The 72,089-nt window shown below is 42.4% G+C and overlaps 3 protein-coding genes and 1 non-coding gene across 5 annotated transcripts in view; 2 read left to right on the plus strand and 2 right to left on the minus strand.

The window, feature by feature from the left end:
• Positions 1–2,748, plus strand: part of LOC133631289 (uncharacterized) — a 4,642-nt gene extending 1,894 nt beyond the window's left edge. Inside the window, exon 2 of the mRNA XM_062023467.1 lies at positions 1–2,748. This exon is cut by the window's left edge and continues 1,528 nt beyond it. Coding sequence (XP_061879451.1) covers positions 1–1,532 — 1,532 coding nt within the window. The 3' untranslated portion in view covers positions 1,533–2,748.
• A 10,158-nt stretch (positions 2,749–12,906) lies between these two features.
• Positions 12,907–12,978, minus strand: trnap-ugg (transfer RNA proline (anticodon UGG)). The gene has a single exon. It is a non-coding gene; the product is annotated as a tRNA-Pro (tRNA).
• Positions 12,979–23,718: 10,740 nt separating this feature from the next.
• On the plus strand, positions 23,719–46,705 carry septin2 (septin 2). Of its 2 annotated transcripts, none has more exons than XM_062022302.1 (11): positions 23,719–23,832; positions 27,231–27,317; positions 27,392–27,515; positions 30,184–30,318; positions 30,384–30,501; positions 32,074–32,175; positions 33,492–33,637; positions 35,154–35,276; positions 37,625–37,685; positions 45,797–45,881; positions 45,953–46,705. In XM_062022302.1, the coding sequence occupies exons 1-10, from the start codon at positions 23,823–23,825 to the stop codon at positions 45,869–45,871; spliced, it is 981 nt and encodes a 326-aa protein (XP_061878286.1). In that variant the 5' UTR covers positions 23,719–23,822; the 3' UTR covers positions 45,872–45,881; positions 45,953–46,705. The 2 variants fall into 2 exon arrangements, with proteins under 2 accessions (XP_061878286.1, XP_061878287.1); XM_062022303.1 differs by having other exon boundaries at positions 35,154–35,237.
• Positions 46,706–52,370: 5,665 nt separating this feature from the next.
• LOC133631456 (uncharacterized) lies at positions 52,371–54,063 on the minus strand. The gene is made up of 7 exons (XM_062023657.1): positions 54,037–54,063; positions 53,613–53,841; positions 53,322–53,515; positions 53,064–53,223; positions 52,833–52,939; positions 52,668–52,740; positions 52,371–52,568 (listed from the first exon to the last, which is right to left on the minus strand). The coding sequence occupies exons 1-6, from the start codon at positions 54,061–54,063 to the stop codon at positions 52,723–52,725; spliced, it is 735 nt and encodes a 244-aa protein (XP_061879641.1). The 3' UTR covers positions 52,371–52,568; positions 52,668–52,722.
• Between the last annotated feature and the right edge of the window lie 18,026 nt (positions 54,064–72,089).

Here is a 72,089-nt window from a genome sequence, read left to right on the forward strand (position 1 = left end):
CAGCCACCATGCAAGCTTTGCAGTTCCAGTATGGTCAGCCACATCAGCTTGCTCAAAGCGAAATAGCTGCCATTCTGACCTCCCCAGATGTCAAGCCGACTGATGCCCGCACCTTTCAGAGCTTTGCTCTGCGAGTCCATCTCCTAGTAAGCATGCTGCTCTCCTTAGAGAGACCACAAGGCATGGAACTGAACTGCTGCTCACATGTCGATCGCCTACTTAGCAAGCTGCCAAAGTACCACAGAGATGGGTTCATCGAGCATTTACAGTTACAAGGCAAATTAAATGGCACAAGTCTGAACCCCTACAACCTGCAGGACCTAAATGGATGGCTTCAAGGTAAAGCACAACAGCAGCGCCTTTCCAGCAGATTGGTGCAACGCTATCAACAGGAGAAGCCCTCGGGGAGCGCAACAGAAAAAGATCCCTTCAGGGTTAAAGGTCAAGCTACAGCTGTATATTTTGGAGCAGCGCCAACACGACAGGGTGCCTCCACTAAGCACTCTCTTGCTGACACCAACAAAGCTAACAAAATGCATTGTCTCTTCTGCAATAGCAAGGAACACTATATTGGTCGCTGTCAACAGATCAGAAAACATTCTGCGGCGCACCTGGATAAATGGATAGTAGAAGAAGGACGATGCTGGAGATGTGCACGTGCTCATGCACCCGACGCAAGTACTCTCAAGAAGCCCTGCAGCGACTGCAATGGTATCCACCTCCAAGTTCTCCACAATGTAGCTCAACGGTATACTGAAGACACCCAGATGACTCCCACAGAGAGTCGTGTCTATTTGACTCCCAGCATCACCTCAAGTAGAGTGCTCCTGAAAGTTGTTCCTGTACTGCTGCACCATAATTCAAAATCAATGGAGACATTTGCTGTCTTAGATGATGGGGCTCAACGAACTATGATTTTACCTGACGCAGCACAACATCTACACTTGCATGGCCAACATGAAATCCTTGCCCTGCGCACCGTGCGCACAGACCTTACCCACCTCAAGGGTTTAACAGTTGACTTTGAGATTTCCCCTATAAAGAACCCAGGGAAACGTTACCAAGTGCAAGGTGCGTTTACTGCACAAGGTCTGGATCTGATGGAGCAGACCTACCCAGTTCAGAGACTTCAGAGGAAGTACACACATCTACGTGGGATTTCGTTGAAACCATTCTCCAATGCACGCCCCCTAGTGTTAATTGGGTCAGACAATGTGCACCTGATCACTGCCACGAAACCAGTCCGCCAGGGAAATAATGGAGGACCCGTAGCCATCCACACAGCACTTGGATGGACTTTACAAGGGGCGGAGGAAAGAACACAAGCACAGAGCTCAACACAACATGACATCTTGTTTCGTAATGTGGAAAAGTTATGGCAACTTGATGTTTTGCCTTTCAGGAACGAAAAGATGGTTGTTCGCTCTCGTGAAGATCAGGAAGCAATCACCCTATTGGAGACAAGAACTCAGCGAGTCGATATAGAGCAGGGGTCACCAACGCGGTGCCCGCGGGCACCAGGTCGCCCGTAAGGACCAGATGAGTCGCCCGCGGGCCTGTTCTAAAAAAATAAAAAATAAATAAAATTAAAAAAAAATAAAATTAAAAAAAAATTAATAAATAAATAAATCTACATAGAAAAAACACAAGATACACTTTCAATCAGTGCATCAACCCAAACAACCTCCCCCATGCACACTCATCCACACCCACTCACACAAAAGGGGTTATTTCTTTCTGCTACCAATATTCTGGTTCCCACAACATAGACAACACATCTGCAAGGGACACAGTCCCTGAAGCACACATGATTGTATAGGCTGCTGGTCCACTAACATTTTCATTAATTACTATTTTTTATGTAATTATTTTTATATTGTTTTACTTTCTTTTTTATCCAAGAAAATGTTTTTTATTTATTTATCTAATTTTATTTTATTTTTTAAAAAAGGACCTTATCTTCAACAGACCAGGTTGTCAATGAAATTAGATTTGTTTGAAGGGTTTTTTAAACTAGGCCCATTCCAGATAATGTCCAAGTCGGACTCAGCAACACACACCTTCATTCATGTACACAGAAACAAATTAGGGAACACAACAGATTGCATATAATTTATAAACAAAATTACATTTTCAAAATAAGCATTTATGTACAGTCCAGATTATGTCCAGGTCACTCAAATTAGGGAACACAACAACAGATATCATATAATCTATAAACATAATTATACTTTCAAAATAAGTCTTTGAGGACTTCTCATCTTTTTTTTAATGTTTTTTGGCATCATTATCGTTTTCAACCATGTAACTTTCTAAAGTTAGAAAATACTGAATAAATGTTTTAAAGAGAGTAATACTAAGTGAATATCTGTTTTTGGCCTCAAAAATAAACATTTTACCGAGTACTATAATTAAATTGACTAAATCATGATTGTCAATGAACTCTCCTAAAATAACAGAAACCACATTAAGCTTCATAAACACACCAATTCTTAAACACATTTTTTTTCAACTTCCACCCAAAACAAAGACACAATATGACAATACCAAAACAAATGCAGGGTGGATTCAGGCTCCTGACAACAAAATCGGCAATCATCTGACTCTGTCATATTCCATCATTTTAACATTTTCCCTTTGGGTAAGAAGTTATAAATAATTTTAATTTGAAAATAACGATTTTGCACATCGATAGTGGTTTTATAGATTAGTTTGAATATGGCATCCCATGGCAACGGGCAGTCAAAAAAGTCCTCCCATTTTCCATTTGTGTTGTATGGGGCAGCCTTCAAAGATTTCTTTATTAAATAAAAATTATATATTTTTCTATTTATTTTAGTTCCTTTTTGCCAACTAGAATTTCTTATTAGAGGTTTACAAACTAATAATTTAGTAGTTCCATAATTAATTATTTGTTTCCATCTTTTTCCAATTACTCCAGTTAGTTGATAAAATGAAAAGCTTGAGCAAGCATCACCATACATAGCTCTAAATTCATCATGCTTCATAATTTTACCATTCTCATTGATAATATCATTGACAAAAATGATTCCTCTTTCAAACATATTTTTCCAAAAGAAAGGCTTTCCATCTATTACAATATTAGAGTTCATCCATATTAACTGCTGCAAAATATCGTCTCTTTTTTCTGGCACATAAAATTGAAAACACCACTATGAGTGGATTGTTTCCTTTATGAACCCCGCTATGTTTCCCAGCAGACTCTCTGGGAGGGGATCACTTGTAAAAAAGGATACAATTTCTTTTGATACAGTACATGTTTTTTGTCCAACAGGACATTTGTGTAACACTCAATGTTTAAATACATCTTTGGAACAATTGATGCTTTTAAAGACAGACACATAGCTTCAAGGTTGAGAAGTTTCAGGCCCCCATATTCATACTCTTTGTACAAAACCTTTTTTAATCTTTTCTGGTTTGCCGTTCCAGACAAAATCGAAGACCCTCCGCTCATAAATCTTAAAAAAGTTTTGTGATGGAGCTGGTAATGACAAAAACAAATAAATAAATTGAGGAATAATTAACGAGTTGGCAATAGACATTTTACCATACAAGGTTAGGGATTTCCCTTTCCATAATTGCATAATTTTGTCCAGCTTTCTTAGTCGATTATCATAATTTACTGAGCCTAGATCTTCCAGATTTTCTGGGACAACAACACTAAGTATGTTAACTGGTCCATCTGTCCACAAAACAGGCACGTTCGCATTCCATTCGAAAGGACGTTCCCTTTAGATTTCCGATCCTTAACATTTTACATTTATCATAATTAAGCTTAAGGCCAGATTGCTGTGAAAATATGTCCAAAAGATTAAGAAGGTTCCGCAAACAATGAGGAAAAATCTTATCTTTGTGAATCAGCCTTTTCTGACATGAACTTCATCAAGAACAAACACAGAACACGCCTCACTGATGCACATCTGCAAGACTCACTCAGAGTTGCAGTGTCAAGTTACACACCAGAGTACAACACACTAGTTAACAGCATGCAATGCCAGGCTTCCCACTAACTGACAAAGAAACAGATAACAGATTTGGTGTCCAGTTCAAAGTGGGACATGATTTAAAAATTTGAGAGTTTACTTTTGTATTTTACATGAGTTATTATTTGTACAAACATGGTGCAAAGTAATTCATGATTTGTTAAAAAATGTTAGTGGCTAGCTAGTTAAAATGGGATATTGTGATTTCACAAGACTGTCTTAGAAGTGATCATTTGAAAATGTTCAATTTGAAAAATGTGCACTTAGAGAAAATATAAAAATAAAGTGTTGCATATTGATATTTATCTGTTTCTATATATATTTATTGTGAGAAATCATTAAGATGATCAGTGTTTCCACAAAGATAAATATCATTAATTATTAATAATAACAGAGTTAAAGGTAAATTGAGCAAATTGGCTACTTCTGGCAATTTATTTAAGTGTGTATCTAACTGGTAGCCCTTCGCATTAATCAGTACCCAAGAAGTAGCCCTTGGTTTCAAAAAGGTTGGTGACCCCTGATATAGAGGGTGTCCAGCGCTATGCAACACCCCTCCTAAGGAAAAAAGATATGCCTAAACTCAACAGTTCCATATCCACCGTTATGGCTCACTTGAGAAGCACAGAGAAAAGGCCAAAAAGACCGGAGAAAGATTCAACCCTGACTTCATCCGAACTAAAGAGCATCACCTTCTGTGGTCTTGCAGTAGTGCAAAGCGACAATAATATTCCAGATGCTTCTCTATTCAATACCTGGAAAGAATTAGTAAAAGTCACTCAGCAGGCGGGACAGGAAGGACCAGGAGGTTCGACACACAGTCAGACAATCAGCTCCCAAGAAGCTGAGTTTCTGTTGCTGAGAAGATTTCAAGTTCAAACCTTTCCCGCAGACATCATGTCTCTTAAAACACAGAACGCAGTGTCAGCTAAGAGTCGTCTGGCGTGCCTCTCTCCTGAGTGGGACTCAACTACAGGGTTAATTCGAGTTGGGGGTAGGCTGCGACGACTCCAGAACTCGGACTTAGAAGAGATCCATCCTATTGTGCTGGACCCAAAACATCAGATAACTAAACTCCTCATCAAGGACATGGACGAACGTCTTCTGCACCCAGGTACAGAGCGAGTGTATGCAGAACTTCGAAGACATTACTGGATTCTGCGAGGACGACAAGCAGTCAGGCACCATCAGCACAATTGCCCATCTTGTCAACGCTGGCGAGCTCAACTGACAGTCCCAAGGATGGCAGATCTGCCACCACAACGCCTCAGACTTCTCTGTCCACCCTTCCATTCAACAGGTGTGGATTGTTTTGGACCTTATCTGGTCAAAGTGGGAAGAAGATCAGAGAAACGATGGGGTGTCATTTTTAAGTGTCTTACAACTCGAGCAGTTCACATCGAGCTTCTCAACTCCATGGATGCCGATGCATTCCTTCTCGCTCTACGTCGGTTCATTGCCAGAAGGGGAAGACCAAGAGAGGTACTGTCAGATTGTGGGACCAACTTTCGAGGAGCCGAAAGAGAACTCAGGACAGTGTTTGCAGAGATGGAACCTCAGCTACGAGAGCAACTGACAGAATATCAGATTGACTTCAAATTTAACCCTCCAAATGCCCCTCATTTTGGTGGGGCATGGGAACGGGAAATTAGATCCATTAAGGCCAGTCTCCAAGTCGCAGTAGGAGGGCAGTCAGTCACAGAAGATGTCCTGCACACAACTCTAGTAGAAGTGGAGGGGATACTGAACTCAAAACCACTAGGGTACGTATCATCTGATGTTTCTGATCTGGACCCAATCACCCCAAACATCCTTCTCATGGGGCGGCGGGATTCTGCACTGCCTCAAGTAGTTTACGTCCCAGCTGTCATGGGGCGGCGGAGATGGCGCCATTGTCAAACACTTGTGGATCAGTTTTGGATCCACTTCATACGCAGCTATCTACCCACTTTGCAGACCAGGTCAAAATGGCAGAGGTCTTCCGAAAATTTAACCATCAACACTGTAGTTCTGATGGTGGACCCTTCACTTCCAAGAGCACAGTGGCCCATCGGCAGAGTGGTTAAAATCATTCCGAGTCAAGATGGACAGGTCAGGGCTGCTGAGGTAATGGTCAAGAGTAAAGTCTACACCAGACTGGTAGCTCGCTTGATCCCACTCCCAAGTTTAGAGGATGACAGTAAGGACACTTGAAGAATTCCTGTAGTTACACATTTGTTGTACAAATGTGGGGGCGGCTATTAAGAATTCCCCATGTTATCTACGTTTCAGATACTTTATTTTGAAGCATTTCATGACAGTGTCACTTCCGCTTCCTTCCTGTAGGGGTCACTTCCGCTTCCCTTTTGACGTGTGTTAATGTGTGCTGACTTGTTTTCTCTGCTACGTTTAATCGGTGCTCTAGTCTTTGACGATGTGAGTATGTTGATTATTATATAAGACTAATTTAGTTTATTAATAGACATCACTGTGTTTGTGTAACATTTAGGGGTGTTTTAATAATATTATTGATGCTGTGTTGTCAGAATGCTACGAGCTAACATCTCCCTGTTAAGGATAGCATTGCTGCTGCTAATGTGGCTAGCTCATATGCCATTGTGGAAATGCAATATATTATGTCTCTAGTATTTTACTTTGAGCATATATATAGGCATATATATATATATTGTTGTTTAGTTAAATGACATAAATGTTGATGGGTGTTTGCTTGTGGTTTACAGATACTAACTAACTAACTAAATGAACCTACACCAATATGCACCATTAAAGTTGGAGGAGTCCAAATGATGACTGTGTGTTCTCTGACCGGAACCCCAACGTGGTCAATATCCGAAAAAACCAGTCGCAGAGTTTAATACTCAACAATATATATATATATATATAAATAAATACATATGTATGTGTATATATAAATAAATACATATGTATGTGTGTATATATATGTAAATATATATCTAAATGTATATATGTATGTATATATCTGTATGTTTGTATATATGTATGTATATATCTGTATGTTTGTATGTATATATGTATATGGGGCGGCATGGCGTAGTGGGTAGAGCGCCCGTGTCAGAAACCTGAGGGTTGCAGGTTCGCTCCCCGCCTCTTACCATGCCGTTGTGTCCTTGGGCAGGACACTTCACCCTTGCCCCTGGTGCCACTCACACCGGTGAATGAATGTTGAATGAATGATAGGTGGTGGTCGGAGGGGCCGTAGGCGCAAATTGGCAGCCACGCTTCCGTCAGTCTACCCCAGGACAGCTGTGGCTACGAAAGTAGCTTACCACCACCAGGTGTGAATGAATGATGGGTTTTTAACATGTAAAGCGACTTTGGGTACTTAGAAAAGCGCTACATAAATCCCAGGTATTATTATATGTATATATGTACTGTATGTATGATATATGTATGTATATATATATGTACATGTATATATGTATATATATGTATGTATGTTACTTTACATGCAGTCGGCTTTCGGCCCTCTGCCTAATGCGGCCCCCAAGTCAAAAGGTTTGGACACCCCTGGTTAATGGATACAATTGTTGTTGGCATCCGTAAGTCTCGGAAGACAATGGATTGGCCCCCCCTTGGATATGATTTAGTTGGTCATGCAGCGTCTGCTGTGGCTGTACAGACCCACACGGGAGTGACAGTCTCTGTTGCACTTGGTGCATTTATAGGTCGAGTCAGCTACAGGATGTAGTTGCTTGCTCTTTCTCTGAGCTCGCTTCTCATCTGTAAGCTGGCGGAGTTTTGCCTCACCAGCTTTCAGTCCAGTGTTCACGGTGTGTCTCCAGCTGGATCTGTCCTGAGCAAGCTCTTCCCAGGTGTTCAGGTCCATGTCGAGCGCTTTCAGGTCACGCTTGCAGACATCCTCGTGGATACTGTTGTTGTTTGTGGTTACCAGTAGGAAGAACCATGCCGAGTTGCAGAAATAACTTGGCTTTAATAAAGACTTCAGGAGGACAGCAATTTTACATACGCACTGCATGAGAGAGTGGTAATAACTGATTCCCTGATGTGCACACCCTGATGGTGTGTTCGAAAGTTACAACAACAAAACAGTCATTTTACCAAATGATCTACATCCTTCCCTTTTAGTTAAGAGTCCTTCATAAAAAACAAAAACAGATAAGTGAAATGAATTTCTATATGTAACTGAGATTAAATCTCTTAACTGTGTAGGGTGAGTACAAACAATTCACTATCTGTATGAAATATCTAAACACATCACAGAACAGGTAGAAAAATACTATCTCTCAAAATAAACACACGCACGTTTTTCTTTTCTTACTGCACATACTTTGGATTGGGTCTACACACTCGACCTGCACGTGTTGTGTAAGCTGTGTCAGTCTGCGTCGTGAATCTGGGTCGAATTGGTGATGCACTTTCCGTTTGCCTAATCACTGTCTCTTCTCTCAGTGGTGTGGGAGGGACTAAGTCCACCATGGTATGTCTACCATCCTGAGAGTCTGCTTCGTCGTTCTGGAGCGGTGTTGGTGGTTGTTCTTGAACCGGGAGGATCTGGCGACGATTCCTCCTGTATCTTCTCCCATCGGATTGGATGATGTAGGAACGTGGCTCTTCGCACGACTTTTCCACTATTCCAAGTCGGTCATGTCCAGCAGGAGTCTGCATACGGATCACTTGCCCTTCTGTCAAGGGACTCAGTGGACGACTTGACTTGTCGTAGTGACGTTTCACCGTAGTTCTCTTGTCGACTAGTCGAGCGTGTACTTGTCTTGAGTCTTTTGCTGTTGGTTGTAGTAGTCTGGTACACACTGGGATAGCTGCACGCGTTTGTCTTGACATTAACCGTTCGGCAGGGGAACCAAGGTCTGCATCTCGGGGAATGTTTCTGAGGTTAAGGAGGTTTAGGAAGACATCAGTTTTGTCCCGGTGGGATTTCTCCATCAGTTGCTTGGCACTCCTGACAGCTCTTTCCGTGAGTCCATTCGACTGGGGAAACTCTGGGCTGCTGGTGGTGTGGATGAAGTCCCACTCCTCAGCAAACTTCCTGAATTGCTCACACTTAGACTGTCTTGCATTGTCAGATAGCAGTGTATGTAGTGTACCATGCACTGAAAAATGTATTTTCAATTTGGAAATTACAGCTGTTGCTGTGTTGTTTTGTATAAGGTCAATTTCGAACCATCCAGAATAGGAATCCACTAGCACCTGGTAGTGTTGTCCACGCCATTCAAAAATGTCTGTAGCAACTGTGGACCACGGAAGGTCTGGAACTGGATGGAGTTGGAGCGGTTCTTTCTGCTGATGTGGTTTTGTGCTGTTCCACACTGTGCAAGAAAGTAGTTCTTCAGTGATGTCTCGTGACATTGATGGCCAAAAGATGATACCTCTTGCTCTGCGTTTGGTCGCTTCAATGCCTGGGTGACCTTTATGTACAATCTTAATGTACTCTTTTTGTAGTGACCGGGGAATAACTGCTTTCTGCCCTTTCATGACGATACCATCTTCCACAGTGAGTTCGTCTCTGTAGGGGAAGAAAACTTCAATGGCAGGCTGCAGCTGAGTCTGTCTGGCAGGCCATCCACGCTGGATAACTGCATTGAGAGTCTGCAATACTTCATCCTCCTCCGTGTGTTTCTTGAGCTCTTCCAGGCGGGCTGTAGAAATGTAGCTCACCGACATGACGTCGAAAGAACCACTATCAGATGGGCTCTCACTGTCTGTTGCATTAGGGGCTCTTGAAAGAGTGTCAGCTAAGTACATGTGCTTTCCTTTTTTGTAGACTAAGCTTATGTCATAGCTTTGCAGGCGTAGCAGCATCCGCTGAAGACGGGCAGGGGCACTGTGAATTGGTTTCTTCAAGATAGTCACCAACGGTTGGTGGTCAGTTTCTACTATGGTGGGCTTGCCATACACATAGTCTCTGAACTTGGTGCACGCAAACACAACAGCTAGAAGCTCCTTCTCAATTTGAGCGTATCGAGTTTCTGTTTCTGTAAGGGTGCGGGATGCAAAGGCTACAGACTTTCCATTTTGCATGCAAGCAGCTCCTAGTCCAAAACATGACGCGTCACAGGTCAGCGTGACTGGCTCTTTGACATTGTAGTAGGCCAATACTGGTGGAAAGGAGAGACATGCTTTTAGGCGGTCGAAAGCATCTTGGTGTTGCTGGAACCAGCACCATGCGGTCTCTTTGTGAGTCAGTTTCCTCAGTGGCGTTGCGATGTCACTGAGGTTTGGAATGTACTTGCCAAGATAGTTGACCATTCCCAGGAAACGTTGAAGTGAAGTGACATCTGTGGGGACTGGCATCTCTGTGATAGCAGCAGTTATGGAGGGGTCAGCTTTCAATCCTTTACTTGTGAAGATATGACCAACGTAGCATACTTGGTCAAGTCTAAACTTGCATTTCTGCGGGTTGAGTTTAAGGTTTATTTCCTTCACACGTTCAAGCACTTTTTTTTAAGGTTGGCGTCGTGCTCCGCCACATCACGGCCTCCGATGATGATGTCATCGACAATGACTGAGCATTGATATCCAGCAAAGAGCTGATCCATTGTGCGCTGGAATACCTCGCTTGCAGAGTTAACACCGAAAGGCATGCGAAGGAATCTGTAAAGTCCAAAAGGAGTACTGAATGTTGTCTTCATTGAGGACTTCTTGTCCAGGTGGATCTGCCAGAATGAATTTTTTGCGTTTAGCACCGAAAACACTGTCGCACCTGACATTTGTGCTGCTACCTCCTCCACACTTCTCATGGGGTGGTGGGGCCGTTTTAGTGCTTCATTTAAATCTTTGGGGTTGATGCATAATCTGATTTCCGATTTTCCTTTCTTGTGGGCAGCGACCATGGATGACACCCAATCTGTTGGTTCGGTGACTGAAGTAATAATGCCTATGCGTTCCATGCGTTCAAGTTCAGCTTTCACACAATCTTGCATCGCTACGGGGATGCGGTGGGCCGGCCTAACAACAGGCGGTACATTGGGGTCCACTGTCATTGTGTAAACAACTGGTAGTTCTCCGAGCTCTTCACTGAAAATATCTTGGTATTGTGTGAGGATACGTGTGCTGAACTCTCCAGTGTTCTCTGTGGTGACATGGTGCACATCGGGACTCAACTCGACTAGCCCCATACGCAGGCATGCACGGAAGCCCAACAGCGATGTCACATTTTTATCCACTATGAAAAATGTCAGTAGGTGGCGCTGTCCCTTTAAAAAGCATGTCAGTGTAGCTTCGCCTTGTGTCTCGATTTTGGCTCCTCCGTAAGCAACCAAATTTGTGCTTTTGTGTTGTTTGGCGAGTTTCACGCCGCTGTTTACTCTATTGAAAGTCTTCAGTGACGATACATTGCATTTAGCACCTGTATCCACTTTCATTTTGGTTGGCATGTCATTCATGCACACTGTGACAAATCCTTCATCTTGGTCTCTTTGTTGTGGATTTACAGTGTCAACACAATTTTCAATTTCCAAGCCATCCACATAGAATGTGTCATTTTCACTTTGGCTGTGTTGATCCATTATCACATCATGCACAGACTGTCCATAGCACTTGTTTGTGGTAAACTTGGACTGGCTCTGTGGCTTTGACTTGCAGCATTTTTTGTAGTGATTTTGTTTCATGCAGTTGTGACATTGTTGTCCAAACGCTGGACACATTTCCCTTTTTTCTGTGTGACTCCCTCCACGATTGTTACACTTTGTGATAGTCTGGGCAATTTTCTGGAATGTGCCTTTAAATTGCTTGTATTGTGTGGGTTTAATCTCATCAACATTGGTAGCTTGTGTAGCCAATGTTTTGATATTTTCCTCTGTCTTTTCGTAGATGCGGCAGATTGAGATTGCCTTGGCAAGAGTCAATTCACTGTCCCTCAATAATGTCTTTCTCAGAGAGTCGTTTGTTATGCCACACACAATTTTGTCACATATGAGTTCGTCAGTTAGATCTCCAAATTGACATGTTTTAGCTTTAATCTTCAAATCACTGATGAATGATTCCATGCTCTCCCCATGCTTTTGAATTCTCGAATGGAACTTGTGCCTTTCCAATGTTTTGTTCGTTCGCAGATTGCACATTTCTCTGAACTTCCTCTTCAGGCACTCAGGAACTTCCCGCGACTCCGCAGGAGCGAGAATAGCACCGCCCTCGCCGGCGGCACGCACCTCTGGCGCGTACGCAAACGAGCGCTCCCTCTCGATCGCTTCTGAACCAGCGAGGTTTAATAGGATTTATGCACGGGTCTTTGCGGACTTGTCCGAGTGAGCAGCAGCAAAGAAAATGTCATATTCCTGCTCAAAAATGCGCCAGTTCTCCGCGACATTGTCGTTGAAGACGACTGGGTCTGGACGACGAAACCCGTCCGCCATTAGGGATCGGCGTGTCCACCGCACGGCAGGAAAAAAAATCTCCGGCGGCAAATTTTAGTACAAAAAGTACTCACAGGCGAGAAGTTTGTCCACTACTCTGACACCATGTTGTTGTTTGTGGTTACCAGTAGGAAGAACCATGCCGAGTTGCAGGAATAACTTGGCTTTAATAAAGACTTCAGGAGGACAGCAATTTTACATAGCACTGCATGAGAGAGTGGTAATAACTGATTCCCTGATGTGCACACCCTAGTGGTGTGTTCGAAAGTTACAACAACAAAACAGTCATTTTACCAAATGATCTACAGATACAATACACAATTAAATATATAAAGTCAACTTTGTTTTTCCACACTACTGGTACTTTAGGGTTTGGGGTCTAAATGGGCTAAATCATGTTTTTAATATAAATAAAATAACTGGTTGATTAATTTTACTCCTACTTGACAGTTTTTCTAATATAAACTTCTCAATAAGTCCTAAATTCGGGCAAATACAGTTTATGCTGTTAAATACTTTTGACACTGAGGTGGTTAAGATAAAAAAAAAACGGGCTCGTCCGGGATTTGAACCCGGGACCTCTCGCACCCAAAGCGAGAATCATACCCCTAGACCAACGAGCCAGCTGCTCCAATTCTCGATTTTAGTGTTTATAATCCTTACACCATCAGTTTAACAGCTGTTTTTGGCTATGTAACATACAAAAACATGACGTTTATTTGAATGGCGGAACTTCAGTGTAGAAACTAGTCAATGCAGTGCGCCAACATCGTAATATTACATCACCGTAATGCATCTAATATTGGTAAACAACTTCATTTTCGTATTAAAAAAAATCAATGTCCACTTTCATCTTTTTACTGGTCTGATCTCATTGGCGTTGTTAGGCCTTATTTAGGGGGACTCAAGCCCCCCTAAAATGTTCTTAAGCCCCCCTAAATAATTTGGTGTTAAAAAAAAAATATATATATATTTATATATATATATATAAATATTTTTTTTTTTTACAAATACATGCCGACATATTCATTGTAAAGTGGCCCGAATATGAGTTTAAATAAATAATCATATAACCTGTCATTATTCACTCAGTTTCCCCTCACTTCATAGTGTAAGGTAGAGAGCCCCTTTAGTGCGTCGGTATCCAATCCATTCCACTTGTTCATATAGAAAATGCCCACATCACTCAAAATCCAGTCCGCATTTTCTCTGCGACCTGGCTTGCGGTCCTTGGACTTGTTCATATAGAAAATGCCCACATCACTCAAAATCCAGTCCGCATTTTCTCTGCGACCTTGCTTGCGGTCCTTGGACTTGTTCATATAGAAAATGCCCACATCACTCAAAATCCAGTCTGCATTTTCTCTGCGACCTTGCTTGCGGTCCTGCAGGTGTACGAAGCACATTAGCACACAGCACTGCAGAACAAGAACCTTGTGTCTGCAATTGTAAATAATTTAGTTTTTAAGTTTTGTGTTTCTTGTAGAATCTATATAAAGTAATATACACTAGCCTATTGTTAAAATAATGAAAAAAACATCATTAAATATATTTGTTTTATTGTATTGTTACATTAATAGCTGTTGTATTATTATAGGATGGCTTGTTAAACATTTCATAGGATTTTCCATTTACTATAAAATGGAAAATGAATAAATACATAAAAAGAAAAAAAAGAAAAATGGTTAAAAGCCATCGTCCCGGGGAGCATTTAAATTCGTCCCGTGCATTTCTTTTACCGTCCCCGGGACGACGGGACTACATTAATCTCAAGCCCTGGAAGTTAAATTTTATTGTTTGCATTATTTGTTTCAGCATTGCACTTTGAAGATGGTCTCTCAGCTCTTTGACAGCTTTGGCTCTTTTTCAGATCAGCAGACTAAGTCTTTCTTATTTACAGTATTTATAAAAGTTTCTCATTTCTATTCAGACTTACATATATATTTAATTTCCTTAACGGCTTGCCATAATATATACCGTATATATATATATATATATATATATATATATATATATATATATATATATATATATATATATATATATATATATATATATATATATATATATATATATATATACATATATATATATATATATATATATATATATATATATATATATATATATATATATATATATATATATATATATATATATATATATATATATATATATATATATATATAATATATAAGCCAAATTATCCTGATCCAGATATTACTTTAATTCAAGTAATTAAGTAATATTCCCAGGGCTTGAATTTACAACCATTTTAGTCACATATGTGCCCAAAATGTAATCTGTGCAACTTCAAAATATTTGGGAACAAACAATTATTGTATTGTGAGCTAAAGTGGTGGCATTAGTCTCTATGTTGTGAATGAATAACATAGAGGCTAATGCCATGACTTTCATTGTGTTTCAGTGTATCTTGAAGGATCATGCAAGTCATTGTTTCTTGTTGATGCTGTAAACAAAATGTCACTGTGCAAACCCATGTTTGTTGTTGTACTGAACACAGATTGAAAATAAACCCACTGAAATAATAATAATAACAATGATTAATTTCTAAGTCTTTGTTAGCCGTTTGTGAAGTTTTGTGCTTGTGCGCTACGTTCGCTCGCATCCTGTGCATCTCCTGGGGGCTAAGCCCCCCTGTCCTTAAAAGCTAGTGACGCCCCTGTCTGATCGCATTCCTCCTTCAACTTCAACCTATAACGTAAGCTCAGTTATTCTCAAATGTTTTTGTCATGCCGCCCCTTGGGGACATACTTTTTATACGCCCCCCTCTAAACTGAAATATGATTGAGAACCTTGTAGTATTTATTTATTGATAAATCCTCACGCCCCAGCCCGCCACACTATTTGAAAGGCACTGCATAAGGTATCATGGAACAAAACAACAACAAGCTAGTAAATAAACACACCTTGTAGATTAATGTTGCCTATTTTGTTTAGAAATGTGTAAACAGCAATAATAACAAGTATTTTAGTATTAAGAATAAAAAAAAAAGTTAAATTGCAAAATCAATCTCTTGGTATATAATAAAATATATCACAAAATCCTGCAAAGACCTTAAAAAGTTTTTAGCATTATTGGAAGTTATAAGAATCAGAATCAGAATCATCCATCCATCCATTTTCTACCGCTTGTACCTTTTGGGGTCGCGGGGGGTGCTGGAGCCTATCTCAGCTGCACTCGGGCGGAAGGTGGGGTACACCCTGGACAAGTCGCCACCTCATCGCAGGGCCAACACAGATAGACAGACAACAGTCACACTCACATTCACACACTAGGGCCAATTTAGTGTTGCCAATCAACCTATCCCCAGGTGCATGTCTTTGGAGGTCGGAGGAAGCCGGAGTACCCGGAGGGACCCCGCGCAGTCACGGGGAGAACATGCAAACTATACACAGAAAGATCCCGAGCCCGGGATGGAACTCAGGACTACTCAGAATCAGAAATACTTAAATAATCCCTAAGGGGAAATTAAGATTTTCAGCACAATCCCATTCAAGACCAGACAAACATTACAGGGAGACAGAACAGGATCGCTGACGGGTCTGCCAACTTCCGGCACCCCTAACAAAAACGGTGAGAAACAGGTAAACGCTGGGTAGGGGTGTTGGGGGGTTGAGAAAAAAAAATGCAGTCTAAGCCTGGGCCCCTGGAGAGGGGGTCCAGACTGAGGCCAAGGGGAAAAAAACCTCATAGCCATAGCACACATAAACATGTGTGTAAGAGGGAAACATCAAACATCAAAGAACACAAAGGGCATTAAAGACATTAAAATAGCAGAGCTTATGCAACCAGCCATTTCTACATACAGCTACAAAAGTAAAACAACAAAAAAACTAAACAAAAAAAAAGCATATACACTGTGGTGGCCTCTGCGGTGTTCCACGCCATCGTCTGCATGGGTGGGGGGAGCAAGGCCAGAGACAGGAGCAGACCCAACAAATCAACCACCCTCGGCCGCCCACTAACCCTCGGCAAGTGTCCAGTCTGCATGGATGAGCGGATGCGTCTAAGGCAGGCCTGGGGGCCGGTATTATTTTTAGGAACACTAATACAAAACCTCTCAATAATGTCTGATTGAGTGCTAAAAACGTTATGACAGACCACCATAAAAACGGAATGGAATTTCAATTTTTTTTACTGCATAAGACACCCAGAATGTACATGAAAATAAAGAATGTGGGATTTACAATATTAACTATGAACGATAAAACACTGAATATTGACAACATATGAATGTCACACCCCCTCTCCATCCACATATTTTACAATCAACAAAAATGCAACAAACACAGCAAAATATGAACGCCAAGGGTAAAAAAAAACAAAACACCTGCAATCTGATACATGTGATATATCACTAAGCTTTAGAACTTTGTTGTAAAAATCTCCTTCCGGGTCTGTCCCTGACACCCACATTTCAGGCTCTGGAAACACTCTGTGGAAACGCTCCCCATCCTCACTGCTTGGTGCCTCGTCTGAGCTGTGGTGACTTACATTACCATAGTAACTAATTAGATGACCATAGTAACTAATTAGATGACCATAGTAACTAGTACATCATGCAAAAGCACATATTCTAACCATTGAAATACTTTGTATAGTTGAAGACTTACGGTCATTAGAAAACATCACTGCACATCATAATGGCAGCTACACTTTCCAGCTTAAAGATCTAATAAAAATTATTTAGGAATGTCAGGCGGGCCAGATGGAAAAGCTTAACGGGCCGCATGTGGCCCCCGGGCCTTAATTTGCCCAGGTTTGGTCTAAGGCAGGGGTGTCCAAAGTGCGGCCCGGGGGCCATTTGCGGCCCGCAGCTAATTGTTTACCGGCCCGCGACACATTCTGGAAATGCTATTACAAAAATTTAAAAAAATATTACAAAAAGTGGAATGAGTTGCAATGTTGACACAAAGCTGCCATGCAGGCTGTTTTTTTTCTTTTGTCTATCTTTATTTTTCTTTTTTTGCCATTGCTCCAAAAAAAGAAAATCAATGTTACAATGAATTATTGACCTATTCAAGGCTCCTTTCTTTGACAAAAGAGCATAAAAATAAACAAAATAATAGTTGAAACGTAAAATCGACAGATATATCTGAACTTGATCTCGTAACTTAAGTGTTGAAAGTTCAAAAAAACTCAGAAAAATGTATCACTTTATGAGTGGGGCACCTTGTGGATCCCAAATATATTTAATGGGATTTTATTTATCTTTTCACTGTGATTACTCAAAAATAATAATGAATTGAAATCAATGGTGTCCTGCATTATTGATCTTTTTAAGGTTCTAATTACTTCACATCAAACATTGCTTTCGGAATGTTTTGGGAAGTGGGGGAAATACTGCATATTTCAGTTTTATTATAAAACACAAAGTTGTCTTTGACAGAAAAGGCATAAAACCTTTTTGTTTTTTTTAACTTTACATCAACCTGGAGTTGATATACTGTAGAGATTTACTGTAAGCGTTAAATAAAAAAATACAATAATAATTTGACTTGTTTTTAACATTTTAATGACTTAGACCCTTTATGGTCCCCGAGAGCCCTGAAGGTTAAAAAAAACAAAAACAAATCCATATATTTTGTTACGGTTTGAAAATGAAAAATATCAAACTGGCCCCCGCATGCTTTAATTTTTCCGTGTGCGGCCCTCAGTGGAAAAAGTTTGGATACCTATGGTCTAAGAAGACCGAGGTGTTCGATACCTGCACTTGTCCGTCCCGGTGCTCTGCGCTAGCTCCGCAGCCCTGTCTCTTCATCCGCACCTCCTCCAGTCTCTCCAAACGGACTCTGGTGTGGCAGAGACCCAGCAGCTGGTCTCTAAAAAAGCACAGCAGAAGCCACCCCTTGTCACACAGCCCCAAAGGGTCCCAAACCATCCATCCATTTTCTACCGCTTGTCCCGTTCGGGATCGTGGGGGTTGCTGGAGCCTATCTCAGCTGCACATGAGCGGAAGGCGGGGTACACCCTGGACAAGTCGCCACCTCATCGCAGGGCCAACACAGATAGACAGACAACATTCACACTCACATTCACACACTAGGGCCAATTTAGTGTTGCCGATCAACCTATCCCCAGGTGCATGTCTTTGGAGGTGGGAGGAAGCCGGAGTACCCGGAGGGAACCCACGCAGTCACGGGGAGAACATGCAATCTCCACACAGAAAGATCCCGAGCCCGGGATTGAACTCAGGACCTTCGTATTGTGAGGCACATGCACTGAAAAATCAAAAGATGCAGGGTGACTTTTAATGTTTTATTTTTTTATATGTAGGAGTACATTTCCAACCTGCAGCTTGGTGTTATTATTCACTAGCAGTATTTAAACATTTCAGCTTTTTATCTTTAAATTGTGCTTAATTGCAAAATTTTCCGCGGGCAGTAAATGGCCCTCCAGACCACCCTTTGGACACCACTGCTGTACCTTGATGACGTCATGGGCAGGCCTTGCCGCCTAGCGCTCGCCTCCCTCGCGCGGTGCATTGTGGTCCGTCTGCTGGAGGAGGCTCAAGCAGCGGAATCTGAAGAATCCGAGAGTGTTTGCCAAGTCAAACTACTTTTCCCGACCGTCTGCCTCTCGACTCCTCTCTACGTCCCCACACTTTCTACGGTAATGATTCATATTTTAATAACTTATCACATATGAGCGCGTGAACCGTGAAGCGACCGTGCTAACATTAGCTTCGCGAGTTAACCAAGCTTGTTAGTAGTTGTTTCTATGCTAACGGCGAGCACAGCTTCAGTTGACTGCTTTGATTGGTGACTACTTTTTTTTAATCGTTTTCGCTGGTTTTTTTTTTAACGAGTCTATCGTTAAAAGCGATGTGGTTTCTTCTCTAACGTCACCATCACCTTGTTCCACACCCACTGGCGTGACAACCGTTATACAGAGAGCCAGAGCTAATTCATTACAAACTAACTGTCCACTTTATTAAGTGTGGTGGTGCACATCCACCTTCCCAAACAAGAACAACTTGTCATTTTGTAGTACACTAAACACTTACACTTTAAAGTAGTATTTGCAATAGTACAACATTGTAGAGCGCATTACAGTCCACAGGAAAAGAAGCATGTCCGTTTTTTTTATGCTGACATTTGAGCTCACAAAGAAAACCAGACTTCCTGTCTCACACTGCAAAGCTAATAATCATCCAGGCATTGCATTACAGTACTAGCATTGCAGAAATAATTTGTAAAAACAAATTTTATTTTTGTATATGTAAAGTGTTGTGTCTCTTCCAGGCTTTGTGCTGAGGAAAACAACCATGTCTAATGCGGAAAAAATTAAGGCAAGTCTTTTATGTTTACAATTGTGTGCTTTTTACACAGTCACGTCCTGTTTTGTGGTTGTTTATAACGGAAATGTCACTAAATGAATGCTGGGTATATACAGGGTGAGTCTTGTATTGTAGATGTCAAATGTTTCCACCAGAGATAGGCCGGTATGTTCTTTTTTTAGTTTAGTTTTTATTTCAAGGGACAATGCACAGAGACATTTAGGGATGATGTTTGATAAAAAATTATCGAGTTCGAGCCTATTATCGAATCCTCTTATCGAACCGATTCCTTATCGATTCTCTTATCGATTCTCTTATCGATTCTCTTATCGAGTCCAGATAGGTTGTTGTATATGGAAAAAAACACACAATATTTGGTTTAACAAAAGCTCACTTTTATTATATAAGAAAAAAATAAAATCTAATAAATAAATAAATATTGACTGTTACCCCCCTAAAAAATAAAATAAATAAATATTGACTGTTGTTACCCAAAGTATATTAAGTGGGATTTTTCAGAAAAACAAATATATACAGTAACACAAAAACAACCTGTCTCTGTGATCACTATCGGTGTATAAATAATAATATAGTGTTAAATAAAATCAGTCCCTTGGGCACAAAACTTAAAATAATACAGTTCTCCAAAAAGTGCACTTCTGCTGCTATTTGACATAACTGTTTGTTATGATGCTTTGACATTTTTGCACTTTATTTCTTTATTGAAATAAAATTCTATGAAGAGAAAAGTTGTTTGCAAATGTGGTTACAATGCTAAAAAATGAAAAGTTAAAGCTAAAAAAAGAAATACACTTTATTGAGTTACCATTATTTCTTTTTAGGGGAAAAGATGTGTTATGAGCTAGGCTAGGGAATATAACAACTACACTACCCAGCATGCAACGGGAGTGACGAGCATGCGCGGTAGCCCCGAAAAGTGTTGTTGCATGTCGCCACCCGGCAGCTAAGAATGAGGTTATTAGCACGCTGTGAAAGTAAACGTCAAAAACTCAGCCAACACGCCTCATCTGCATTATTTATAATTAGACAGACAACACATATACAGTGTGATTTTGTTTTGTTTACAAGGAAAGAAAAACAAAAGTTAAAAAAGGGATATCATGTCATATAATAATAATAATAATACCTGGGATTTATATAGCGCTTTTCTAAGTACCCAAAGTCGCTTTACATGTTAAAAACCCATCATTCATTCACACCTGGTGGTGGTAAGCTACTTTCGTAGCCACAGCTGCCCTGGGGTAGACTGACGGAATATAAATATGTTGTGTATGTATATGTATGTGCTGCGGTTGCTTTAAGAACGTTGCGACAGCTGCCATAAAGGAGGTGCGTTGCTAGCCTGGTTGCTATGTTTCCGGTTGGTCGTAAAAGTGTTCGTCATGTGTTTGTACCCTGCTCAAATGTCTCAGTAAAGTTATTCATTGGATTATACCTTTTGTTTTGAACTTTATTACACCTTGGAGCGCTTTTTCCGGTCCATTGTTTTTCCTGCTTTCCCTATCTGCGCCTAATGACTGAGCTACGTGACGTAATTTCTTGTGATGTCTCACGGGGCATTTCTGGTCGGGACGGGATTCGTTCCGAGGGATTCGAATAAAGAACCAACTCTTTTTCTTTACTATAGTGGTCTCGATAACGGGTACCGGTTCTCTAAAAGGGATTCGAGTCCGAGGACTCGGTTCTTTTCTTATCGAACAACCGGGAAAACCGGTTTCGAGTATCATCCCTAGAGACATTAAGATCAAAGACAGATGTGTTCTGCAGCAGATTATAGCTAAATAGCTAATTTCCATCTGCAGTCCCTGGTTACCTAAATTAAAGAGATACAAAAACATGCAATACAATTATACTATAGCATTTATTAAAATTAAGGAAAGTCATAAAATGCCCTTTCATTGACACATACAACCACACCTCATTTACATCACCACACATAGACAATATATGCTCTTGTTCACATCTGTCGTAATTAGTAAAAACAACCAAGATTTTAACAGACACACCTCACGGCTTACAACAACATTTTCTCATGCATAAACATAACACACATTAAGTTGACATGTCAAACATAGTGCCCACCGTGACTGTGTGAGCAACTTAGATTGCTCCAAAGCAACTTTTTAAGTTCAATTGTGAATGAAGAATAATCTGTTAGACTTTTCAAGTTAGTTGTGAGGTCGTTCCATTCCTTTATCGCTTTATATGAAAAGGCTGATTGTGCAAAACAGGTTTTACATCTGGGTACGCTACACTGCCCCCTGGTGGAGGCTCGTGTCTTTCTAGTTGTCACAGCAGATGTAACTGGACAAAGTGCTTAAGTGGCACTGGTGCAGTGTTATTTAGGATTTGATGGGCCATTCGTATTGATATTTGCAAAATTTAACAACATATATTTTTGAAGAACTAAACTGGGATGGTGGTGTTGTGGTTTTCGGTCAAGGATTTTGAGCGATTGTTTGTGCAAGGTTTCCAATGGCCTCAGTGTAATTTTGCTTGCCTCGGACCAACATGTCATACAATAATAAAAACAAGAAATGCATTAAAATAAGTTTGATCTGCCTCCAGTGTTAATGAATTCCTGAAACATTTGAAAATGTTTATGTTGTACTTGTTGTGTGCTGTTTTTTTTTTTTAAGCCAATTGTTGGGTCTTAAATGGCCCCCAGGTAACGATATTCATTAACATTGTGTATTATTTCCTTATTAACGGTTATATTTGGAAAGGATGACGTTTTATATTTCTTTACAAAATACATTGTTTCTTAATGTTTAATGTAAGACTAGAGTCCTGTAGCCACCTTGCCACCTTCTCCATGGCTGCTTTTCAGGGCCGACACCGATTATTCGAAGTTAAGGAGGCCGATAACCGATATTTATTTGCAGTAAAATTTATTTTTACATGAACAGTATATGTGAATAAACAGCTGGACAAGCTTTAAGTAGACCTGGGCCGGTTTATTGATAAGTGAATTAACCAAACGATAAATTAAAATACATTTTGGTAAGACAAAAACTGAATTTCCCAGCAAAAACTGGAAATTTTGAAAGCAGAGCTGTCTGTGCACTTGTGCTGTGTCAAGCGACCAACATTGCATGAGGAAGAGAAAGTCAGCGCTGTCGTGGGGAAAAAAAGGCAACTCTTCATCTGCAGGGCAAACATGCTAGTGCTTGAGCAGTGGTTATAACCATCTGCTTGACTATTATTATTTATTATAAGTTTTAAAAGTAAAACAATAAATAGCCACTTGGCAGAAGAAATGTTATCTAATATTATTTTTCTGGCCATACTATTTTTTTTTATTGTTAATCATCTTCTGTATTAATTTGTAAAAGTGTTTTTTTTTGTAGTGATAAAGAAAAAAACGTTTATGTGCATCACGTCTGGTTTATGTGTGTCACGTCTGGTTTACGTGACGTCATGCACATTCACTTCCTGTTGACATACTGCGTTGAGTGTCGATTGATCTCTCTATGCTAAGGGAGCACAGCATCTAGATTCAATGTCCACAACTGAATATCTTAGTTGCTCAGACAGCAATGTGTTTATGCAAGTTTAGATTGGGGTATACGTTGTTTTTAATGGGGAAAAAGGTTAGTGTCTCTTGTAATCATGTTAGCATTTAATATAGCTAGCGCTAACTTACATCTGCGGTAAATGAGCAGTGTCACCAGTCCGTCAGTTTATGAAAGTGTTACCAATCAAGGTTTTAGGATCATTTTAATACAAAGCGGTAACACTAACTCTGGGGAGTTTTACAGCTGCATTCGCTGCAATGACATCAGTCAAGAGTTTGAAACGTAAGATTTGCCAAGGCCAAGGTGTCGATCTTCATAAAATAAGCGCAATAAACACTGGGATGAGTGGGTGGAATGTCTTCTGTCCCGGTTTTGCACCTAAATGCCTCAGGTTAAGTGACCAGCTGGCCCATTCATCATGGCTTCCAATTATCTGTCTTCCAACAGGAACGGGAAAAAACTTCAGGTTTAGCTTGTTTGCTTATGTGTCTTTCTACTTCCTGTTTCTTTTTTCTGCAGCAAGGCCAGTTCACCAACCCTGAGACGCCAGGGTATGTTGGATTCGCCAACCTGCCAAATCAAGTTCATCGCAAGTCCGTTAAAAAGGGTTTTGAGTTCACCCTAATGGTTGTCGGTAAGTTTGACTGCGTTTTGACATAGTCACTAAACAGGGTTCTCCTGTCGCCTGTGCTGATGATGTCCTATATTTTGTGCATGTGTGCTACCCTCCTCTATTTAAAAATATTATACAACAGTTCACATCCTCTGCTCCTTTGTGTGAGCTTGTTTTTAAAGCATAAGTCTAGTTGTTCAGCTGGGGTCCTCAGCAGTGTAAACTCTTGCTGAGACCGTGTGACTCCCCCCATCTCTCACTTGGGAAAGGGGGAGGGTAGAAGCTGTGTGCAACACTGCTGATCATCCCTTTTTTTTGCTTTAAAATAAACCACAGTGGAATGTAGCTTGCGGGCCTGCAGGGATTAGTGCCTACAGTGGAAGAGGCCTGCTTGTCTCTTGACCAAACTAATATTGATGATTATTTCACTCTCTGTGTGAGGAGGCTCTGGAGCTATATTTTTGCACACAACCACCCTAATTCACATTCTTACCCAAATCCTCCCACTCTGTAATACATGCATATTCCACTTCTGTATCTTTTTGTGTATAAATGTTGCAAACAAATGTCATTGCTTTGGTGAAAAATCACAGGCACGGAATTCATAAAGCCGCCAAGTATTTGCTTGTGACCGTGTTGATCATGAGTTGTATTGACATTCAGTCACGTTTGGTGTTTTGTATCATATTTTACCTCACAAAATAGCGACTAAGCGATGTAGTACTAGTCCTAGTTCCCCTAATTTGTTTGCTGCAGTGTCTGATGATCAGTTCATTAGTTTGCCTTTGAACTAAATGACTCTCTCCCCATAAATTACTTGTTACTTGTAATTGCTTATATTACTAGTCTTGCAGTGCATCCCAGTAAAGAGAGGAAACTTGATGAGCGCCCAGAACAGCCAAAACTTCTTAAGTATTGACTTAAAGGTTGAGATGGACAGTTTAAGACAGGGGTGATCAAAAAAGTGCTGCCACTTCCAGCCCACAGCTTGTTTTTTCATCTGCCCTCGGCATATAAGGCTTGAAAGTGTGACGTGTAAACGCGATGCATCATGGGTCTTACTGCATCGGAATAGCATCTTTACATTGGGTTGAATAAAAGCCTCTGTCCTAAAGCTGTTTTTTTCTTTAGCAAGTTCCAATATGTCGCAAATGTACGGCATCAATAACTGTCGCAAGGGTTGTCATGAGCGCTTCATTAAAAAAAATTGGTGAGATTTGTCTCATTTCCAGCACAGAAGCAAACCAAGTAAGTCGAGTTAGTAAGCTAATAAAAAGACTATGAATAGCCTGGATAGCAGCAGTGAGATGATCAAACATGACTTTTAACGCCATCACCTGGTACATGTTGCTGTGTTCATGGCATTTACACAGTATTTGGGGAAAAAGGCAATCCCCTATTCATAGATCAATAACTGAGAATACTTTAAATATTTCCCACATGAATGCAGAGTGTATTTCAGACCTGAAATATATTCATTTTGAAACACATTTCTGCAGGAGACATCACACAGTGACAAGTCCTATCGACTTACCTCTGAGACAGAGTCTTCTCTTTCTGATGTCAAATTCCGAGGTCTTGCACACACCCAAAGTTGGTTTGTCCGTGGGCCTTTACCGACTTTGCGTTCCGAAATGTTTGGCCTGTATAAAAACTGACTGCGTTGATGATCGAGATACAGGACAAGATCGTCTGCTTGCTCAAATCTTGTCTTTTGGACGTGCTCACATGGATCAAATCCACCAATTTTACTTATTTTTTAAGGTGGCGAGCCTTTGGAACAGGGTGCAGTTAATTTCGGTACACTCCCAAGATTTTTTTTCTTTCGTATGATCCATTTTGATCTAGTTAAGTTAAAGTTAAAGTACCAATGATTGTCACACACACACTAGGTGTGGTGAAATTTGTCCTCTGCATTTGACCCATCCCCTTGATCACCCCCTGGGAGGTGAGGGGAGCAGTGGGCAGCAGCGTAGCCACGCCCGGGAATCATTTTTGGTGATTTAACCCCCAATTCCAACCCTTGATGCTGAGTGCCAAGCAGGGATGTAATGGGTCCCATTTTTATAGTCTTTGGTATGACCCGGCCGGGGTTTGAACTCACAACCTAACGATCTCAGGGCGGTTTGTTGCTCTCTCTCACAATACTCCTGGTTGAGTACAGCCATGTAGAGAAAAATTGTCCAGCAACAATGGCTACCAAGCCCCCACAATGCATTGTGAAATCACGTGCCCTTTCAACCCCTTTTCTAAAAAAATTTGTTCGTTGTCAATGAGATATATTAGATATTACATCAATTTGCTTTGCCACCTACAACACAAAGCTACTAGGATGTGTCTGTTTTGTTCAGATGTATTAGCATCTATCGATCTGCATTGGATTATTTTTTTTAGTATCTTTAATGTATGTAGTGGGACGGCGTGGCGAAGTTGGTAAAGTGGCCATGCCAGCAATCGAAAGGTTGCTGGTTACTGGGGTTCAATCCCCACCTTCTACCATCCTAGTCACGTCCGTTGTGTCCTTGGGCAAGACACTTCACCCTTGCTCCTGATGGCTGCTGGTTAGCGCCTTGCATGGCAGCTCCCACCATCAGTGTGTGAATGGGTGAATGTGGAAATCCTGTCAAAGCGCTTTGAGTACCTTAAAGGTAGAAAAGCGCTATACAAGTATAACCCATTTATCATTTATCATCGAAGTGCATCCTTCACTGTTTCTGTATGTGGCCCTCAGTAGAAAAAGTTTGGACATTAGGTATCTGTGTTTGATATACAATACAGTACTGTGCTAATGTCTTAAACTACCGTTGGGTATGTTGTTTTAGCAATGATGACTCATAAGTAGAATGTCTTTTAGTAATAATTGGAAAACAGTATTATTTTCAGGCGGAGACTAATATTCTGTTGATGCCAAAAAGGCTCAAACCGAATTGCTAATAAAAAAGTACATTCTTCTACAAAGTTTACTGGAAACTCCATCCATCCATCCATTTTCTACCGCTTATTCCCTTCGGGGTCGCGGGGGGCGGTGGAGCCTATCTCAGCTACAATCGGGCGGAAGGCGGGGTACACCCTGGACAAGTCGCCAACTCGTTTGTGTAAATCATATAATGGTCAGTAAGTCATAGTTGCTTGCATTTAAAGTGTAACATCATTGTGAATTGTAGAATTCCTGTTAGCTATATACAAGTATGTATGTATGGTTTTTGGTTAGTCTTTGCTGATTCTTAGACTGACTAGCTGATCACTGAATAAACCATTTTTTTTATTCCCCAGGTACTGGGATTAGCCACATGATAGGTCTGGGAAAGATTAAGTCAAATTTAGTATCAGGCATCTATGTTTTCTTAGTTCTTAGTGTAAGCACAACATTCACTTTGAGATGTACATTATATGATACTTGTGTTGTCTGAAACCAAAAGGTGAATCTGGACTAGGAAAATCCACCCTGATCAATAGCCTGTTCCTGACTGACCTCTACCCTGAGAGGATCATCCCTGGAGCAGCAGGTAGCCCCCAAGACCATATTGACCATGTCGGTGAGCGTCATTTACTCGCCCTTCTTTCTGTTGTCCTCAAACAGAAAAGATAGAGAGGACTGTTCAAATCGAGGCATCCACGGTGGAAATTGAAGAGCGAGGAGTGAAGCTGCGACTCACTGTGGTTGACACCCCAGGATATGGAGATGCCATCAACAGCCAGGACTGGTATGTAGTAAAAGTCTTATATTTAATATGATATGTATTTTAGGAATGTCCATAACGAACACCATGTTCAAGCATAAGGGTGTCCATATGTGCACTTGGCATCAGGACACCCTAGGCCGCAGTTCCATGATCGACTTTGTAGTTGTGTCATCGGATTTGCGGCCTCATGTTTTGGACACTCGGGTGAAGAGAGGGGCTTAGCTTTCACCGATCACCACCTGGTGGTGAGTTGGCTGCGATGGTGGGGGAGCATGCCGGACAGACCTGGCAGGCCCAAATGCATTGGGAGGGTTTGCTGGGAATGTCTGGCAGAGTCTCCTGTCAAAGAGAGTTTCAATTCCCACCTCCGGAAGAACTTTGAACATGTCACGAGGGAGGTGCTGGACATTGAGTCCGAGTGGACCATGTTCCGCACCTCTATTGTCGAGGCGGCTGATTGGAGCTGTGGCCACAAGGTAGTTGGTGTCTGTCGTGGCGGTAATCCTAGAACCCGTTGGTGGACACCGGCGGTGAGGGATGCCGTCAAGCTGAAGAAGGAGTCCTATCGGGTTCTTTTGGCTCATAGGACTCCTGAGGCAGCGGACAGGTACCGACAGGCCAAGCGGTGTGCGGCTTCAGCGGTCGCGGAGGCAAAAACTCTGATATGGGAGGAGTTCGGGGAAGCCGTGGAAAACGACTTCCGGACGGCTTCGAAGCGATTCTGGACCACCATCCGCCGCCTTAAGAAGGGGAAGCAGTGCACTATCAACACCGTGTATGGTGAGGATGGTGTTCTGCTGACCTCGACTGCGGATGTTGTGGATCGGTGGAGGGAATACTTCGAAGACCTCCTCAATCCCACCAACACGTCTTCCTATGAGGAAGCAGTGCCTGGGGAATCTGTGGTGGGCTCTCTTATTTCTGGGGCTGAGGTTGCTGAGGTAGTTATAAAGCTCCTCGGTGGCAAGGCCCCGGAGGTAGATGAGATCCGCCCGGAGTTCCTTAAGGCTCTGGATGCTGTGGGGCTGCCTTGGTTGACAAGACTCTGCAGCATCGCGTGGACATCGGGGGCGGTACCTCTGGATTGGCAGACCGGGGTGGTGGTTCCTCTCCTTAAAAAGGGGAACCGGAGGGTGTTCTAACTATCGTGGGATCACACTCCTCAGCCTTCCCGGTAAGGTCTATTCAGGTATACTGGAAAGGAGGCTACGCCGGATAGTCAAACCTCGGATTCAGGAGGAACAGTGTGGTTTTCGTCCTGGTCGTGGAACTGTGGACCAGCTCTATACTCTCGGCAGGGTCCTTGAGGGTGAATGGGAGTTTGCCCAACCAGTCTCATGTGCTTTGTGGACTTGGAGAAGGCATTCGACCGTGTCCCTCGGGAAGTCCTGTGGGGAGTGCTCAGAGAGTATGGGGTATCGGACTGTCTGATTGTGGCGGTCCGCTCCCTGTACGATCAGTGTCAGATCTTGGTCCGCATTGCCGGCAGTAAGTCGGACATGTTTCCAGTGAGGGTTGGACTCCGCCAAGGCTGCCCTTTGTCACCGATTCTGTTCATAACTTTTATGGACAAAATTTCTAGGCGCAGTCAAGGCGTTGAGGGGATCCGGTTTGGTGGCTGCAGGATGAGGTCTCTGCTTTTTGCAGATGATGTGGTACTGATGGCTTTATCTGGCCAGGATCTTCAGCTCTCACTGGATCGGTTCGCAGCTGAGTGTGAAGCGACTGGGATGAGAATCAGCACCTCGAAGTCCAAATCCATGGTTCTCGCCCGGAAAAGGGTGGAGTGCCATCTCCGGGTTGCGGCGGAGACCCTGCCCCGAGTGGAGGAGTTCAAGTACCTCTGAGTCTTGTTCACGAGTGAGGAAAGAGTGGATCGTGAAATCGACAGGCGGATTAGTGCGGCGTCTTCAGTAATGCGGACGCTGTATCGATCCGTTGTGGGGAAGAAGGAGCTGAGCCGGAAGGCAAAGCTCTCAATTTACCGGTCAATCTACGATTCCATCCTCACCTATGGTCATGAGTTTTGGGTTATGACCGAAAGGACAAGATCACGGGTACAAGCGGCAGAAATTAGTTTCCTCCGCCGGGTGGCGGGGCTCTCCCTTAGAGATAGGGTGAGAAGCTCTGTCATCCGGGAGGAGCTCAAAGTAAAGCCGCTGCTCCTCCACATCGAGAGGAGCCAGATGAGGTGGTTCGGGCATCTGGCCAGGATGCCACCCGAACGCCTCCCTAGGGAGGTGTTTAGGGCACGTCCGACCGGTAGGAGGCCACAGGGAAGACCCAGGACACGTTGGGAAGACTATGTCTCCCGGCTGGCCTGGGTACGCCTCGGGATCCCCCGGGAAGAGCTGGACGAAGGCTGCTGCCCCCGCGACCCGACCTCGGATAAGCGGAAGAAGATGGATGGATGTATTTTAGGAATTAAAGTACCTGCTGTCATTACTTCCACCAATTGCAAAACCTGCACTATAGACTCCCATAAAACTTTGCGGAGTGGTAACTTTACACTGTACCTGTTACATTTTTCGGAATAAAATTGTGGATAGAGGGAAATATTTTCTGCCGTCTTTGTGTTCAATTGCACAACTGCAATCTTTTCACCTTGTCTGAGGTCTTTTCAGCTTTTTGAATGTTGTTTCATACGTGTGCTGTCATTTTAATGATGGTGTATACTTCATTCTACCAGTTTCAGCACCATTATTAGCTACATTGATGACCAGTTTGAGCGTTACCTCCATGACGAGAGCGGCCTAAATCGCCGGCACATAGTCGACAACAGAGTTCACTGCTGCTTCTATTTCATTTCCCCACTCGGACATGGGTGAGTCCAGCAGCATTCTCCTGCTCACTGTTAGCAACCCAACTGAATGTCTGCTCTTTTCCCAGCCTGAAACCCCTGGATGTCCAGTTCATGAAGGCCATCCACAATAAGGTCAACGTGGTTCCCGTCATCGCTAAGGCAGACACACTCACCCTCAGAGAGAGAGAGCGACTCAAGCGCAGGGTGAGGGCACTGTATTGGCATTGAAATTGTTGTGTGTGAAGCTGTGGTCATCCCGTGCGGTCTAGCTATGCACACGCTAGACTCAAACTGGCAACTACTGACATTCACCAGTTGAGTGCCAAGTTGAGCGGCGGTAGCCAATGAGCTAAAAGCCCTCGGCTATCAAGAAATGTAACTCTTACGGCGTCGGAGAGTGGGGTTTACAGAACATACTATTGTGCGGCCACACTCGCTGCCATTGGTTAAATGTGCTCACATAGGGTTCTAGTCTGCCGTTTGTGTTCAAGTGTTTTGAATATGAAGTTTTGCTAACATTTTTCCTAGGTTGTGTGAAAAGTATTGAACATGAAGTTCTGCTAACATTTGTCAATGTCATTGAATCGCCCGATTTCCAACATAACTGTGGCGGCGGGGGCTGGCTAATTATGTGGTCAATATGATGTCATCATAATTTGCATAATCTGCAATGATGCATATATTTTCTTTAAAAAGTCTAAAAAAAAGTTATACATACATTTAAAAACAAATATTTGTTATTATTTATTAGTGTTATATATCTGTTCTTATATTGTTTGCTGTGTTTTTCAATTTTGCTGCTTCTTGCTTTTTTGTTGAGAATTTTTCTAATTTCTAGACTCTTTTTAGTGATTTTTTATGTATTGAAAACGACCAGTAACAAATCTAGCATTTTTTTCTGAATTGGAGACTGTACTCGTGTTTAGAGACGCTTTTCTTCTGTCGACTCGATGTCCACAACGATACAGCAAGCCTCACTGACGTCACACTTATTTTGCGCTCCTGCTCCAGCTGCTTTTTCTCTCCTTAAAAGAGGATGTAGATCACGGTCAGCGTGTGTATTTCAGATATATTAAAGTACGTCCACATCGCGGTCATGCTGCCTCATTTCAGACAATCCTGTTGGTATTGCTTACGTCATCACAACATCCGGTTTCAGCAGCGCTGTTTAGCATCAAAGTCTTTTTTTCTGCAGTCAAAGTTTTGGTGAATCAAGAGTCAATAGTGCACACATGTGTATGTAATAATGTCACCCCATGGAACATGCTTTATCAGTATCATGCAGCATCATACTTCAACCCCCGCTTTGAAATGCTGTGCACTACAAACACAAAGCTCATTGTAGCCATTAATCCTGACTTCTTCATCAGCACAAATGTTTGTTTTTTAGGTTGAGTGTTTTATTTGCCAAGTGCCGAATTTATATTGCTGATTAATGTGAATTTATTATTATTTGAGTTTATTTAATTTGGTCAAAACATTTTCATAGTTTAAATAAGGCTTACATTTTGGGGGGGAATTTCAGGCAAATTAATGCACTTTAAATATTTTCTGTTATAGATTAAATATAATTTTATTAAAGTTATATTCTTTGTTTCTACAGGTTAGACCTCTGCATACAATGTTATGCAGAGGTGTACTTTTAACAATTTTGTAGACCAATGATACCATTTATAGAAGTAGGTGGGGCGTGCAAAATGTTTTCTTCTTCCAGGGGCAGAGTAACAGTAAATGTATGAGGAAGCACTGCCTAAATGCATCGCTGTGATTGCTCAGATTCTGGATGAAATTGATGAACATGGAATCAAGATCTACCACCTTCCCGATGCTGAATCAGACGAGGATGAGGACTTTAAAGAGCAGACCAGGATTCTCAAGGTAAATGTTGCATTTAGGATCTCTCAATGCTGCTCAGCCAAAACAAATGAAAAATGTTTTCAAAGCAAGTGCTGACACTAGCTGCCAAATTTTGATACTCCCATTGGATAAACTTGGGCCGCTAAACAAATACATTTAGAATAAACATTTAATAATACTCTTCATTTACCTCAATGTAGTGGAGAATAGGGATGTAAGGGTATCAAAATCTCTAGGTACGATATTATCACAGTATTAAGGCCACGGTGCGATGTTATTGTAAAATATGTTTAAAAAAAATACAAAGACAAGGTTTAATTGTTGTAGTGTGTAAACTAAGTGGCAGGCATGTTTAGGATAAACATTCTCACTGTAAATAAATCCAAACATAATGCCTAAATGTTCTAATCATATTTATTACTACAAACAATTATATTTCAGTGCAAAGAATAGTGCAGGAACATCCAATGTTACCAGCAAATATAAAAAAACTTAAATTTGAGCGTCTTCATAGTGACAATGTGTTGAACAAGTGTAAAACAATAATGTTCACTTTAGTGTCAACTTTTACTTTCTGAGAAGCGGTGCTTCTACTTTGGGCACTGTTTTATATTAGTTTACAAAATGCAGTCTCTCAGAAAAGTTAACTCAGAGTTTAACTTTTGATTAAGTAAATACCTCCCAAAATAATGGTGCAAATATCTCTTCCCTCGGCGCGGTGCGCCTTGACTTAGTCTATTGTGGCTTGGAACACCCGAGACCAACATGGCGGGAACACCCGAGACCAACATGGCGCGCTTTATTACCGGCTCCAAAGACATTCTGTTTTTGCAAGCGTTTGTCTCCTTGTTAGTCTTACAGTGTTACGTGTCGAGGCCTAGTCAAAAAGGGACGCGTAACATAAAAGACGGATGTTTTGGACTTACATGTTCTTTAACAGTGTTTTTAAAAAGGAATGGTAGTACAAATTAGAGTTAGTACAAATACAGCGAGTCGTGGCAACATATGCGGTTGCGTGGTGATTGGCTGGGCTGGCAATTCGAGAGAATCTCCCAAAATCCAGTGCGCAGGGAAATGTAGTCTATTTTCTGACCAGCCAAACCAAAAGCGCCAGAAGAAACAACTCTCACCAAAATTGATATCGTCATACGTCACAGCATTATTGTGAAGGTTTTCAAACCGCAATACCGTAAAATCTGTATTCTTACATAACATGGACACAGTAATGGCAGTAAGTTTTTTTTTCAATGATTGGCAAGCAGTTGCCAGTCAGACACTTTGGCCTTCAAAATTGAAGGTTCAAAACATGACATTATTCGAACACTGCTGTTCTCCAGGCTAGCATCCCTTTTGCGGTGGTCGGATCCAACCAGCAGATCGAGGCCAAAGGGAAGAAGGTGCGTGGCCGCCTGTACCCGTGGGGAGTGGTGGAGGTGGAGAACCCTGAACACAACGACTTCCTCAAGCTGCGTACCATGCTGATGTGAGCCAACACTTCTTGTCAACCTCCAGGGACGTAACAATATCAAAATCTCATGGTATTAAGGCCATGGTACGACATTAGGGTGGTATTGTCCAAAACAAATACCACAGTATCCAAAATGAAGTGGCAGATTGATTAGGATAAAAAGAACCCCCCCCCCCCCCCCTTACCCACATATGCGGTCCTCTCCAAGGTTTCTCATAGTCATTCACCAACGTCCCACTGGGGTGAGTTTTTCCTTGCCCGTATGTGGGCTCTGTACCGAGGATGTCGTTGTGGCTTGTACAGCCCTTTGAGACACTTGTGATTTAGGGCTATATAAATAAACATTGATTGATTGATTGATTGACTTACAGTAATTGAACACAAATGTAATGCTCAAATGTTGAAATCATATTTATTACAAACATGTATTTTTAAGTGCAAATAATTGTTTCAAACAAATATTTAAGAAAATAACTTACAGTTGATGTCTTTGTAAACATCCAGTGTAATAAATGTAAAACAATAATATTCACTTTAGTGTCTTTCAACTTTTACTTCCTGAGAAGCACCGTCCTCTGCTGTGGGCATATTCTTTATATCAGTTTGGAGAAAGCTGTTTCTCAGACAAGTTAACGGACAATTTAACTTTGAATAATGTAAATACCTCACAAATTGATGATAAGCCTCACTGGCTTCAAATCTATTTTCCAGGTGATGATTTGTCAAGTACCTGCTCATATTACTCGTATTCATTGTGGCAATGCGCCGTGACCTGTGTCGGCTTGGAAACGCTCGAGACGAAAGTGGCACACTTTGATGTACGCAGACTTTATTACCTCTGCCAAAGAGGTTATGTTTTCGCCTCTTATCTGTGTCTTTTTGAATGCAACATAACTCAAAAAGTTGTCGATGGATTTTCATCAAATTTTCAGGAAATGTCCGAAAAACCAATTCCTCTTATCTACTATGAACAGACTTTTATTTTTCTCCCCATCACGGCGTCACACGCCCCCACCTTGCTGGTGTTCTGTCGGATTTCGCTAAAACGAAAATGTAAGCTACCATTGTTCACGTCAACGTAAATTTCCTCAAGTTGTAGTTGTCTTTATGCACTGTCCGGTAATACACAATGTGAACGTTGTCACGTTGTAGTTGTCTACATGCTTGCTGGTCAGAAGGTACAATTAAATAAACATTTTAAAATCATTACTTAGTTGTACACGAGGCATACCAGCAGGTGCTCTGATGAGTATTTTGTTGGAGGCAACTATTTTACATATTTGCGGTTGTGCACACACTCGGTAATGTTAGGTGGCAGACATCGATGGGTAGCAGTTAATCACAGACCCCAACGCTAAGGCGCCAGAAAAAAACTACATTCACCAAGTTTTTTTTGATCCCGTCAGACGTCACAGAATTATAGTGAAGATTTTCAAACCACAATAGCGCTTTATCTACAATGCAGTTAGATCCCTATCAACCTCCTAACCAAATCATGTTTTGCTTGATGAACTGTTCCCCGACTTCACAGTACCCACATGCAGGATCTACAAGAAGTGACTCAGGACCTGCACTATGAGAACTTCCGCTCAGAACGCCTCAAGCGCAGCGGCAGGTTGTCCTCCCATGGTTACATTCTGCCTCTATCCCCTGCGTACGTACCTGTCTGTCCGCTTGCTTTTTCTGCACCTCCCCCACCTCAAACCCAGCGTCTTTGATGACATGAGTCTTTGGACAAAGTATTAGTGACATGCTGACATCTTATACAGTCTTGCTCAACACACACACACACACACACACCATTAGACGACGACACTGGGAGCTCCTATGTGGAAGATAAAGACTTAATTAAACTGAAATAACCTTCAAAACTTGTATCAATTAGACCGTAGCGCTAACACATCATTGCATGTTAGTTATGTTAGCATAAACCAAGGTCCAAGCCACAGATGTCAAACCCAAGCCAGATCTGGCCCGCCACATCAGATCTGGCTTGGAAACAATATGGAACAACAAAATACTTAATTTTTTCTTACTGAATGTATTCAATCTTTCCATTTTGACAGAAACAAATACATGTAACTGCATATATTTGTATTCAATATTATATAATAATGTAACAAATAAGTTATTATCATACATCACAAACTTCTTTTTTTTCTTAAAAATAAATACTTATATACGAATCTGTAATAATAATGTTGTTCATGTTAACATAATGTTAGTTACAATTGTATGAATTTAAAATCTTTAATAATAATTAACTATCAGTTTTGTGTTTCCTAATAATGTAACAGATATAGTATCATATCATACAAACTTTTTTTGTTACAATAAAAATAAATATGTGACTTGTAATTTCAAAGCAAGTTGCCCTTTAAATTGTACATTGTCAAAATAACAATAGATTTTAAGATAAAAAAACAAAACTGGCTGCTCAGTCGCCACCATTTTACCGTTAAAAAATAAATAGAGGTACTGTTTTTTTATTTACAGTAATAAACCATAGAAACAAAAACAACCATAGATTTTACGGTACAAAACTGACCGTTCTGTCCCCAGAATTTTACAGAAAAAAAATAGTGGTACTGTTTTTCTATTTACAGTAATAAACCGTAGAAACATAAACATCCATAGATTTCATGGTACAAAACTGACCGTTCTGTCGCCAGAATTTTACCGTAAAAAAAATAGTGGTACTATTTTTCTATTTACAGTAATACCATACCATACCATACCAACTTTATTTATAAAGCCCTTTAAAAACAAAACAGAAGTAAAATACACATTAAAAAAGCAAATACAAAATTACCCTAAGAACAATTTTGTTAGATAAAAAGCAGTTAAAAAAGTTAAAAGTTAAAAACAGTTTAAAGTCTCATGCTGGGTTAAAAGCCAGTGAATAAAAATGGGTTTTAAGAAGGGTCTTAAAAATAGCCAAAGAAGGGGCCTGTCTCACATGAAGTGGAAGATCATTCCAGAGTTTTGGGCCCGCAACAGAGAAGGCTCTGTCCCCCCTGAGCTTACGCTTGGATTTGGGTACTAAACTGTAGAAACAAAAACAACCATAGATATTACAGTATAAAACGGACTGTTCTGTCGCCAGAATTTTACCGTAAAAAAAATGGTATTACTGTTTTTCTATTTACAGTAATAAACCGTAGAAACAAAAACAACCATAGATTTTACGGTACAAAACTGACCGTTCTGTCGCCAGAATTTTACTGTAAAAAAACTGTTACCATTTTTCTATTTACAGTAAAATGCTGTAAAAAACCTCCATAAATTCTACGATAAGATTCTGGCGACTCAGCTGCCAGTCTACAGATTGTTTTTTTTCCACGGAATATGTAAAGAGTATATAATGATCAAATGTAATATTATCATGAGGTGAATCTATATTCATATATTATTCCCTGTTACATGCGGGCAGCCACAACTGCAGAATAGTTTGACACCCCAGGGACTCCAAGTTTAATAGCATGTGTAGATCATAGAGGAACAGGATTTTAACATCTCATTGAAAAGTTCCAACATAGCTCACTTCTTGTAGACTTTCTTTCAAAGCCAATGCAGGATAAAGGACTGGTTTTACTGGCCATCTATCCTATGATGGCGCTCTGCTCTTGATATGTCCAATCCATGAGTGGGCTGTTGGAGGTACTCTTATGTTTTTGTTGTCTTCAAGTGGGGGAGGTCTTGCTGTTCCCCTGACCTTCACACTTCTTCTACTTCTATGCTAGAACTTCACTGCATCCTCTTCGTAGTTCGAGACGCACTTTCCTTTAGCATCCTACAAACAACTACGCCACTAACCCACTGACCCCTTTTCCACTTTCTCTATGTGGCTTTTATCATGTTTGCCTAATACTTCCTTGACGGCACAACATGCGCACCTTTCACACAGACTTCCATTTTACGATGCCAGTTCAGTTTTACCTGATGACTTGCATACGTCCAACAAGCAGTATTGTGTAACTGTCCCTTTTGTGACTGATGCAGAAAGGGTCCGGAACCAGAGGAAATGGACAAGGATATGATCCTGCAGGAGAAGGAGGCAGAGGTGGGTGGTGCCACACCCCACACCACACCACATCAATATGAGTTCACTAGTTCCATTTTAGCCGTATTTTGAGGAAAGGCACATATTTAAAAAGAGAAAAATGTCACGGTATGACATTCTGACACACCGCTCCATTATGTACCTTGGGAAACTGTACTTCTTCAACTAACTTCATAAAGTGAGTCGTTTTTTCTATTAAATGTGATTAACAACATCACAGTTATTTAAAAGGGAACTGCATTTTTTTGGAATGTTGTCTATCGTTCATTATGAGAGACAAGAAGACTTTCTAACATAAAAAATCGGCTCGTTCTTGGTGCTAATGTTAGCAATCAATTCTACCTCTAAATCACTTTAAAAATGCATTCAAAAACCGCCAACAATACTGTAACCTGTATAATAACCAAACTAGCAACAATGTTATTGTAAGAGTGAACACTGAAGAACTCTTTTTCTAGCGTACTAACACATCCGCATGCTACGGTATTAGCTGTGAGCTAACTCCGGAAAGAGATAAGCTAGCTTCTACAACAACACGGAACGTGTTTGAATTTGTAATACACAACATTGTGATAAGACACCAATCTGTACTGAGTGAAAAGCATGAACAATCATATTACAGTATCTGTTAAGTATTATTTCATGTTTTGTTTGTACACAGCTAGCCAGACTGTGTCTGTACTGTAGTTGTAATAACACGCATGACGTGCTGTGTGTATCATGATCAATATTAAAGTGACTCACTCCATGGACAGTTGTCTGTTTGGTCCAACTGACCAGGGACGTTTCCTGTTGATTTTGGGTACTCCAATAATTCGGCATAGCTTGGCTCCAAGTTCCACATTTACACCGTCAAGTCACGCCGACCTCACTCTCTGGGCTTCCGTCTGCTCCAACGTTTCAGCCTCTTCGTGCTCGCTTATAGAAGCAGCACTTCATCCTCCGTATATTCAGCTTCAAAAAGATAAGGTTGTGAATCCTCATTTGTCCAAAAATAGTGGTCTGCCATGATTAGAACAGACTCCCGTTGGATTCCGGGAGTAGGAACAAATTTGTTGCAGGAAGTCTGAAGTGCCGTACCATGGCACAGTTGGATTTTATGTGACTTGGTGCCCTGGGAAAACCAACAAGATTCGGTCGGTGCTAAAAAAGTACTGGATTTGGTAGCCATCCTTCATGCTGGTACGCTATTTTGCACACGTTTATACGAACCTATCGAGAGACACGCTAGTATGCCACGTCACCTTAAAAATGGCAGCAGGACAAAGTAGTGAACTGTTCCCACTCATGAAAACGCTGAAGCAGTGTGGGAACATTTTGGGTACTTAAAAATAGACCAGGCAGTCATTGAAGAAGATGGTTCACCCAAAAGAAAGGTGTGACTCAAGGGTCTAATACAGGGGATCTTAACCTCTTCACTACACAACGGCCTGGGGCCCACTCACATATCAACATTGAATTCATAATCATACTCTTGATTTGAATTGTATTCAATAACCCTTAGGCTTAGGGCAGGCTGATTAAAAGAAATAAGTACTAACCAAATATACTGCAGGAGTCAGAAGGGACTCATAAATAATGGAGGAAAAAATCAATGACATACAATGATCCATCCATCCATCCATTTTCTACCGCTTGTCTCTTTTTTGGGGTCGGGGGGGAGGGGTGTGCTGGAGCCTATCTCAGCTGCATTCGGGCAGAAGGCGGGGTACACCCTGGACAAGTCGCCACCTCATCTGTTGTGCTAAATAAACACAATTAATAATGAATATGTTTCTTAATAAAAGTGCACATGAAAATAGAGCTATACTATAAAATATGCTTTTATTTCATGCACGTATCATTTTGGGGCCTTTTGTGATGCACCCCTCCGGATACATTCATGCAGTGTTTAGTGACCAGCAGGCTGTCTAACACGCTCCTGGCGGCCCAATAAACGTAGAAAACAAAGCCACAGGACAACCAAAAACTTCCTAGTCTGATTTTGACAAAATCCTCTTTAGCTTTGGACCAACACTTATGGAGAAATGATGACTTCAGTTTAAAGTATGTCAACAGTTTATTGTTTGGAGTCACTGCACTACATACTGTATGTATGTGCTTTTACTTTGGTTTTTTTATATTTTTCATGGGTTTTGCTGTGGCGAGTTTGCATGATTTAGATTTTATTATCAGCATTTTAACTTGAATAGTGAACTAATGCTGCTTTTTACTGCAATATTTCTTGGTTTACTTTGGAATATGGCTGACACGTGGAGGAAAGGTGCATGAATTGTCACAGAGTGAGCTACAGTGTTGTCCTTCGACACACTATAAAGAAATTTCTCATTAGGAAGTGCTGTGTGCTGTCGTCACGTTAGGGTCTTTTGACCGATCGTTTATGAAATCGTTGAAAACCGAGGGACTCCATACTCTCTCTATACATGACTCTGCACTAATCAACAGCGCCTGCTGGTTGCAGCGAAGTAGTGCATGCTGTTTTGCCTCAGTTTTTTCATAACAATTTCTCAAAATGGATAAGCGGATCTGGATTGGATAGACTATTCATCCCACAGTGAGGCAGTGATGTGGTTGCAGCGCAGATAGAAGTAAACATGCCAATTGTCAGGTTCAAACACTGATGACATCTACTAAAAAAAAGACAAGAAGCAAGGAATTTAACAGAGACAGAATTAAATTTGCCTCAATTGAGGAGAGACGTCTGGACTGTACAAGAGTACAGTCTCACCACGCTCTGGCGAAAGATTGTACGCCTCCTCTTTTATTTGGATTTCCCTGATTACATGGCAACAGCTGTTTCTAAGGGATGGGGGTCGTAAACAGCGATCGTCTTTGGTTACAGAACAGTTCAAAGAAAAGGTCGTAAAACAGTTCAAAGAGGGGAGTCAGGTCCTGATTCCTCTTCGCTTTGTAGATCTCGGGTCAAGACAATATCTTTCTGTTGATTACAATACATGAAAGACACAGAACACCTTCATGTTGCTTCCCATCCTACACAGTAGAGTTTTACAAGCCTTCTTCTTGGTAGGATGAAAGACAGCTTTTGTCTTCTCGCCGGGAACTCATGGCAACACAAAGTTTTGTGATAACTTAGATACAATTATTCTAACACCAATACACACACACATTATTGTATTTGTTGCCTTCTTGAGACCTCCGAAAAATGCCGACATCTCTAGGACCACCCTTTCTAGATATATAAATATTTGTACTGACAACATTAATAATATATACATACTATGCAAATATAAAAAATTTAAGCTTTTATTGAATTATAACTTTTTTTTGTTTGTAATTGGTTTTTAATCTTCATTATTTACTTCGAGTTATTACAGTATGTCTTTACCGTATTTTTCGGAGTATAAGTCGCACCTGCCGAAAATGCATAATAAGGAAGGGAAAAAAAACATAAGTCGCACTGGAGTATAAGTCGCACTATTTGGGGAAATGTATTTGATAAAACCCAACACCAAGAATAGACATTTGAAAGGCAATTTAAAATAAATAAAGAATAGTGAACAACTGAATAAGTGTACGTTATATGAGGCATAAATAACCAACTGAGAACGTGCCTGGTATGTTAACGTAACATGTTATGGTAAGACTCATTCAAATAACTATAACATATAGAACATGCTATACGTTTACCAAACAATCTGCCACTCCTAATCGCTAAATCCCATGAAATCTTATACGTTTAGTCTCTTACGTGAATGATCTAAATAATATTATTTGATCATTTACGGTAATGTGTTAATAATTTCACACATATGTCGCTCCTGAGTATAAGTCGCACCCCCGGCCAAACTATGAAAAAAACTGTGACTTATAGTCCGAAAAATACGGTATATACATATTTATATTATTTTGTATATTAATTCTGGCCAAAGGGGGCGCATTTAAATTTCTTACACACACTTGTCATTATATATGTTGGCCAGAGGGAGAGCACTTGAAATTTTGACACACACTTGTTATTTCATATGTTGACCAGAGGGGAGCACTTTTAAAACCGGCACACAGTCAATTTGAAAAATCCCTCCTTTTTGGGACCACCCTAATTTTGATAGATTTCATCACCATAGGTGCAAAGGAGATCTATATTTTTTGTTTTTTTGTAATGTGCTTAAGGCCGATGACAAACGAGTCACAGATGGCCCCTGTGCCGCACTTTGGGCAACACAGCTGTAGAAACTAACTGTTAATGACCACTTTAGTCTTAGTACCGTAGTCGTAGTTCGTCCTATGGTCACATATGGGACGCGGGTTGTCTAACGTCAGGACCAGAAGTCGTGAAATCAGCTGTTTACCTGGCAGGTTTATTTGGGGATGAATAGGGAAGTCCTTCTTTCGCTGCCGTCTTGTTTTATCATATATCAAAATACACCAGAGCAAGACCAAGGACAAGGCCAAGTGTGGACAGGGACGAACGCATGCACACCGCTCAGACGAACAGTCTGGTGAGACGCAGGAGAACCCTAGGCAGGAAGCAAACCACAGTCCTAGAGATCTCTCAGTGCCTGCAATCCCCCAAAACCACACAAGGACAACCTCAAATGCCATCCCAGAAAGCCCACCCCAGCCAACGAAGGAAAGAATCAAGTGGCCTAAGATGAGTGAGACCAAGGAGTGGTCCATGTCCAGATCTTCATCGAGAAGATCTGGACAGGGTGCTCGAAATGGTTCAAGCAGGTTCAGTAGAAAGGAAGGTGGATTCACTCACAGCCATCACCTACAACTTGGCAAAAGAACGGTTTGGAACAGTGCCAAGGAGAGAGAACACAGCCAGACCAGGAAAGCAGGAAAACAGAAGAGAAAGAAAGATCAAACAACTTCGGAAGGAGATTAAAACCCTGAAAAAGCAATTCAAATTGGCAAGCACAGAAGAAAAGGAAGGATTAAAAGAACTGACAGCGAGCCTCCGCGAGCAGCTCATCAGGCTGAGAAGAGCCGAAGGGCAAGGGCAAAGGCAAAGGCGGAAAAGGCAGGAAGCTGCACGAGCCCAGTTCATAAAAGACCCCTATCGCTTCACTAAGTCACTTTTGGGAGAGGCGAGGTCAGGGACTCTAACAAGTTCTAAGGAGGAGGTGGAAGAGCTTGTTGAAGAGACATTCAGTGACCCTTCAAGAAACGATGCCCTACCAGAAAATCACGGGCTTGGTACCATCAGTCCACCAACATCCTCCCTCAGCACAGAATATCCATCATGGAGAGAGGTTCAAGAGGTTGTAAAGCACGCGAGATCAGCTTCTGCCCCAGGTCCCAGCGGTATACCTTACAAAGTGTACAAGAAATGCCCTAAGCTCCTACACAGGCTGTGGAAGCTTATGCGGGTGATATGGGACAAAGGAACCATACCAACAAGCTGGAGAAGGGCAGAAGGGTGCTTTGTGCCGAAAGAACGGGGATCCACAAAGATCAGCCAGTTCCGAACCATTTCCTTGCTCAGTGTGGAGGGGAAAATCTTCTTTTCAGTGCTGGCCAAAAGAATGAGCTCCTATATGACCCGGAATGGATATATTGACACCTCTATCCAGAAGGGCGGTATCGAAGGGTTCTCCGGGTGCCTGGAGCATACAGGGGTCCTCAGCCAACTTATCCAAGAAGCAAAGGAGAAGAAAGGCAACCTAACAGTAGTCTGGCTTGATTTTGCTAATGCATATGGGTCAATTCCCCATAACGTGATCCAAGTGGCTATGGACCATTACCACATCCCACATCACATCCAGGGGATGATCACCAGCTACCTGGGAGACATCAAGCTACGATTCCAAGCAGCCATGTTCACAACAAAATGGCAGCCAGTGGAGAAAGGAATAGTGACAGGGTGCACCATCTCCCCCATCTTGTTTGTCATGGGAATGAACCTGATCATCTCTGCAGCGATCACAAAGTCAAGAGGACCAAAGACTGCAGCAGGAAGCCAACAACCAGCAATCAGGGCATTCATGGATGATCTTACCGTGATAACACCAACTCACGTGCAGGCAAGATGGGTCCTGATGGAACTGGATCGTATGGCTACTTGGGCAAAGATGATCTTCAAGCCCAAGAAATCAAGGTGTCTGGTGATCCAAAAGGGAAAAACAACGGGAAAGTTCAAGCTGCTTGTTCAGGGGGAAACAATCCCGAACATCCAGGGGAACCCTATTAAATGCCTTGGAAAGTGGTATGATGATTCCATGACAGATAAAAACAGCATCTCCAGCACCGAAAATCAAGTTGAAGAATGGTTGAAAAAGATTGACAAGTCTGGTCTGCCTGGGAAATACAAGTGCTGGATCTACCAGCATGGCCTACTCCAAAGACTTATGTGGCTTCTCACTGTGTACGAAGTGGCCATAACAACAGTTGAAGGGTTGGAGAGGAAGTTCAACAAGCATCTTCGTAAATGGTTGGGAATACCCCCAAGCTTTACATCTACGGGGCTCTACATAAGGTCGGGTCAGCTCCAGCTCCCCCTGTCTTCAGTTGTGGAGGAGTTTAAAGTCGCAAAATGCAGACTTTCCCTGACGTATAGGGACTCCCAAGATCAACTCATCAGGGAAGCTGGAATAAGAACAAGATCTGGCAGGAAGTGGGCCGCCAGCACTGCTGTTACCCAGGCAGAATCATCTCTCAGGACCAAAGATACCATCGGAAGCCCTTGCACTGGAAGACAGGGTCTAGGAACATCACATTTCCAGCAGTGGTCCAAGTCCACTCCCAGGGAAAAGAGGACCATGATCCAGGATGAAGTTCGAAACCTTGAGGAAGAAGGAAGAAGAGCTAAAGCCGTCGAGCTCGCAACCCAAGGTGCCTGGACAAGGTTGAACCTTCCCAAGAGGACCGTGACGTGGAGTGAACTGTGGAGGCTGGAGCCGTTTCGTATCTCGTTTCTGCTCCGAGCAGTATACGACACCCTGCCGACCCCAGTCAACTTGCATAGGTGGGGAATGAGGGAGGACCCGCTGTGCAGGTTGTGTGGCGGTAAAGGAACTATGGCGCATATTCTTTCTGGGTGCAAAACAGCATTGACCCAGGGAAGATACAGGTGGCGCCATGACAGGGTGTTGGCAATGCTCGCAAACATCTTAGAGCAAGAGAGGAGAAAGAAACACCACGCCAAAACTAAGCCACTGCTGAGCACCATCACCTTCGTGAAAGAGGGTCATAGACCAGTTGTCCAAGGCCAAGCCAAGCAAAACTTCCTGCAGTTGGCCCAGTGTTGGGAGATGGAGGTCGACCTGGGGAGGAAGCTCCTCTTCCCAGAGGCGGTACTGTCCACCACTCTAAGACCAGATATAGTTATGTGGTCCCCAGAGGGAAAGAAAATCATCCTGGTGGAACTTACTGTCCCATGGGAGGAGGGATGTGAGGAAGCGGCAGAGAGGAAGAAAACAAAGTACCAACAACTTGTCCAGGACTGCCGGGACAAGGGGTGGATGGCATGGCTGATGACAGTGGAAGTTGGATGTCGAGGATTCCCTGCTCAATCTGTGTGGAATCTGATGACAAAGGTCGGATTGAGAGGTCACTCGAGGAAAACAGCCGTTCGTAGGCTGGGAGAAGCGGCAGAGAGAGCCTCCTGTTGGCTCTGGCATAAAAGAGAGGACAATAGCTGGAAGCCTGGATGAGAGGGGCAGTGATCTGGCCAATCACTGCTGACCCACCAACCGGAGAGTGTTGTGGTTAAGGGTCGAAACACTCGGTGAACGTTGGGGACCACCTGATGACCTCTTGTCCAGGCCAAAGCTTTATCCATTAGAAATGGATTAAAATAGCATCTTTGATGTATTTGCAAACTGAAAACTGCCTTTGCACCTGTCAATGTTTACTTTTGTATGAACATTAAATCAACAAAAAATCCTGACTTTGGAACAATGTTCACAGACTCTAGTATTTGGCTCTCTATTAGATGCAATGGTTTTCCGTATCGGGACCATGATTTCAGTCCTAACTTGTCCTCATATGGAAGGTACTTTTCGTTGTTGATGTCTTAAGAAGTGTAGAAATACAAGAACACACACACACACACACACACTTGAGTGAAATATGGTGACTTTTGATTGTTTATTCACTACTTGTAGAAAAATAACATTTATTCTGGTGATGAAAATGTTGTCTTCCAGTTGAGGCGAATGCAGGAGATGATCGCCAAGATGCAGGCCCAGATGCAGAAGCAGGGAGACGGGGACGATGTTTGAGAAGCCCGAGGTGAGAAAGATTTGGACTTTTTGACAACTTGACCCGCAGAAGAGCTGACTTCCTCTTTTGTCTCATTGAAGGCGTCGCTTGACTTTGACCAGAGACACACCACGGACAGCAGCCAACTACAGTCCCATACAGGATGTGGATTGCTGATATTGACATATACATAAAAATATATAAATAGTAAAGTATATAAAGTGTTATGATGAATTCTAGATACACATATGTATGTATACACTCAAGTTTTATTTCTTAGTCTCAGACTATTAATCATTTGCCAAGGGATTGAAGCAGTGTCACATAAAGTTCATTTTAATACAAAACTGACATGAAGATCTTTCTTGTTGCCATCAAACAGACTTTCAGAAGCACATATTTGCTCCATGAAGGAGCTCCACTGTGAGCATTTATTGTTGTCTTTTTATGGGAGAGTGTTTGAAGAGGTGTGCCATGACGTGTTACTGATGTCTTTATTGCCTCCTGCATCATCCCCAGGCAGGTGCTGGTGAAATGTTGCATGTTCCTCGCGTCCCGTTAAGTGTTGTGCACCTGGCGGACCTGTGCAGGCTTCATTGTTGGACGTTAGGCTAAAAGCTGTTATGAAGGAAGGGAGATGTTTGTGACAATTGTTTGACATGAAGGCTTGACTTGGCTGCTGTTGACTGAAATCTTCTCTAATTACCTGCCCAAGGAAAACATTCATGACAATTAATTCCCTAACCTGCCAACTTGTGAGCTCCTGACATTCCTCTTTGAGCTGTTTTTATCCAATATTAAACGTACCAAATATTGTTATTGATGCTATGTTGTAATAAAAGTTTTATTCTTCATGTGTGTGTTCCTATACTGGCAATTTTAACATCTGTTTAGTTGACCACAAATTGATGGCATTTGACGGACTAAAGCCTAAATCAGGGATGTGAAACTCGTTTTCATTGAGGGCCACATGGCAGTTAAGGCTGCCATCAGAGGGCTGCTTGTAACAGTGAATAATGTATGAATTTGCTTCTAGATTTCATTAATAATTTTTTATTTTTTTTAAGTAGACTGTCAATTTTACAGTAAAAACTTTACGTTTACAAAATTTCACTGTACAATAGTGTTTTTTTTTTACTACAACATTTACGGTAAATGGAAAAACGGCACCACTGTTTTTTGGGGGTTTTTACGAAAAAAGCTGGCAGCTTAGTTGCCAGAATTTTTGTGTTAAATTTTTACAACATTGTATTGTAAATGGATAAACAGTACAAGTTATTTTTTTATTCTGGCAACTTAACTGCCAGTTTTTCTACCGTAAAAACAAATGTACAGTTTTCCCATTTACAGTAATACACCGTTAAAAAAACCAACCGTAGATTTCACGGTCAAAAACTGGCAGCTCAGTCAACAGAATTTTAACGCAAAAAAACAATATTTTTTTTAAATTTACAGTAATATGCTGTAAAGAACATTGTAAAATGTATTGTCATTTTTATGAATTTGATGGGTAGTTTGCTGTAAAGTTAAGTATTTTTATTTAGACAAAACATGTTTGGAAAGTATGATGATATACTGTAATATTTGTTGCAATATTGGATACTATTGAAGTTTAAAAGGTATGCAATTACAAACAGTACATATATTTTTTCTGTCAAAATGAAAAAAAATCCATTACATTTAGTGAGAAAATATTAAGTACTTTGACACATAATTTCCAGGTGTTTGAGGGCCAGATAAAATGATGTTGCGGGCCACATCTGGCCCTCGGGCCTTGAGTTTGATACGTGTGGCCTAAATGGATCTGGTTTAGTTTACACTGCACACCAAATCAGACTTTTTGCCCTCAAGTGACACAGATCAGATTGTTGTTTTTTTTTTGCCAGTCTGATCTGTTGGCATTAGATTCAGACCACATCACGATGTAGTCAAATCCGATTGGAATATGATCTTTTCAAATGTGACTTCAGTCTAAATGCAACTTTTGCGTCATATTTGGGCAAGTTACGTCCTTTGTGTGCGTGGGGAAAGACGCAGCTCGCTAGCGGAAGTTGGAAAGTCATCACAACATCCGGGTTTGGCGACCAAACTTTTTTTTGGCGTTTGCAAGTAATAGACTATTTAATAAAGGGGTTCGGTTTTTTTCCCACAATGCATTGCTGATATCCATATTGCAGGGCGGAAGTTAGCGAAACACTATTTGTCGCCGATCATTTATCCAATAATATTCATAATGCCGACAAGGTTGTTTTTTCTTGCCAGTCTGATCTTTTGGCATCAGATTCAGACCACTTTTGCGTCATCTTTGGGCAATCTACGTCCTTCGTGTGCGTAGGGAAAGACGCAGCTCGCCAGCGGAAGTTGGTACGTCATCACAACATCCGGGTTTGGTGAGTAAACAATTTTTTTCGGCGGTCGCAAATAATAGGCGATGGTTCATAAATGTAAGTTTCTCAATACCCGACCTATTTTTTGTGCCTTTAAAAAAGATTTAGAACTCTACGTTAAAACACTCTCTACCTCTAACAACCAAAAAGCTGTGAAAACGATGATGCTGTGTTCCAAATTTAAGTTATTTACTGAAATTGAGTGAGCCTATGGCTTTGCACTTTGTTATATATATATATATATATATATATATATATATATATATATATATATATATATATATATATATATATATATATATATATATATATATATATATATATATATATATATATATATATATATATATTTGCATTATACATATATATATATATATATATATATATATATATATATATATATATATATATATATATATATATATATATATATTGCATTATATATATATATATATATATATATATATATATATATATATATATATATATATATATATATATATATATTGCATTATATATATATATATATATATATATATATATATATATATATATATATATATATATATATATATATATATATATATATATATATTGCATTATATTTTAGTTACTTTGAATTTACAACACCCTGGTGCTGTTTTGTACTGTGATTATTATTTCTCAATTGTTTGTAAATTTTGAAATGTATAAATAAAAGTTTAATAAAAATAGATAAAAAATAGGCGATGGAGGGATTTTTTTCTTTACATTTCCCACAGTGCATTAACTGCAGGGCGGAAGTTAGCGAAACACGATTCGTCGCCGATCATTTATCCAATAATATTGATAATGCCAACGACGTGTGCCATTGTCAACTTCCACAGCCGAGGTGGAAGATATAATCATAGCTTTTATCGCATTCCAAAACGTATTTCTGGACAAAAGGAAGCGGTTGAAAACAAAATTTAACGACGAAGACGAGCATGGATTGGTACAATCAACCGAGATGTGACGTGTGACTTCCTGTTTGTTCAGATTATTTCCGGTAAAACATTTTGTAAGTAAAGCATAATCTAAAATAAATAACAACCCCACTTTGTGTGAACTTAGCCCGCTTGATCGACTAACTTTTATAGTAGTTGTATTAATAAAAATAGTTCTCATTTCTCTCATCCGGACTGTAACCGCCACATAAAACAAAACTGAAGCGACATGAGAACAGTATTCCCCTAATACTGCCTTACCGTCATAGTGTGCTGATATGACATTAGATTCGTTATCCGTGATTATCCAGGGTGTCGAACTTGGGTTGGATAATTTCTGAGTCCATTACTCTCGACTGTCTTGATGACATCATGTCCACTAGGTTTATACATCCATCCATTTCCTACCGCTTATCCCTTTCAGGGTCGCGGGGGATGCTGGAGCCTATCTCAGCTACAATCGGGCGGTAGTCGGGGTACACCCTGGACAAGTGTTGGGTTCAAACACTGATCCATCCATCCATTTTCTACCGCTTATTCCCTTCGGGGTCGCGGGGTCAGCTACAATCAGGCGGAAGGCGGGGTACACCCTGGACAAGTCGCCACCTCATCACAGTCAAACACTGATGACATCTATTAATCAGACAAGAAGCAAGGAATCAATCAGACACAGAGTTCAATTTAGCTCATGAGGAGAACGCATGGAGCCGGACCCTTAGTCACAGTCTCGCCCTACGCTGTAAGGTTCAGCTCTTGCGTCCCTCTTTTTATTCAGGAGTTCCACAGTCAACAATACAAAGGCCGCCTCTAAAAGGAGTGGTCACATATTTTATGCAAAGCAGGTCCAGGACGCACGATACGTGACGGAATGTGCTAGGGGCCTTGTGATTTCGCCTTGTCCCCGCTTCGTTGGACTTGTTGTCATCTTATCTTTGTTGAGGTCCTTGAAGTCTCTGCTTTGTCTGCACGCTGTCATCTTATCTTCGTTGAGGTCGTTGAAGTCCTTGGCTGTTAGCGGGCTAAAACAAAGATAACATCTACGGCTGAGGCCACCCCTCAGACAAGTAGTCTTTGTCCTTGCACACATTTAGAAAAAGTCTAACTTGAGCACAATAGCTAATAGCTAAAGCAATGGACTTTAAGCATACTAAAGTTAGTGTGATAATATATACATAATTATTTTACCAACAAGTCGCCACCTCATCGCAGGACCAACACAGATAGACAGACAACATTCACACTCACATTCACACACTAGGACCAATTTATACAAATAGACTAGACTTAGACTTAGTCTTAGACTTCCTTTTTATTGTCATTCAAATTTGAACTTTACAGCACAGATAAGAACGAAATTTTGTTACATAAGCTCATGGTAGTGCAGGATAATAAATAAATAAATGATAAATGGGTTATACTTGTATAGCGCTTTTCTACCTTCAAGGTACTCAAAGCGCTTTGACAGTATTTCCACATTCACCCATTCACACACACATTCACACTGATGGCGGGAGCTGCCAGGCAAGGCGCTAACCAGCACCCATCAGAGGCAAAGGGTGAAGTGTCTTGCCCAAGGACACAACGGACGTGACTAGGATGGTAGAAGGTGGGGATTGAACCCCAGTAACCAGTAATAATAAATAATTAAATAAATAAATAATAAAAAAACAATAAGGTGCTTATATATAAATAAATAAATATATATAAATAATATATAAATATATATATTAAATAAATATATATACATTTATATAAATAAATAGAGATTACTGTACAGATAAATATATTGCACTTTTCCACATGCGTCCACGTTTATGGATGCATGTTATATCGTCTTTTTTATTCCAGCGAGTTAATCCATTTTGGGGGGAGTTGAAGGGATAATCTAATTATTAAATAAACACAAAAGTCACAAACCCATCCACAAACAAAGCCGCCATAGCCACCTTGACTCTTTCAAAGTGTAAAATGGGCTGGGTTGAACAATTAAGTAGTTCACAAAATCCGGGTGCGAGACATCGGGGAAGATGTCGTGGTCTCTGCTCCACTCAGACTTATTGATCAATTACGGGTTTGCTCCTGATAACAACGAATGGACTCCTTATCTAATGACTCACGGTATTTCTCCATCGTATCACAATTGTATTTTCCACGGAATACTTCGGAAGTATTACATGTCGCGCTATGGTGAACGAGGACGCTCGCCCTTCAAAATAACTGCCGCAGTGCACTTCCGGGAAAAATCTGAATCCCTCCACATATGATGTATGAATAGACATTTTGATTCTGAAGAAATAGATATTGTAGAAGGACCGAAATTAACGTTGCGGCGTATTTGCTTCCCAGGTAACAAGGGAACGTTATGTGAACGTTGTGGCATTGTTCTGGGAACGTTCGTTTATAACGTTCAAAGAACGTTTGGTTGTGGAGTTCTTGCTTGGTTAGCAGAACGTTAGCCAAGAACGTTTAGGGAACTGTTTAGGAACATGCTATTTACATCTGTTTTTATGCTATATTGTCAGGAATAACACTCAAACAGAAATTTCAACAGAATTAATTCTTTATTTGTGATAGTGATTTCAACAGAAATAATTCTTTATTAGTGATACAACAATAACAGTTAAATACTTTTTCATAACATGGTCACTACTGCCTAGTTTCCCTTGTTATATTCTTATTTTACTGTTATATTTTGATTCTCATCGTTGCTTTTTATTTTTATTCTATTGTAATATTTTTCTATTTTGTCTCCATTTATACCCCCATTATTTACTTTTTACAATTTTGTACACTGCTGCTGGAATTTAAATTTTCCTGAGGGAACTCTCCCGAAGGAATCAATAAAGTACTATCTATATAATGCAAAAATGGGGACGGCGTGGCGAAGTTGGTAGAGTGGCCATGCCAGCAATCGGAGGGTTGCTGGTTACTGGGGTTCAATCCCCACCTTCTTCCATCCTAGGCACGTCCGTTGTGTCCTTGGGCAAGACACTTCACCCTTGCTCCTGATGGCTGCTGGTAGCGCCTTGCATGGCAGCTCCCTCCATCAGTGTGTGAATGTGTGTGTGAATGGGTGAATGTGGAAATACTGTCAATTGCGCTTTGAGTACCTTGAAGGTAGAAAAGCGCTATACAAGTATATACTTGTATAGCGCTTTTCTACCTTCAAGGTACTCAAAGCGCTTTGACATATAACCCATTTATCATTTATAAATGGAATGGAATGCAGTGGTCTTGGTCGTGCGCGTCAGTGTATCCTGCCCCTTCTTGGTTCTCTTCCTGGAAGTAAATCCATCCATCCATCTTCTTCCGCTTATCCGAGGTTGGGTCGCGGGGGCAGCAGCCCAAGCAGGGAAACCCAAATCCTGGAAGTAAATAATTATCACAAATACAACAAAGACAGCACTTGAATGTAGATTAATTGAATTGAATTAAAACATTGGCATAATTACTTTATCATTTACCTCTCATCTCACTCTGTTCTTTTGCTTGTTTCTTTTTCCTTTTTTGTCCTCCCTCTTAATTCCTCCTCTTCTCCTGCAAGTAGTTATAATTGCAAATTCAAAAGACATGCAGTGGAACTTCAATAAAATGGAATTCAAAATTGGGATATCTTCTCTTCTCCGTACCTCAAATTTTGAACCTCCCTTTCGAAAAGTGGCCAGTTTCAGGACCTCTCCAAGCTCACAATCCACTTCAGCTGTGGTCATCTGCTTGTAAACACCCCTGCATGCCTCTGCAATCACCAGCACAATTTAGAATTCCCTTTAGAATAAATACTGTAATATAACAGCTAGATCGACCTTGTGAGCATACATGCAACATATGCTCAAAGATGCAAACCTATTATTAACACTTACTATTTATTATTCTGTAAAGGGGCAAGTCCTCAAACGCCACTTTTCCTGACTTTCCACGGAGGCCAAGCTGCTCCAGGACTTTGTTTGTGGCAATTTTCCTCAGCATTGTCCTCACCGTGTCTGCCAAATTCTGCCCACCAAGAGCAGTAAGAGCTTTCATCTATACAAATAAATAAACAACAATATTGTACTTGATTAGAAATTGTTTTTTGATAACTGAGCAAGATATTTTTGCAGTGGGGAATTAAAACTAATTACCAGCTGCTTTCTGAGCAGAAGATCAGTGTCGAGCCGTTCACAGAACTGCTCAAGAGTCTCGAAAGGCTGATCAATGAGATCTTGAACATCCACAGATTCTGGCCCCACAGACTGTGCTGCCAGCCCTCTCAGCATGCGCATAATTTCTCCCTGGTTCTCAAGTATATTTTGAACTTTCATGTTCAACTGGAAAACTGCAAAGACAACAAAAGTCAAAGAGGTAGTTCGTATTACTGCCCGTTGTAACAGTCTGTTTAACACCACCTATCAACAGTTAAATAGCCAACTAACGTTCACTGTCAAGGGCATTCCTGCTGCTTCTTGGAGCGGTCTGGTACTGACTCGTACTGGCTGGAGTGGTCTGGTACTGGCTTGAGCGGTCTGGTACCGGCTTGAGCTGGATGCATTCCTGTCTGGACTGAGCCTGGAAGTGCTGCTTCTCGCTGGGCTGTGAGGTCAGCCTGGATGCCTTGGAGTGGTCTGGTATTGGCTGGTACTGGCTGAAGTGGTCTGGTACTCGCTGGAGATTGGAAAGTTAAAGGTTGGGAGCTCTGGCAGTGGGGGTGCCTGGACGAAGATCTGTGTTTTCTCTTTTCTGCACTTCTTTTTTGGCCGAATTTCCTCTTCATCTAAACCAACGAAGACAAAAAAATGTATGCACCACTGAGTAGTATTTGAGTATTGTAAGTAAACAGTCTTTGAAAAGTGACTATACCGTCAGCATCAAACACATCTTCCTCATCGTTTCTATAGCGTTCAGGGGTGATGTGGCTCCGTTTGGTTAACACTTCTTCTGGGCTCGAAAACATTTTAGCTTGTTTTTCGTATTGAAGGGCCTTGTCAAAGTCTTCTGCAAAATTTCAAAGTATGCCGATGACTCAAGATGAATTTAACTTATGTTGTTTAAAATATACATGATATGACTTAGACAATATTCCCTTACCAGTCAATGTTTTCCTGAAAACCCGAATTGGCAGCCTCTCCCAGAATTGTTTGTCAGGAATCTCAGCTTTCCGGATTCTGGAGTGGGTAGGATTTGGCCTTGGCCAATAGCAGAAGGTATTCTGAAGATAAAATAATCATGATGAATGACATAATAATAATAAGCTACAATATTATACCTATGCACAGTACTTTTCAGAAAAAGTAATAACCTTTCCATCATCTTCTGTCCATTTGGTTGGGACAACAGCGACTGAATGTTCACCAAGGAACTCAACGACCACAAAAGAAGGAGCCATCTGGAAAACAATCAGATAATATTACCATTTCAATACTGCATCAAATAGTTATTTATGAATCCTGATACAGTTAGTCAGTTATTCTTAGTCTGCACACAGCATCCATGTACTTTGTCACTGTTTCTGGAGTTGATGTCGTGTCATTCTCTTGCTCGCTATCATCACTCTCTAATTCTAAAGTTGACTGTCGGCATTGCTTCTTCAAATGCCTAGTTGTGGCAGCCCATCTACGCTTATAAGCCCTCTGTTGAAACTTCTTCATATTGTGTTTATTCTATAAAAAAAACCCCAAGGAAAATGGGTTGCCCTATTATCGCACACACGGAACTATAACATTAAAACATTGGCATAATTACTTTATCATTTACCTCTCATCTCACTCTGTTCTTTTGCTTGTTTCTTTTTCCTTTTTTGTCCTCCCTCTTAATTCCTCCTCTTCTCCTGCAAGTAGTTATAATTGCAAATTCAAAAGACATGCAGTGGAACTTCAATAAAATGGGAATTCAAAATTGGGATATCTTATCTTCTCCGTACCTCAAATTTTGAACCTCCCTTTCGATAAGTGGCCAGTTTCAGGACCTCTCCAAGCTCACAATCCACTTCAGCTGTGGTCATCTGCTTGTAAACACCCCTGCATGCCTCTGCAATCACCAGCACAATTTAGAATTCCCTTTAGAATAAATACTGTAATAATAACAGCTAGATCGACCTTGTGAGCATACATGCAACATATGTTCAAAGATGCAAACCTATTATTAACACTTACTACCGGGTATTTATTATTCTGTAAAGGGGCAAGTCCTCAAACGCCACTTTTCCTGACTTTCCACGGAGGCCAAGCTGCTCCAGGACTTTGTTTGTGGCAATTTTCCTCAGCATTGTCCTCACTGTGTCTGCCAAATTCGGAACGTTCAGGCAGCATTCAAACCATATCACTGACGGGGCAAATTATTGTTTAACTAAACTACAAATAAATCCACCCTTCTTCAGAAGTCATTTGTTGGCCTTTGGTCAGTTTGGAAACTTTATAACAGCCAACCTGCACGAGAAATGTATGCTAATTAGCGCCGGTGTTGTGCCTGAAAACGCACCCCTGCCATAGAATACACCCCCAGACGCGGGAGCGCGCTTACGTCACTCGTCTCGAAAAGTATATCTAAACTCGGCTGTAATCACCGAAGTGGCTGATATCGCCTCTTTTAAATCGCCTCTTTCGGCATAAAAAAAGTACATAAAGTGAAATAATCCAAGTTTTCTTTACTTTTGGATGGATTAAAAATTGTGAGCCTTTAATGATTTCGCCGTCATTCAAGTGGCTGAAATCGCCTCTTTCGGCATAAAAAAGTACATAAAGTGAAATAATCCACGTATTCTTTCAAGTGGCTGAAATCGCCTCTTTCGGCATAAAAAAGTACATAAAGTGAAATAATCCACGTATTCTTTACTTGTGGGTGGATTAAAAATTGTGAGCCTTTAATGATTTCGCCGTTTTGGATGGATTAAAAATTGTGAGCCTTAATGATTTCGCCGTCATTCAAGTGGCTGAAATCGCCTCTTTCGGCATAAAAAAGTACATAAAGTGAAATAATCCACGTATTCTTTACTTGTGGGTGGATTAAAAATTGTGAGCCTTTAATGATTTCGCCGTTTTGGATGGATTAAAAATTGTGAGCCTTAATGATTTCGCCGTCATTCAAGTGGCTGAAATCGCCTCTTTCGGCATAAAAAAGTACATAAAGTGAAATAATCCACGTATTCTTTCAAGTGGCTGAAATCGCCTCTTTCGGCATAAAAAAGTACATAAAGTGAAATAATCCACGTATTCTTTACTTGTGGGTGGATTAAAAATTGTGAGCCTTTAATGATTTCGCCGTTTTGGATGGATTAAAAATTGTGAGCCTTAATGATTTCGCCGTCATTCAAGTGGCTGAAATCGCCTCTTTCGGCATAAAAAAGTACATAAAGTGAAATAATCCACGTATTCTTTACTTGTGGATGGATTAAAAATTGTGAGCCTTTAATGATTTCGCCGTCATTAGATCAGATAAGGCGAAAACAATAACCAATTAATATTGGAATATTTGCTGTCCCGAAAAAGTAGTATTAATTGTCTACCTTGACAGCTTACTGTAAAGAATATATACACCAAAGTAAACCTCACTATGTACTTTTTTAGAGACATCAAGGAGAACGAATGTTTGCTGCTTCATTCGACGTGTTGTCGTGATCCAATACTCGTATTTTAAAAAATATGAAATTTTCTTTAACTTTAAGAAGCTCATGGGTAGATGGATGAATAAATAAATGAATGCAACTGATATCTACTATTGATTTGGTTTTAAGAAGTTTCAAATTGAACATTCACAAATAACGTTAAGTACCCGAAGTACCAGAGGTGGAGTTATGATGGGGGTGCATTTTCCATAGCTGCCTGAAAATGCACCCCCTATCTATCTCTGGCTAGGAAGGTCATAGAGACTTGGCACTCACCCTGGTGACTCATCATAGGCCCCTCAGTGTACAGTGAAAACCATGTGAAAATTGGACCACCAGAAGTGGAGTTAGGGTGGGGGTGCATTTTCAGGCAGGACGTTCAGGCTGCTGCCTGAAAATGCACCCCCTATCTATCTCTGGCTAGGAAGGTCATAGAGACATGACACTCACCCTGGTGACTCATCATAGCCCTTTCCTTGCAGTGGGGGGTGCATTATATATATTTATATATATATATATATATATATATATATTACACACACGCGCACACACACACTCTCACACACACTGCTGTGTCAATCCAAAACACACAACTTATTGGTCTCTTAGCATGTTTCCAGAAGAAAAGAAAATGATGGTTTCAAAGTTGGTTCCTTTTGGATGTTCCAATTCAGAAGAAGTGCAGTGTTATTTCTATGTAACACAAAATAAATAAAAATCTATACCAATATTACTGCGTTTGTTTTTATTTGCCAGTGATTTTGATAGGAAGCCATATTACCTTCTCACAATTTACGTTTTCTTTTCTCGATTAAACTCTAGAGTAAATTTGAATAAACTAATCATAGTTGATTTTACCTTATTGTGTATCAATGTATGTTGAATTGCAACAATATCATTTAAGCAAGCTGTAATGTTTGTAGGTGTACTTTATGCATCAGGCGTAACTGTTCTGACATTGCAATTTGGTGACCGGCAAAATTTGTTGATAACTGTTCCTCCATACTGAATATATGTAGCATTTACACACAGAGTCAGTCAACATATGGAACTGCATGTCTCACGCACAATTAATTTATTTTTCAATCTTTCATAGGTAATCAATGCCTACCTCATCTGTCTTGTGAGGAACCACAATAAAACAAGTGCACACAAGTTTGGTGTCATCGACAGTTTTTCGATGACGGCAATTTGGCTAGGAAAATTACCAAGACTCCGGACAGTATGTATAGGGGACTGTTATGCACATGGAATTTGTTTCTTTGATTATGCAATACATTTTCATTAGTTCCTCTTATTTACAGCTCAATCCAATTCATTATTCCCATCCTTGTGGGAATAATGAATGAACACCACCACTGGATGTTGACGGTGAGATGAGAAGTACTGTGCAAATCTTGCTTTTATAAGATCTGTATCAGTGGTTTTGAAGGCCCTCTATACTTTCAAGGGTTGAACTCCCTTTCAAATGCCATTTCTGAAGTCTAAAAAATTTTCATGTACCATTTCAATCTTACAGATTAATCTGTCCAATAGTAGGTTTGTGCCTCACTTATCTTGTTTCCATGTTAAAAATACAAAGGTCATCTACCCACATGAGAGGAGATGCCTTTTTTTGGAACCATTGGGGGAATCTAAAAGGAACATTCAGAGATGCCTGGAGTCAACAAGGTATTTTTTTTCCATTAAAGGATGATGTCTGATACATAGTACTTGCACTATAACATCAGAGAAAAAGCAGCTCTAAGAGCTGCGACAATGGTGCAATAGTTTTTTACAAATAATATTTCTATCATTAAGGGCCTTTATGCGAAAGAAAGACTGCAATGTGACAAGGTGGGCATGCAGCACCCTGGCCCATGCACGCCAGCAAGATGGCACATCATGTGGTGTCCTGGCCTTAAAAGTAAGTGTACTGTACACTACTGAAACAATGTGGACAACCTCAAGGTCATTCCTTTTTTTCATAAGAGAAATCCATGACCTGGTTTCTTACATGTTTGTGATATGTACCATTAAGTAGCCCAAAATGTTGATGTTAACAAGAATAGCTTGCGTATATTCATATGTTGCTCAAAGTAAAAACATGGATCTTAGCATCTTGCTAGTTTATGTATTTATCATAAGATGCTTGTACGCTAACCTAAGTTTTTTTTAGTTTGCAGAGAAAATATTGAAAGGGCAGCCGATTAACATCGAGACGCATCTTACGGCTGTGAACAATTTGAGACTGGATATTGCCACTGTCCTCCTTCAAGAAACAGGTGAATTTTATTTTTAGCAGATCAATATTAATTACTTCATGTTTGAGCTGTTTTAAACACATGCCCTTCAGTTGAAATGACAGGGGAGGGGGTAAATCATTATAGAGGAATGTACAGCACTGTATCCAAATGCTTAGTTCAAACCTGAAATGGCCCATAACCTTGGTACAAGACACTATATTGTATCAATTTATAAATGCTGGATATTCTGGAATTATTTAAGTAACATTAATAGTGCATGTGTGAAAGGGGTCCTCTGGGTCCTACTGTCTCACTTTCTTTTAACCCTCTATGTCAGGGGTCCCCAAACTTTTTGACTCGGGGGCCACATTGGGTTAAAAAAATTAGGCCGGGAGCCAGGCTGTGTATATATATATATATATATATATATATATATATATATATATATGTATATATATATATATATATATATATACATACCGTATATTACCAAATAAACACCCTTGTGCAAATAACCGCCCATGTCCTAATAGCCGCCCGGGCTCTGACCCCATTTTGTGAATGAACCGCCTCTTCCTAATAACCGCCCATGTCCAAATAGCCGCCCATGGGCTGTTATTTGCATTATTTAGATTAAAATCATATTGATTTCATTAAGCCCAATTTATAAGCTAAAAGGAAAAGCAAAGGTGCAGTATTTCTGGTAATTACGGTAACAGCAGATGTTACGTGGGGATTCTGGGTAATCAACATATTGCAATGGGTCACCGCATATAGCGTAACACACAGTCAACGACAACAACAAACCCATGAGGAAAAGTTTCAACATGGCAAGCAACAGTAGCAGTGAGTTGAATGAACAGGATACCGGTACACCAGAACTGATGGACGGGAATACTTTAAGGGGGAAGAAGAACAGAAAGTTTGACTTTAAGTTCAAGCTAGCGGTTGTGAAGTATGCGGAGCAGAATTCTGGTTTGGCAGCGGCCAGGCAGTTTAACGTTGACCCAAAACGTGTATGAGAATGGAAACAAAAAAAGGGAGAACTACTATCTCAGTCGGCAATCGATGGAAAACGGGCTCGCGATGCTAATTTGTGTCAGTGGATACATCACGTATGCTGCTTTATTTAAAACTTGGAGTACTGTAGCCTTTATTTTATTTAAGTGACAGTATTATTGTTCTGTTTTGATGGTGGGTTTTATACTTGAGTACTTGGTACCATAATTTTATTTTTCCCGGTAGGCTGCTTTATTTAAAAAAGTTTATTTATTTTTAGTATTGGTATTCTATTTGACAATTGTTGCACTACTGCCATGTTGAGGCCTTGTTGATCTCTTGTCTTTTAATAGCCTACCTCAAGTTGATCTCTTGTTTTTTTGTTTGTTTACAATAGCTTTTACATTTAAAGTTTTTTGTACGAAAAAAAAAATACTGGACAGTAACCCTTGTACCGTAACCAAATAATGGCCTGGTGCAGGCTGGTGCAAAAATAAATAAAAGCCTTGTGCAAATAACCGCCCATGTCCTAATAGCCGCCCGGGGTCTGACCCCATTTTGTGAAATAAACGCCCGGGCTACTATTTGGTAATATACGGTATATACATATATATATAAAAAATAAATATGGAACAGATGATCTCAGCAATGTCTGTCACAGCTGTGGGATGGAGGAGAGCGAGAACCCTCAATGGGTATGTTTTCACTGTGCAATACAGTCAGGCTGTGAAATAGCAGGGCGTAGATAACATAATTATTGTAGTATATAGAGCTGTAACAGTGATAATGATGAATTATTTAAATCCGGAATTTATATACAGTACATTTAATGGCCCAACTTATCTGCCTTCTCACCTCCATCCTCTCTCACCTTAGATCTGCTGTGACATCTGTGACGGGTGGTTTCACCACGAGTGTGTCCTGAGGCCAGATGTGGATGGGGATTACCTGTGCCCTGCATGTTCATGATGAGGGAGGGGGGGGTTGGAAGTATTAAACTATATTTATGTTACAACCTTCTGCCCAATATCTAATAATATTTCTGTTTGTAGATGTATAGTTGCTTCTGAGAAGTTACATTTTATTACAAAAAAGTGTTCTATTTTGATTGTCTTTGGGTTTTACTTTATTTGACGTTTGACTTTGAATATTGTATATATAAATTATTTAACTATGTGTGGATTTTGCATTATACCTTGTTTAATAAGAAATTATATTTCTTCTCCTCTGACCTGAAGACTGGGGACACTGTGTTAGTGATGGGTCCGGCAACACCGATGCATCGGCGCATGCGTCAAGCTCATAGAGCGATACCCTGTGTCGGTGCGCGTATCGCTTTTAGAAAGTCACGTGACCGAACACGAGCTGTTTTGGTCACGTGACCGCTCATGAGCTGTTCTGGTCACGTGACCGCTCATGAACTGTATCGCACTGACGCCTGCGCGCCAAACTGTGTTTATTAGGAAGCGGCGCAATGCGTGTTGTTGACGAACACCATTAGGGCCGCTTGTTGTCACTGTCACTCAAAGTTGCATTTCAAAATTACACAGAATAAATGTGTTTATTTTGTTTAGAATTCAGATGGGTTTGATTTGGTGCGCGGCATATATTGGCTGTGCGGCGCACGGTGTGCGCGGAGGACGCTTGAGCACTGCGCAATTGCGCAGGCGCGCACCTTAGAGGGAAGTAGTGATGGGTTGATGAGGCCTCATGAAGCGTTTCGACACATTGCAAAACTGTATTGATAGTGTCGATACAGTGTCACTAAATACTGACATCTGCTGGACATTAAAAATCCCTACAGGCAACCTATGGACCGACTCAACTGACACTGATTTTATGACCTAGTATATACAATAATATAAACCAAGTCATTGTATTTCATTTAGGATTATTTAATATCTTCATTTAAATAAAAATATCTTTTTATCTTTTTTAGATACAGTCAAATAATGTGAACATGTATCATGACTAGGATGGCAGTGTTATGTTAGTGTTAGAATACAACTAAGAATGACGACAGACACCAACTCTAGTTGACTCTTTACTCGGGAGCTCCTGAACTTCCTGTCTCACCCCCAAATAGGTCCGTGGTACAACACACTCAACAACAACCATTCCTTTACAGAACACCTCCCCCTTAAGTTTGACCTCTTCTTCAAAGCCAATGGTTATCTAAAATTATCTCTTTAAATGCCCCCCTTGACATTACCTAAACATTTGCCGTATGAAATCTTACTTACTTATATCTTTCTGTAAGACACACTTAGTGCATAAACATATATCTTATATAAACTGTATAACCCTGAAAATCAATATTACTTTTTCTTTTCAAACGATCAACTTACATCCCATAAACTTCAAGCACATGAACAGTATGAATCAGATTACAATCCTCTTTCCTTTCTGTTTTTTTTTTTTTTTTTTTTTTTTTTTTTCTTTCTTTTTTTTTTTTTTTTTTTTTTCTCTCACACACACCACATTGTCTCAACAGTCCTAAAGATCCAGACGTCTAGGAGGGCATGAGACTCGGCCTGATGCTGTGATGTACTTGTTAGATGCGTCTGTATCAGTATTTACGTGTCTGTTTGTTTCTGTAGTGGTGCGTGCAGGTGTGCTTGAGTTACCTGGCTCTGGAGTGTGCTCTGGGGTGTTCTCAGTGTAGTCTTGTGTGTCAGGCGTCTGTGTGTTGTGAATTGGGCGCATGTGTGTGCGATTACGCCTAAGTGAGCCCTCTTCAGTGTTGATAATGTAGGATCTCGGTGTAGACGCTTTCTGCACCACTGTCCCGTGTTTGTTTTCTTTCGGCAGCCAAACCTCTTGGCCTGACTGCAGCTGCGGCAGGACCCGGACTCTGTGGCGCTGGTTGTACCGGCGCTGCTGTTTCTCCTTCGCTCGCCTTTCCTCCTTCCGGAACTGCCTAATGCCTGGCCACCGAGGACGAAGTGCAGCGGGAACTTGGGGAATGTCAGAGCGGATCTGTCTCCCCATTAGGAGTTGTGCTGGAGAGTAGCCACTCTCCAGCGGCGTGGCGCGGTATGTCTGCAGCGCCCTGGCCTTGTCGCCGCCTCCTTTCCACAGCCCTTTGACTGTGGCAACAGCCCGCTCCGCCTCGCCGTTGGCCTGTGGGTATCTGGGGCTGCCGGTGACGTGAGCAAATCCATATGCTCTGGCGAAGGTCTGGAACTCTGAACCGCTGTACTGCGGCCCATTGTCGGAGAAGACCGTCTCTGGTGTCCCATGGCGACTGAAGACGTCCTTGAGAGCAGCCACTACTGTCTCCGCAGTAGCTACTTCGAGGTGTGCTACTTCTATGTAGCGTGAAAAATAGTCCACTACTAGCAGGTATGTACTATTTTTCCAAAAGAACAAGTCCGTGCCGACACGTTGCCAGGGTCTCTCCTGCACTGCTGTCGTCAGCAGCGGCTCTCTCTGCTCTGCACGATGCTGTGAACAGGTGTTGCAGTTCTCCACCATCTGTCTGATGTTGCTCGACAGTCCTGGCCACCAGACCGCCTGGCGGGCCCTAGCTCGGCATTTAACGACCCCTTGATGCCCACTGTGTAGCTGCTGTAAGACTTCCCCCCTCAGCTCACCTGGAATGACGATGCGTTGGCCTCGGAGGAGCAGCTGTCCATTCATGGTGAGGTTGCCTTTTTCAGGCCAAAAGAGAGCCAGCTCTTGGGGCAACGCATGTCTCTCAGGCCATTCAGTCTCACAGTATCTGATCAGCTGCGCACAGATTGGGTCGGCTTTCTGCTTTGCTGCGATGTCGTTTAGACGGTGCTCTGTAGCGGGGAAGCTCTGAGTGACGGCGTCCAGGAACACTTTGACCTCGGCCTCTTCCTCCTTTTCCTCCGCCGTGAAGGTGTGTTGGATTGGGGCCCTGGATAACGTGTCCGCTGTTATCAAGCTCTTCCCCGGCACGTGCACGATATCGAAACAGAATCTCAGAAGCCTCAGCCTGAACCTCAGCACTCTCGGTGGGAGTTCGTCGAGAGCCTTGGTGCTAAGCAATGGCACTAGGGGCTTGTGGTCTGTCTCCAACCTGAATTTCAGTCCCAGCAGGTAGGAGGACAGACGCTCACACGCCCACGTAGCTGCCAGAGCTTCCTTTTCAATCTGAGCGTAATGTCTTTCGGTGTCTGACATACCTCTTGAGATGAAGATGATTGGTCTCCAGGCTCCGTCTGACTGCTGCTGGGTGAGGACGCCCCCGAGACCAAAGGATGAGGCGTCCGCCGACACGCACGTCTCCGCTGTCGGTGAGTAGGCAGCCAGCACCTGTGTGGAGCTGAGCTCCTGTTTGAGTCTTTTGAAAGCCTCTTCTTGTGGCGCTTCCCAGCACCACTCGTTCTTTCCGCACAGCAGGTCTTTGATTGGGCGTGTGTATGACGCGAGGTGCGGCAGGAACTTGCTGAGGTAGTTGGCCATCCCCATGAGTCTCTTCACCCCCTCGACGTCCGTCGGTGCAGGCATCTCCTGTATGGCTTTGATCTTTTCGATGTCCGGTGTCACACCATCCACGGAGACTCGGTGGCCCAGGAAAGTGATGCTGTTCTTGCTGAACTCACACTTCTCCCCATTCAATGTTAGTCCCTCCTCCTGGAGCTTCTTCAGGACCTGACAGAGTCTCTCGTCGTGCTGGGTCTGGCTGTCCCCGTAAACCAAAATGTCGTCCGCGTGACACACTGCGCCTGCGCAGCTCTCCAGCATCTGCAACATCCGCCGCTGAAAGTGTTCAGGTGCAGAGGAAATCCCGAACGGCAAGCGGTTGAACGCGTACCGTCCGAACGGGGTGATGAATGTCGTCATCAGCTTACTTTCCTCTGCTAGCGGGATTTGCCAGAAGCCGGAGGTGGCGTCCAGCTTTGTGAACGTTTTCGCCCCGGCCAGCATGCCCAGGGTGTGGTCGACAGCGGGGAGGATGTATCTCTCCCTCTGAACCCACCCGTTTAAATGGGTTAGGTCTACGCACAGCCGCATCTTGCCGTTGGGCTTCGGCACTACGACTAAGCCAGCACACCAGGGTGTGGGTTGTGTCACCCTGGAGATGACACCCATGTCGACCATGCGATCCAGTTCCTTCTTGACTTTGTCGCAGAGGGGAAGAGGCACGCGGCGTGGGGAGGACAGAGCGTAGGGGGCTGCATCGGGCTCCAGGGCGATGGTGTAGGGCTCCTTTAATTTCCCTAACCCGGTGAACACAGTGGGAAACAGCGCTTTAAAGTCCTTCTGCTGTGTTTCCACTGTATCAACACGCCGCACCAGATCGAGGGCCTTGATCGCTGGGAGGCCTATCAGAGGCTTGGACAGTCCATTGACAACATAAACATCCTGTCTGGTTGTTTTGCCCTTTGCCGTCAGACCCCCTTTAAAACATCCTTCAACCTCAAGTCTGTGTTGCCCTGGGCCATACAGCACTTTTCTTGACTGTTGCAGTGCCCCGTGGATTTTTCTGAAGTAGATACTGCTGGGAATCGCGTTGACAGCAGCCCCCGTATCCAGCTTGAACGCCAGCTCTCGTCCGTTCAACTGTAGCATTCCGATCCATTCATCCTCTCCCTCTGAGCTCACTTCGCCCAGGAACGCAAACTCAAACTCCTCCTCCTCACTCTGTATGATGTCGTGCACACTTTTAGCTGACCTGCATATTTTGGCAAAATGTCCTCTTTTGTGGCACTTGTGACACTCGGCATCACGAGCAGGACACTCTTTCCATGGGTGTTTTTTCGTGTTCCCACACTTGCCACACCCTGTTGTCTGCACTCTTTCCATGGGAGTTTTATTGTATTCAACTTTTCGCCCCATCTGGTTCTTTGTTATTGCTTCTACATGACCTGCTGACGGCTCTGCCCCCCTCAGCCCCGGCTGTTGTTTTTTCACTGCTGCACTTTGCTTGATCTGCGTTATGGCTTTTTCTAGGGTGAGTTCTGCATCTAGCTGTAAACGCTCCGACAGCCTCGCATCTAGGATCCCGACAACTAGTCTGTCCCTTATTAACTCGTCCCTCAGAGTACCAAACTCGCAATGTTCAGCTAACGTGTGCACGGCGGTGATAAAGGACTCCACAGTCTCGCCTGGTTGCTGACATCGCCGGTTAAAGCAGGCCCTTTCATAGATCACGTTCCGTTTACTCACGCAGTGTTTTTCGAATGCTGCCGTGACGTCGTTGTAGGACTTCTTTTGTTCCTCCGTTAGCTGCAGCGCCTTCAAAACGTCCTCAGCCTCCTCCCCCGCCGAGTACATAAAAGCATTCACCTGGAATTCCTGAGACTGCTTGTCCAGTCCAGATGCAATTCTATAGCGATTAAATCGCGTACTCCATCTTGGCCATTCCTCTGGTTTCGAAAAGTCAAATTTACTTGGCGGGAAGTATTGAGGCACTTGGGGCAGCGCTGCTAACTGTTGCTGTTGTTCGTCCATTTTTTTTTTTTTTTTTTTTTTTTTTTTCTTACGTCGTCTTTTTCTTTTTCGTTGTAATCTTCTCGGTTACACTGCTCGTTACTACCGTACCACTAACGTCACTAAGTTTCTGACACCATGTTATGTTAGTGTTAGAATACAACTAAGAATGACGACAGACACCAACTCTAGTTGACTCTTTACTCGGGAGCTCCTGAACTTCCTGTCTCACCCCCAAATGGGTCCGTGGTACAACACACTCAACAACAACCATTCCTTTACAGAACAGGCAGAAGGTGGGGATTGAACCCCAGTAACCGATTGCTGGCACGGCCACGCTACCAACTTCGCCACGCCGTCATTCCTGTACCTTCTCTAGTAACAGTAGTGATGGGTCTTGCAACACAGATGCATAGGCGCATGCGTCGAGCTCATAGAGCGAAACCCTGTGTCGGTGCGTGTTATGTTAGTGTTAGAATACAACTAAGAATGACGACAGACACCAACTCTAGTTGACTCTTTACTCGGGAGCTCCTGAACTTCCTGTCCCACTCCCAAATGGGTCCGTGGTACAACACACTCAACAACAACCATTCCTTTACAGAACACCTCCCCCTTAAGTTTGACCTCTTCTTCAAAGCCAATGGTTATCTAAAATTATCTCTTTAAATGCCCCCCTTGACATTACCTAAACATTTGCCGTATGAAATCTTACTTACTTATATCTTTCTGTAAGACACACTTAGTGCATAAACATATATCTTATATAAACTGTATAACCCTGAAAATCAATATTACTTTTTCTTTTCAAACGATCAACTTACTTCCCATAAACTTCAAGCACATGAACAGTATGAATCAGATTACAATCCTCTTTCCTTTCTGTTTTTTTTTTTTTTTTTTTTTTTTCTTCACACACACCACATTGTCTCAACAGTCCTAAAGATCCAGACGTCTAGGAGGGCATGAGACTCGGCCTGATGCTGTGATGTACTTGTTAGATGCGTCTGTATCAGTATTTACGTGTCTGTTTGTTTCTGTAGTGGTGCGTGCAGGTGTGCTTGAGTTACCTGGCTCTGGAGTGTGCTCTGTGTAGTCTTGTGTGTCAGGCGTCTGTGTGTTGTGAATTGGGCGCATGTGTGTGCGATTACGCCTAAGTGAGCCCTCTTCAGTGTTGATAATGTAGGATCTCGGTGTAGACGCTTTCTGCACCACTGTCCCGTGTTTGTTTTCTTTCGGCAGCCAAACCTCTTGGCCTGACTGCAGCTGCGGCAGGACCCGGACTCTGTGGCGCTGGTTGTACCGGCGCTGCTGTTTCTCCTTCGCTCGCCTTTCCTCCTTCCGGAACTGCCTAATGCCTGGCCACCGAGGACGAAGTGCAGCGGGAACTTGGGGAATGTCAGAGCGGATCTGTCTCCCCATTAGGAGTTGTGCTGGAGAGTAGCCACTCTCCAGCGGCGTGGCGCGGTATGTCTGCAGCGCCCTGGCCTTGTCGCCGCCTCCTTTCCACAGCCCTTTGACTGTGGCAACAGCCCGCTCCGCCTCGCCGTTGGCCTGTGGGTATCTGGGGCTGCCGGTGACGTGAGCAAATCCATATGCTCTGGCGAAGGTCTGGAACTCTGAACCGCTGTACTGCGGCCCATTGTCGGAGAAGACCGTCTCTGGTGTCCCATGGCGACTGAAGACGTCCTTGAGAGCAGCCACTACTGTCTCCGCAGTAGCTACTTCGAGGTGTGCTACTTCTATGTAGCGTGAAAAATAGTCCACTACTAGCAGGTATGTACTATTTTTCCAAAAGAACAAGTCCGTGCCGACACGTTGCCAGGGTCTCTCCTGCACTGCTGTCGTCAGCAGCGGCTCTCTCTGCTCTGCACGATGCTGTGAACAGGTGTTGCAGTTCTCCACCATCTGTCTGATGTGGCTCGACAGTCCTGGCCACCAGACCGCCTGGCGGGCCCTAGCTCGGCATTTAACGACCCCTTGATGCCCACTGTGTAGCTGCTGTAAGACTTCCCCCCTCAGCTCACCTGGAATGACGATGCGTTGGCCTCGGAGGAGCAGCTGTCCATTCATGGTGAGGTTGCCTTTTTCAGGCCAAAAGAGAGCCAGCTCTTGGGGCAACGCATGTCTCTCAGGCCATTCAGTCTCACAGTATCTGATCAGCTGCGCACAGATTGGGTCGGCTTTCTGCTTTGCTGCGATGTCGTTTAGACGGTGCTCTGTAGCGGGGAAGCTCTGAGTGACGGCGTCCAGGAACACTTTGACCTCGGCCTCTTTCTCCTTTTCCTCCGCCGTGAATGTGTGTTGGATTGGGGCCCTGGATAACGTGTCCGCTGTTATCAAGCTCTTCCCCGGCACGTGCACGATATCGAAACAGAATCTCAGAAGCCTCAGCCTGAACCTCAGCACTCTCGGTGGGAGTTCGTCGAGAGCCTTGGTGCTAAGCAATGGCACTAGGGGCTTGTGGTCTGTCTCCAACCTGAATTTCAGTCCCAGCAGGTAGGAGGACAGACGCTCACACGCCCACGTAGCTGCCAGAGCTTCCTTTTCGATCTGAGCGTAATGTCTTTCGGTGTCTGACATACCTCTTGAGATGAAGATGATTGGTCTCCAGGCTCCGTCTGACTGCTGCTGGGTGAGGACGCCCCCGAGACCAAAGGATGAGGCGTCCGCCGACACGCACGTCTCCGCTGTCGGTGAGTAGGCAGCCAGCACCTGTGTGGAGCTGAGCTCCTGTTTGAGTCTTTTGAAAGCCTCTTCTTGTGGCGCTTCCCAGCACCACTCGTTCTTTCCGCACAGCAGGTCTTTGATTGGGCGTGTGTATGACGCGAGGTGCGGCAGGAACTTGCTGAGGTAGTTGGCCATCCCCATGAGTCTCTTCACCCCCTCGACGTCCGTCGGTGCAGGCATCTCCTGTATGGCTTTGATCTTTTCGATGTCCGGTGTCACACCATCCACGGAGACTCGGTGGCCCAGGAAAGTGATGCTGTTCTTGCTGAACTCACACTTCTCCCCATTCAATGTTAGTCCCTCCTCCTGGAGCTTCTTCAGGACCTGACAGAGTCTCTCGTCGTGCTGGGTCTGGCTGTCCCCGTAAACCAAAATGTCGTCCGCGTGACACACTGCGCCTGCGCAGCTCTCCAGCATCTGCAACATCCGCCGCTGAAAGTGTTCAGGTGCAGAGGAAATCCCGAACGGCAAGCGGTTGAACGCGTACCGTCCGAACGGGGTGATGAATGTCGTCATCAGCTTACTTTCCTCTGCTAGCGGGATTTGCCAGAAGCCGGAGGTGGCGTCCAGCTTTGTGAACGTTTTCGCCCCGGCCAGCATGCCCAGGGTGTGGTCGACAGCGGGGAGGATGTATCTCTCCCTCTGAACCCACCCGTTTAAATGGGTTAGGTCTACGCACAGCCGCATCTTGCCGTTGGGCTTCGGCACTACGACTAAGCCAGCACACCAGGGTGTGGGTTGTGTCACCCTGGAGATGACACCCATGTCGACCATGCGATCCAGTTCCTTCTTGACTTTGTCGCAGAGGGGAAGAGGCACGCGGCGTGGGGAGGACAGAGCGTAGGGGGCTGCATCGGGCTCCAGGGCGATGGTGTAGGGCTCCTTTAATTTCCCTAACCCGGTGAACACAGTGGGAAACAGCGCTTTAAAGTCCTTCTGCTGTGTTTCCACTGTATCAACACGCCGCACCAGATCGAGGGCCTTGATCGCTGGGAGGCCTATCAGAGGCTTGGACAGTCCATTGACAACATAAACATCCTGTCTGGTTGTTTTGCCCTTTGCCGTCAGACCCCCTTTAAAACATCCTTCAACCTCAAGTCTGTGTTGCCCTGGGCCATACAGCACTTTTCTTGACTGTTGCAGTGCCCCGTGGATTTTTCTGAAGTAGATACTGCTGGGAATCGCGTTGACAGCAGCCCCCGTATCCAGCTTGAACGCCAGCTCTCGTCCGTTCAACTGTAGCATTCCGATCCATTCATCCTCTCCCTCTGAGCTCACTTCGCCCAGGAACGCAAACTCAAACTCCTCCTCCTCACTCTGTATGATGTCGTGCACACTTTTAGCTGACCTGCATATTTTGGCAAAATGTCCTCTTTTGTGGCACTTGTGACACTCGGCATCACGAGCAGGACACTCTTTCCATGGGTGTTTTTTCGTGTTCCCACACTTGCCACACCCTGTTGTCTGCACTCTTTCCATGGGAGTTTTATTGTATTCAACTTTTCGCCCCATCTGGTTCTTTGTTATTGCTTCTACATGACCTGCTGACGGCTCTGCCCCCCTCAGCCCCGGCTGTTGTTTTTTCACTGCTGCACTTTGCTTGATCTGCGTTATGGCTTTTTCTAGGGTGAGTTCTGCATCTAGCTGTAAACGCTCCGACAGCCTCGCATCTAGGATCCCGACAACTAGTCTGTCCCTTATTAACTCGTCCCTCAGAGTACCAAACTCGCAATGTTCAGCTAACGTGTGCACGGCGGTGATAAAGGACTCCACAGTCTCGCCTGGTTGCTGACATCGCCGGTTAAAGCAGGCCCTTTCATAGATCACGTTCCGTTTACTCACGCAGTGTTTTTCGAATGCTGCCGTGACGTCGTTGTAGGACTTCTTTTGTTCCTCCGTTAGCTGCAGCGCCTTCAAAACGTCCTCAGCCTCCTCCCCCGCCGAGTACATAAAAGCATTCACCTGGAATTCCTGAGACTGCTTGTCCAGTCCAGATGCAATTCTATAGCGATTAAATCGCGTACTCCATCTTGGCCATTCCTCTGGTTTCGAAAAGTCAAATTTACTTGGCGGGAAGTATTGAGGCACTTGGGGCAGCGCTGCTAACTGTTGCTGTTGTTCGTCCATTTTTTTTTTTTTTTTTTCTTACGTCGTCTTTTTCTTTTTCGTTGTAATCTTCTCGGTTACACTGCTCGTTACTACCGTACCACTAACGTCACTCAGTTTCTGACACCATGTTATGTTAGTGTTAGAATACAACTAAGAATGACGACAGACACCAACTCTAGTTGACTCTTTACTCGGGAGCTCCTGAACTTCCTGTCCCACTCCCAAATGGGTCCGTGGTACAACACACTCAACAACAACCATTCCTTTACAGAACAGTGCGCGTACCGCTTTTAGAAAGTCACGTGACCGATCATGAGCTGCTTTGGTCACGTGACCGATACGCGAACTGTATCGCACTGACGCCTCCTCTGTGCCCTGTGAGCAACATTCCCTCTAAGGTGCGCGCCTGCGCAATTGCGCAGTGCTCAGGCGTCCTCCGCGCACACCGTGCGCCGCACAGCCAATATATGCCGCGCACCAAATCAAACCCATCTGAATTCTAAACAAAATAAACACATTTATTCTGTGTAATTTTGAAATGCAACTTTGAGTGACAGTGACAACAAGCGGCCCTAACGGTGTTCGTCAACAACACGCATTGCGCCGCTTCCTAATAAACAGTTTGACGCGCAGGCGTCAGTGCGATACAGTTCATGAGCGGTCACGTGACCAGAACAGCTCATGAGCGGTCACGTGACCAAAACAGCTCGTGTTCGGTCACGTGACTTTCTAAAAGCGATACGCGCACCGACACAGGGTATCGCTCTATGAGCTCGACGCATGCGCCGATGCATCGGTGTTGCCGGACCCATCACTAGAGGGAAGGTTGCTCACAGGGCACAGAG

Source organism: Entelurus aequoreus, linkage group LG16, assembly GCF_033978785.1.
Source record: "Entelurus aequoreus isolate RoL-2023_Sb linkage group LG16, RoL_Eaeq_v1.1, whole genome shotgun sequence".
Taxonomy (NCBI): Eukaryota; Metazoa; Chordata; class Actinopteri; order Syngnathiformes; family Syngnathidae; genus Entelurus; species Entelurus aequoreus.

Bases quoted from the DNA above. Each gene is read 5' to 3' on its own strand.
- septin2 (XM_062022302.1), top strand. The intron at 27,516-30,183 runs GTATGTAGTAAA...TCATTCTACCAG, and splicing joins GCCATCAACAGCCAGGACTG to TTTCAGCACCATTATTAGCT. The intron at 33,638-35,153 runs GTGAGCCAACAC...CCGACTTCACAG, and splicing joins AAGCTGCGTACCATGCTGAT to TACCCACATGCAGGATCTAC.
- LOC133631456 (XM_062023657.1), bottom strand. From the start codon at position 54,063: ATGAGGAAGATGTGTTTGATGCTGACG. The intron at 53,224-53,321 runs GTAATTAGTTTT...TTATTTGTATAG, and splicing joins TTCTGCTCAGAAAGCAGCTG to ATGAAAGCTCTTACTGCTCT. The intron at 52,940-53,063 runs GTAAGTGTTAAT...TGGTGATTGCAG, and splicing joins CCTTTACAGAATAATAAATA to AGGCATGCAGGGGTGTTTAC.